This window comes from Colobus angolensis, unplaced genomic scaffold (genome assembly GCF_000951035.1).
Source record: "Colobus angolensis palliatus isolate OR3802 unplaced genomic scaffold, Cang.pa_1.0 Scaffold258, whole genome shotgun sequence".
Classification (NCBI taxonomy): domain Eukaryota; kingdom Metazoa; phylum Chordata; class Mammalia; order Primates; family Cercopithecidae; genus Colobus; species Colobus angolensis.
The window spans coordinates 1698348-1770436 of record NW_012115799.1 but is presented as its reverse complement, the minus strand read 5'-3'; positions in this window follow the sequence as shown (position 1 = coordinate 1770436).

Below are 72089 nucleotides of genomic sequence, written 5' to 3'. Positions count from 1 at the left end.
GCCAAGACAACCCTAAGCAAAAAGAACATAGCTGGAGGCATCATGCTATGGGACTTCAAACTATGCTATAAGGCTGCAATAACCAAAACAGTATGATACTGGTAGAAAAACAGATATATGACCAATAGAACAGAATAGAGAACTCAGAAATAAGATCACTAATCTACAACCGTCTGATCTTTAACAAACCAGACAAAAACAAGCAATGGGGAAAGGATTCCCTATTTAATAAATGGTGCTGGGAGAACTGGCTATCCATATGGCAGAAAAGTGAAACTGGAACCCTTCCTCACAACTAATACAAAAATTAACTGAAGATGAATTAAAGACTTGAATGTAAAACCCCAAAGTATAAAAACTCCAGAAGAAAATCTAGGTAATACCATTCAGGACACTGGCATGAGCAAATATTTCATGATGAAATCACCAAAAGCAATTGCAACAAAAGCAAAAATTGACAAATGGGATCTAATTAAACTGAAGAGCTTCTGCACAGCAAAAGAAACTATCATCAGAGTCAACAGGGTATCTACAGAATGGGAGAAAATTTTTGCAATCTATGAATCTGACAAAGGGCTACTATCCAGAATCTACAAGGAACTCAAACAAGTTTACTAGTAAAAAACAAACAACCCCATTAAAAAGTGAGCAAGTGACATGAACAGACACTTCTCAAAAGAACACATTCATGCAGCCAACAAACACATTTTAAAAAGCTCAACATCACTGATCATTAGAGAAATGCAAATGAAAACCACAATGAGATACCATCTCATGCCAGTCAGAACGACCATCATTAAAAAGTTAAGAAACAACAGTTCCTGAAGAAGTTGTGGAGAAATAGGAACACTTTTAGACTGTTGGTGGGAATTTAAATTAGTTCAATCATCATGGAAGATGGTGTGGCAGTTCCTCATAAATCTAGAAAAAGAAGTACCATTTGACCCAGCAATCCCATTTCTGCTTATATATCCAAAGTAATATAAATCATTCTATGACAACGATAGGTGCACGCATATATTCATTGCAGCACTATTCACAGTAACAAAGAGATGGAATCAACCCAAATGCCCATCAACAATAGACTGGATAAAGAAAATGTAGTACATATACAGCATGGGATACTATGCATTCATAAAAAGGAATGAGTTCATGTCCTTTACAGGGTTGTGGATGAAGCTGGGAGCCATTATCCTCAGGAAACTAATGCAGGAACAGAAAACCAAACACCACATGTTCTCACTTATGAGTGGGAGCTGAACAATGAGAACACATGGACACAGGTTTGGGAACAACACACACTGGGGCCTTTGGGGGTTTGGGGGAGGGAGAGCATTGAGAAAAATAGCTAATTCATGCTGGGCTTAATACCTAGGTGATCAGTTGATAGATGCAGCAAACCACCACGGCACACATTTACCTATGCAACAAACCTGCACCTATTGTACATGTACCCCAGAACTAAAAATAAAAATAAAAAAGAAAAACATTCCATGCTATTGAACTAAAAAATAGCTATCATAGAAATAGCCATACTCCCCAAAGCAATTTACAGATTCAATGTTATTCCTATCAAACTACGTCATTCTTCACAGAATTAGAAAACACTTTTCTAAAATGTATATGGAACCAAAAAGAACCTGAACAGCCAAAGCAATCCTAAAAATGAACAAAGCCAGAGGCACAACACTACTCAACTTCAAACTATACTATAAAGCCACAGTAACCAAAACAGTTTACTCTCTTTTCTTATCCTATTTTTCTTTACTATTACATTAGTAAATACAAACTACTTACTCATAAAGGTTCTCATAAAGGATGTAGAAAGTCATCTAGTCAAATGATAAATGCCTTTGAGAGGAAATGTGTGAACCTATTCTATGTAATCTCTATGAATGATCATGAACAGGACACAGAAAATGTTTCTTACGTATATCCCCTGCTTTATATTCACAAAGATATTGCAAGAATTCAAGTGCAGCATATACTCTACATTCACTATTTCAATGGCTTTCTTACTGGTCTCTTTGCATTATTTTCTCTTACCCTAAATTAGCCCATATGCTGATGACATCATACATTTTCTAAAGGAGTGACATTCAGCTTTTCAACAAGGAAGTCAAACTGTTCGACTAACATTCAATAATCTACATGAGTTGCCCCCACACTGCCGTTCATGGCTTACTTTTTACTATTATACTTGGTATACAGTATACTCCAGAGGAAGATGAGTTTGGTTAGGCTGAAAATATGCTTAATTTTCCAGTCACTGTCCTGTACTTAAGCATTTCTCTCCACTGGAAATGATTCTTTCTTCAACTTCATGATCTCTCCTTTCTAAAAGCTTTTAAAATAATCACACCTAGCTCGAATGATTAATTATCCTGTAATCATTCCCTGATAGCTTATAATCACTATTCTTTTCCTTCACTTGGGGGTTTCCTCAGGATATTTTGTTCTTTTTATTGAAATATTTTATTCTTAAAGCTAATCTTCTCTACTGGATATTAAGCTTCCTGGAGTAGATCCGGAATCTTACTTTTTCTCCAAATCACAGTGACTAGCAAAGTATCTGGAATATAGTAGGCCTTTGATACACATTTATTTTCATTAAAGATTATAATAATATATATTTATGTGTGTGGAATAGTAAATCAAAAATAAATAATACTTATATTTTGAGTGTTATTTCATAAGAGCATGTATCATTTCATATTTAAAATGTAAATTTGTTTCCTCCTGAGATAAACATGAAAAGTACCATTGTTAGGAAATACAAAAATAGTGTAAGATATATGAAATAAAAGAATTCTATTTTAAAATGAATAACATGATGAATATGTACTATAAACATAAGCTATTACTTGATGATTATATCTTATTTAAACTTAATCCAGTTAAAATTAAGTGCTACTCCTTATTTCAAAACAGTAAAGGGTTAGAATTAGGTTTTGTAATTACAGTTAAAATTATGTTATTATGTTTAATATTTTGAAATGGCAAGAAGTATTTTGTATTTGGAGATTTTTTTCTATTACCTCTATGATGCTTGCTGTAACCCCATGCTTATCATTTTTTCTCTGTATTAGCATTATTTATGATTATATAATTTTTATTTGCTCATATTTAAGCTCTATCATCAAAACATGTTCACTTAAGTTCTTCATTTTGCTTCTATTTTTTGGGTGTATATGTACATCATTTTGCTTCTATTTTGTGAATGCATATGTACATCATTTACCTCAATTGATTTTTAGGAGGCAGGATAAATTAGTAGTTGGTGAGAAAATTTATATCAGCACAAACATGCACAACTATGAGGGCAAGAACAAGATAAATTTTATGGAAATAAATTTCCATAAAAGAGAGTGGAAGAGAGAAACAGAGTGATATTAAAGACAGGTCAGAGTAAAAGTGTACAGTTACTGGCTCAAGAGAAGATATGAATGTAACAATATAGACTGCTAAGAACAAATAATGCAAAGGCTGATTGACAGGTTAAATTCCAGTTCTGGTACTTACTACAGGTAAGATCTTTGGAAAGTTACTTAGTACCTCTATGCTACTCAGCAGGATTGTGTTATTAAATTAGTTGATTTACATTAAGCACTTTGAACTTACCAGTTTATGTAAATGATATATGTTGTTATGTCATAAAAACTTCAAATATCCAGAGATAGTGGAATAATAATGATAATAATATGGTATAATAATAATATCTAACCCTTTTTGTAGCACTAACTCTGCTATGCACTGGACACATATTATCTCCTTTAATTTCTTCAATTACTCTCTGGGTGACAACAGGAAAATAATGGCATATTGGAAACAAATGATATAAGGAGAGTTGAATCTACCTCAAGAAGGCCACTGATATCATGGGGCTAGCATAGTGGAAGTCTTTCACCATCCCTAGACCTGAAGGGGCAAATGAAAGGAGGAATTAATGGAACCTATAGTTATATGAATTGTTGCCAGTCAGAAGCTATGACCCTTGGTTGGTGAATGCAGCCAATGTACAGTAACCTGGCAAGAAGAAAGGAGAATAAATACACTTACTTCGCACTCCACCTTCTTCATCTCTGGTCCAGTTGGAAGCTATCAGGCAAGAGAACTCGATGATTCTGTTTGTATGAATACACCTCCCTGAGTGCAGAGCAGACTGGAGCTAGGTTCAGAGGGGAATCTGGTGGGCAAATATAAGATACACAGCACAAAGCCTTGTGAAATAGGAACTACTGCTCTACTCAGGTACAGACGAAGAAACTGAGGATCAGGAAGTTTAAGTGATTTGATCAGTGCCACAGTTACCAAGCAAGTGGTAGACTCAAGGTTTGAACCCAGACAGTCTGGCTCTGAGACAATGGTCTTAAACAGTGTAGCATGCTGCAAAGTGTATGTTTACTGGAGGTTACACTCAGCAACATCAGAAATCAAATGAAGCCACACCAATTTTTCTGAGAAGAGTAATTTTAAAAGATAGAGAAACCCATGAGAAAGGTATTGCTGCTATAATTTATTTAAACTGATCAGGAGTAATTGAGGAAGTAGAAGTTTTAGGAAATGGGAGTTTTCAAGTTCATAAAAATCTTTAAATGTAACATAGAGCAGAGTGGTTGTAACCTTCAAGTGGTAAATAATTTTGACTAGGGATAGAAGGCTTTATATAAATTATAAATTTACATAAAAATTGTCAGAAGGAGTGATAATGGGAATAATATTTATAGAGATAGACATAAATATTATATGTGCAAACTGTTGAAAAAGGGTGCTCGTTTTGAATGATATAAGGTACTTTATATTTGAGTGAAAACGTAAAAGTGCTAAACAGGAAAACAAGACATGTTCATACTTTGGACTTGGTACAGGAAGAAAAACTTGGGAGAGAAAGTTGTATAGCTTGAATAAATCTATTATATTATTTGAGATTAAGTTCCCATTTTCTTCTAACTTCTCTGTTAGGAACTCACAGTCTGAAACGAATCATGATAACAGGGGAATGAATCCCAAGACAGTTAAGGAGATTGCTCAACAGAATTGAGCCATATTAAATGAGTTTTAAGTCCCCAGCTCCAGATAAATTAACATTGTAAGGATATTTCTACAATCTTAAACTTTTTCCAACTCCATGAAGGACATTTTAACACAATAAAGGTGTCTAATTTTTAACGTTTAAAAATAAAAATAGTTCATTTTCCATCCCCAAATGTGCTCCTATTTATCTTTTTTTAAACCTAGTCTCTTAGTTCACATGATTCTCCCAGTCGTGTGTTCCTCAATCCTTGTATCAGCTGTCTTTCCCATTTGATGGATCTCTATGGTCAATCAAGGGTCAGATGGTGCTAGCAAGCCTTCCACCATTTCTTAAATCTCCCAGATCCTGTGCAGTTTCACTCTTAGTTAAATTAATGCAGTAACTTCTTATTTAGCATGTATATGTACTAGGAAATATGATTAATAATATACTGCTTATGCTATGAAATATTTCATACTTTAATCTGTTTGGGTCCCTAACTGTTGTAGTCATATTTTTTCTTTACCTCTTTTACCCATTCTAGAAGCAGTCTGACTTATCCTGGAGATAAGAATGCTAGAAGAATGTCACCTAATTTTTATAAAAATTGTCAGAAGGAGGGATAATGGGAATAATAGTTATAGAGGTAGACATAAACATTATGTGTACAAACTGTTGAAAAAGGGTGCTCATTTTGAATGATATATGGTACTTTATATTTGAGTGAAATATAGTCCAAAAAAAGATCTGATCATGTCATATCCTAATCGTCTTTGCAGGTATCTCTCTTAAATCACCAAAGTTCCATTATGGCTGAATAAATAGCATGAAACTTGTTCTAAATGTTTCTTATTTTCTCAATGGAAAGTTCTTGGGAGAGGTGGTGAATAGATAAAAAGAAGAGTAACTTCTCTTGTAGGAAAATCCCTGAACTCTGAATATCCTATGCTGATAGGTGATGAGAAAAGAGAAGCTCTAAGAAACTCTTTATAAGGCTCACGTCTGGTTTATGAATTTGGACAAACATATATATTTTTCTAATTATTTTAAGGTTTATGATTCTAAAAGTTTTACAGAAGAAAGTGGGACTATAACCTTCAAACATTAATTATGCAACTATTTAATAGGATTTTTTATGCTCACTTGTCTTTTAAGAATACATAAAACAGAGAGAAAATAAAATAGCAAATTGCTGTGTTATAGGCTAACCTATAAAAAGAATAAATGCTTAAGTAGTTTCTTTCCTAGCACTTCTAAAACTGCTCTTAAATTCTATAATAAAGTTACAATTTTATAAATTGAACTACTCTAATGATATTAATGACATTAGATCCAGCCACTTCCATCATTTATGTTTAAACTTTCCTAATTTAAAGAACAAAGAGGGAAGAGAAGATATACAGCGATGGACATCAGGGTGTTGATTTAAAGGAATATTATTGTCTTTCAAAAATAAGTATTTCTCTCCCAAGCAGTGCCCAGATAAGGCAATTCTAATTATCACAGTTCATTAGACTTAATAATTTTACACACAACAGAATGAGACAGTTAAAATGTCTTTTCACAGATAAGGAAATTGAGGTTTATCTCAATAAATATCTCAAAAAAATTATCTTGATAGAACTGAAGTAAGTTGCCTAGGGTCACATTGCTATTAAGAGCTCAAGCTCAAAGTTAAACCACAGGTTTTTTTTTTGTCATATTATACATTCCAAGATCTTTTCACTTTGTACCATTCTCCCAATCAATATTTTTACTAGACTATTTATCACTGCAAATATTCCAAATCTAATTACAGAAGCACTCAGGGGTGAGTTAAATTTTGGCCTCTAATTGCTGTTCATTGGGAATGTGGTAATTTTCCCTCAAGAATTGGCTTGATTTATCTTCTTTAGTCTTTCCCCTTGGCTTGTTTCAAAGTGCTAAAATGCTGCTTCCACAAATATTTCACTGTCCTATTATCACCAGTATTTCTAAGACTTTCGTACACCAGCAACATATTCTTTCAGACCCATTTTTTCTTGACTTCTATTTCTTTTGAATAATCTTTTTTTTCCATGTTTCTTTCATTTTCTCCACACAGTCTATGATTCACTTTCATTATTTGCTTTTCCATTCTACAACCATTTGCTCCTGCTATTGCTTTGCTTCCTGTAGTGCTATTTTATTTTCTGTTTCCAGTCATCATGTAAAGGATCATTTCTTTTGCTTTGAAGACCTCAATATTTATGGTGAAACATCTTATTCCTGAGTAAGCCGCATGAGGAAAACAAATACTCTTGAAGACATAACAAATGTCTTCACTGTGACTCTTTTTCTCCTCAAATTTAAACCACCTTCTGCTCACGAGAACATTTACCTAAGTATCTCAAAGATTGTTAGAAAGAATGTCAACATGATGAATTAGTAAATTTGACTTGTAATCGTCCACTGTTCATCCACATTTACATGTGTTCACCTTACATTAAACTACATGACTCTTCATGATGTAAATTATTTGGTTTATCCTGGTAATTAGGTTTAGAAATAATACAATGTTGTTAAATAATTGTTGTAGTTTGAATGTGTACCCTCCAAAATTTATATGTTGAAACCTAACTCCTATCGTGGTGGTGTTAAGAGATAGGGACTTTTGGGAAGTGATTAAGTCATGAGGTTAGTGTCCTCATGAAATAATTAGTGACTTATAAAGGGGATGGAGGGAAGTAATTAGGCCCTTTTTGTTCTTAGACTCTCTTACCATGAGAAGATATAGCATTCGTCCTCTTTTGCCCTTTCTCTGCCTTCTGTCATGTGAGAACACCTAGATAGCACCATCTATGAGCAATAGGCCTTTACCAGACATCAAACTTGCTGGTGCCTTGATCTTGGACTTCCCAGTCTCCATAACTGTGAGGAATAAATTGCTGTTATTTATAAGCTACCCAGTGTTAGATATTTTGTTATAGCAGCACAAATGGACTAAAACAATACTATTTTGTTTTCAATAACCAAAATGCATTTAAGACTTTACTATTGATAAACCAGGAATAATTTTTGTTATTTTTAATTTTAATTTTTGTAAAGTTTAGATTTAGAGGTTATATGTATGGTTTTGTTACATGGGTATATTGTGTGATGTTGAGGTTTGGGTTTCCATTGATCCTGTCACCCAAATAGTGGACATATTATCCAATAGGTGGTTTTTCAACTTTGTCCTCTCCCTCTCTCTCCCCTTTTAGAGTCCCTGCTATCTATTGCCTTGCATCTTTAGGGCCATGTGTACTCAATATTTAGCTCCCACTTGTAAGTGAGAACATGCAGTATTTCCTATGTTAATTCACTTAGGGTAATGGTCTCCAGCTGCATCCATGTTGCTGTAGATGACATGATTTCATTCTTTTTTTATGGCTGTCTAATATTCCATGGTATATATGTGCCACATTTTCTTTATCTAATCCACCATGTGAGATAGTATTATATGGTGCTTTTAATTTGTATTTCTCTGATGATAAGTGACGTTGAATATTTTTTCATATATTTGTTGGTCATTTGTATGTTTTCTTTAGATAAGGGTATGTTCATGTCTTTTACCCACTTTTTAATGTTTTTTTATTGATTTGTTTATGTTTCTTATAGATACTGGATATTAGACCTTGTGGGATGCATAATTTGTGAATATTTTCTCCCAAGTACAAATTTTAAGTTGCTAGATTTCTTAACCTATTTATATTATTCGAATTGCTTGCTCTTTTACCTTTTTCCTCATTTGTTCTTGGAAAAGATGCTAGACTAAGTATTATTCTAGGGATAGAACATAAATATTTCTTAATTATTTTCTCTTTGATACAAATTATGCTTAGAACAAACCGATTCATATAATTTCTGTGAATTTTGAGAATATATGCTAGGCAAAATAAGAATTATTGAAAACTGCAGGAATTCTAAACAGTTTTCAGAAAGTTTGTCTGAATAAGCAAGTCTTACTAAGTAGCTCATCAAAATGAAAAGCATACTAAGTGTACCTTAGAAAATAGCATAACTGATTTGGTCTTTTATCAAGGCCTGGTTGCAATAGGTATAAGTATTTTGTTTATATTTTATCAACTTGTATCAATTCTGGAAGGCAGGTAGAGATGTCCTGAAACAAAATTCTAAATCAGGAAATTAGAGGATAGCTTCTTTGGGTTATGGAAGATTTTAGTTAAATCCTTCCAAGATCACAATGTACTGAGATCTTATGATAGGAATTAGAGTGTCTGGTGGAATTTTATTGCTGTTTAGAGATTATCTTTGTGTAGCTGATCCAATTCTCCTAAAATGGACAAGTAGTAGAGCAGCAAGGTTAGCTACTTTGATTATCACTTTGTAATGCTTTCACTATGGGTCTTGAGCAGCTACAATGCCAGACAGGTCATCCAGTGGGAGTTGAAGTATCAGGGAAGTGTATTTGATTTAACTAAAGGGAGACTAGCAGGTAAACCCAGGTATTTTGCCTAAGGGGTAGGTCTACAGGACAAGGAGTAGTGGTCAGGCACTCAGGCATACAGAGGTGAGGTGTGCCATTCAGCAAACCAAGTGATGCAGAAATCCAGTTCCTATGAAAGCGATTAGTGGACCAACATTCTTTGCACAATCAAAGGCTAATGTGGAAGTCTTGGCACTCAGTAGTTCATGACTAGATATGAAATGTATTGTTGTTACATAGTAAATATAGCTTATATTTGAGTGTGTGTATGTATTATAAATAATGATTTTTGCTCTGAGGTATCACACACATTCATTATTTCATCTAATACTTAAAACCACCTATGGAAAATGTTACTCTTATATTGAAGAGAGTAACAGGAGGTTACTGAAGTAACAAAAATGGAGTCGACATTTGTCTATATGTTTCAAGGTGAAATCTTTATACAGTTTTCCCTGGTTACTTATGGGTTTCACTTTTGTGGATTTGACCAATTGCAGATCAGAAATATTTGAATGAAATTCCAAATAATAATACAACAATGAAAAAGTACAAATTAAAAATACAGTATGTGTTGGGAACAGGCCCCAAAATCTGCCCATAAACTGGCCACAAAACTGGCCATAAACAAAATCTCTGCAGCACTGTGACATGTTCATCATGGCCATGACACCCATGCTGAAGGTTGTGGGTTTACCAGCATGAGGACAAGGAACAACTGGCCCACCCAGGGCCAAAAACCGCTTAAGGCACTCTTAAACCACAAACAATAGCATGAGCGATCTGCGCCTTAAGGACATGCTCCTGCTGCAGATAACTAGCCAGAGCCCATCCCTTTATTTTGGCCCATTTCTTTGTTTTCCATAAGGAATACTTTTAATTAATCTATAATCTATAGAAACAATGCTTATCACTGGCTTGCTGTCAATAAATATGTGGGTAAATCTCTGTTTGAGGCTCTCAGCTCTCAAGGCTGTAAGACCTGTGATTTCCCACTCCACACACGATATTTCTCTGTGTGTGTGTCTTTAATTCCTCTAGCACTGCTGGGTTAGGGTCTCCATGACAGAGCTGGTCTTGGCAGTATGAAAATGACTTACACAGTATTTGCATTGTGTTAGGTTTTATAAGAAATCTAGAGATGATTTAAAGTATATGGGAGCATATGTGTAGGTTATACTCAAACTATGCCATTTAATATAAGAGACTCAAACATCCATTGATTTTGGTACATGTGGGAGAAAATATCAAATTCCAATACAAATACTGGAACAAATCCCTCATGGATATAGAGGAATGATTGTACTTGTTTTATGTCTGTTGCTATAATTAAGTTTATGCCTTAATTTACACATGAAGTTTAGGGATATTTGTAGAAAGGGAACCACACAATCCTAACCTTGTAATTTGTTCCCAAGCAGAATAGATATTTTCTCATATTTGAGTACTTTAGGTCTGATGGGGCAGAAAATTACATGGAAGTCCTATCATGGTCATATTGTGGTAAGAACCTTTGTGCAAAAACGAGGCAAACTGGATTCCATATGACTGAATTGTAAAAGAAAAATGATGTTTTGCTTGGGTATGGTGGCTCATGCCTGTATTCCCAGCACTTGGGGAGGCCAAGGCAGGTGGATCACTGGAGGACAGGAGTTCAGGACCAGTCTGGCCAACTTGGTGAAACCCTGTCTCTACTAAAAATACAAAAATTAGCCGGGTGTGGTGGCAGGTGCCTGTAATCCCAGCTACTTGGGAGACTGAGGTGGGAGAATCGCTTGAACCTGGAAGGTGGAGGTTGCAGTGAGCCAAGATCATGCCACTGCACTCCAGCCTGGGTGACAGAGCGACAGTCCACCTCATAATAAATAAATACATATAAATAAATAAATAAATAAATAAATAAATACTGTGTTTTTCACAAGTAATTACTAAACACTGATGCTGTGGTGCTGGAACTAGTGATATTTATCTACATATATATTGATTTGATATTTTGAATGAAATGAGAAAAATGAAGAAATATGTTTAGTTTATATTAGGCTAGATTTATTACATATAAAGTACTCTTCTTCAGATTAATACATTTTCTGCACTTCCAAAAATGTGAATTTTACTCCTCTTTTTTAAAACAGGAATACAAAATACTAATATGTAATGAAAATAAGCTATTTTTAAATGGTAGAGACTGTGTGCCAGCACTGTACTTAGTTCTTTACAAGTACTACTCCTGAGGTACATACCTTACAACGGCCAGACATTATTTACTGCTTCTCCCATTAAGATGTGGAGTTTCTTTCTTTCCTTTTCAAATCCTTATGATTTGCTATTAGCAATCCAATCAGAAAGAACTAACATTTTGTTACTTATCAGTCTCGGCCTCAAGGGGTTTTTACAGATTCTGCTCTCTCCTACTTGGAATGTTGCTTGCCTCAATGTAAGAAACCTCAGCACCCCAGCAGCCCTCTGACCAGACCTCCTGGAGGAGATCCAAGGCACCCAGTTAACCCACGAGATATGCGAGTGAGGCCATCTGGAACTAACTACCTAACTCTTGTGAAACTTTTAGATTGTGACAACTACATGAATGACCCCAGAGAGAGAAAGCAGTAGAAACAGGCCTGCTGATTCCAGCCCCACATTTTAGAATTCTGAGAAAATTAAATGGTTGATATTTTAAGCTACTTAGATGGGGGCTGGTTTGTTATGCCACAAGAAATATCTGATATACTTTATTATCTATTATCTACTGTGCTACTATTAGAACTTTTGATTATGCTATTATTATCTCCATTTTACAGATGAAGGAGCTGAGGCTCAAGATATTCATAACCTGACTAAAGTCCTAACAACTTATCCAATGCCCTAACAAGTAACATTCTTTACATCCAGATATAGGTGAAAATTTCAGACCCAGTATTATAAGAAAATGATTATTTTGTTTTAAATGTTCATACTTGTTAAAAAAAAAAATAGTTGTCAATACTACATTAGTCCTTTTTTTTTTAAATTTTGCCTGTTGGTGAAATTAAAAAGCCTAGAAATTAGTCTCTTAATATTTATCATGTTATAAAGTAAGAGACAATTATATTCAAAAAAGACACTCAATGTGTTCATTGTTGTATGTCTTGTTTACTGTTTTGTCTGAGGTTCCTGAAAGCTAAGATTAAGGGAGGGTTTGACATGCAGGTTCTTTACTTAGGAAATGATCCCAGGGAGCAGGAGTTAAGTAATAAAACAGGAAAATGAGCAAACAATCAAGTTGGCGTTTGTTATTAGCCACCTGAGCTTTATGGAGGAAGACCTCCCAAGGAGTTTTAGTAAATTAGCTCAGGAAACTGTACACTTGGAAGAAGGGGAAACATTGATCTCCATTAGTTGAGAGCGGTTTCATAGTTGTTAACTCTCCATACTTCTTGGCAACCCATGTATCCGAGAGCAGAAGAGAAAAAGTACAGGACACTGGCATGAGCCAAGGCATTGCTGCATTGCCAAGTGCATCTTCACAAAGCTGGTCAAAGCTTGCAAGGACATGATGACCAGAACAATGGCCTAGGAAGCGGTGGAGCCAGAAGGATTTAAGGTGATTATAAGAGGCATCTTATGCACATAGATAAATACATACATTTCTTTGAAAATGCAAGAATATTACTTTGTAAAGATACCCAGTAAGGTTAAATAACCTTAGGTTGAATGCTTTAAAACAAAAATTAGAAAGATTAGCACAGCAAAGAAGGCATAAACACTATCTGACTTCTAGATACTTGCTTCCAGCCCAATGTCACGAGCAAGTGAAAAGAGGCCTTAAACTGCATGTGCTATTTGACCTTGCCTGAATTTTCACTAGTTCGCAGCCCCATCTCATTTTTTTTTCCTTCTGAAAACCAACCATTAGTAATATATCCATGCAAGAGAAATGCTACAATTCTTCTAATGAGAAACCCTTGCATCAGTTATATAAGGTCAAAGATAAGAGCACTTTATATTTGAGCCAAGCCAACTACTCACAGCAATGTCAGTTGAAGAGAACCAGTTCGAAGTTAACATTAATTAGCTTTTTAGTGGGTTGTAAAACTTGCTTAAGGTATGAAGTACTTCCTAATTATAGGAGATTATGGTCATATTCTGAAGAACTGAGGCAGAAAGAGCCTAAATAAAGCAAACTGCATTTAGTTCTTAATTACAAGGAAGTTCAATGTGTTTCATATCTTTGGGAATGTTTGGAGATGATTTTAATAGTGTGAGTTTTATAAAGTTTTAAGAGACAACAAATAATTGCATTAGACATGTAATGGCTGAAGTGTTAAGTTTATATTTATAATTTACGATAAGTCACATGAAATAAGATTTCTTAACACCTGGCACTGGCTAATTTTCTCAAAGAAATCAGTTTACTCAGTGCAGCTATAGTTTGGTACTGACCATGTATTATTTAGCAAGGTCATGCTTTTACCTTTATGGGCAAGTGTAATTTATATTCTCATTTTTGAGAGGGGCAGTTGCTTTGCTCTTCACAAGAAACATAACTTTGCTGTAACTAAATATTCACAAATGACGTACATTAAGTATTGCTTCCAAGACAGATACCAATTTCCTTCCTTAAAAATCATTTTGGATTTTTACTTAGTGTTCCTGAGGCGATTTATGATTGGGAAGGTTGATGTGGAGTTGATGAAATTTAGAGATAAATGTACATGAGAACAGATACAGCTACTGAGTGATGCAAACTTACTTCTATTATATGCACCTAAGCCATTACTGAAAGTGCACATAACTTTTGTGAAATGCTTTTGAAATTATCCTTGAACTCTAGTGAAGGATGCAAAAGAGATGGTCCAGTGCCATTCACAAGTGTGTTTTACTAATACTAATTTAGTTTACATTTTTAAACTAACATGAGGAAGAATGGAGCCCAGTGTTTACTCTCCTTTGCTTTCTAAGAACTTGTACATGTTGTGATAGAAGTAGATGTAGTTTACAGATAATGTTTTCCCCAAATTACTGAACGACATTGATTTGGAATGATATAGCAAAGTACTCCTTGCTTTGCAAAGAAATGTTGGTAGCTTTAGTGACTGTATTAATACATGAGGTATTAGTTGAAGACTCAATCCAGGAATCTTTCAAATCTGAAAAAGGTGCTGACTGATTCGTTAGTGATCAAGTACAGTTTGTAATCAGCCTTCAACTTGGGTCTGCAGAGAAAAAGAGTAGTGAAATGGGGATGAAGATAGAAAGTTAAATTTCAAGAATTCACTTGTGCTATTTACTTGAAATCTAAATATTATAGCCACGTTACAGAATTTGTAATGGCATAATTGGTTGGTCCTTCAATCTGATCTACAAATTGAGTTAAATGTTTTCTTTTAGAATCAAAAGCCGGACTCCCTTTCTTGACCCCCTCTTAATTACTCCTGTGAGTGCATCTTTAGATAGAATTCAGTGTCACATTTAATATTCATATTATCAGTAATTCAGCACCACAGGCTCAATAAAAAGAATGTCAGTGGTCCCAATGTCATCATTAACTTCTAAGCAAGGCCTGACCTTTACTTATTTGTGTACATTAAAGGGATCTTTTATACACTTATATGTATGTAAATACATTACATTTTGAAAATATAAAGCAATTTCTTCTTAGTGACTGATAAAAAGACACATTTGAATTTACAAATAAATGCAAAAGGAACATTAATTTGAAAATATAAATCACTAAAAATTTAGGTCCATTTCATTTCAAAAACCACAAATAAGCAATAGATTCTGAAGACAAATGTCAATTTTATAAATATTATAGAATGTCAGCATTGGAAGACCTCAAAATTTATAGATTCACAAACTCTTATACAATATCTTCAATAAATTGTGAAATGGCATCTATAAACTAATTAATTAATGAAAGTATACCATCTTTCCAGATACATTGGGATAGCCTAAATATTAGAATTTTTTCTCAAAAATATCAATCTACTACCATCTAAAACCTAGACTTTGAAATAGTTATAGAAACCATGACAAATGCTCCATATCAGCCTCCCCCTCACCTTCACCTCAGAGAGCATGTTGTTAAACATTTATCAACACACTACCTTGTTTTAGATTCATTACATTGTGTTGATTAATGGTTCATTAATTTTTATTGTTGAGTAATATACCAGAAAATTAATATACCATGTTACTCTATCCCAGTGGGTCTCAACTAGAGGTAGTTTTTGTGCCCTGATGGTACATTTGGTAATGTCTGGAGATATTTTTGACTGTCATAAGCATGATATTGCTAGTGACGTTTAGTGGATAAAGGCCATGGATACTATCAAACATCCTATAATGCACAAGATAATTCCCACAAAAATAATTATTTGGTCCAAAATGTCAATATTGCCACTCTTAAAGAAGCTGGATTATTTTCTCCTCTTGGTGGAAATTTGGCTTGTTTCCTGTTTATGGCAATTATAAATAATGCAGTCTGAGCATTTTTAATATCTTCCTGGGGACATAAGCATTTATATTTCTTGGATAAATAGCTAGGTGCAGAGATGCTAGTTGTCAGGATATACGGATTTTCAGTTTTAGTAGATACTGACAACAGGTGTCCCAAAGAGGTTATCCCATTTTACACTCCTATCAACAATGTATAAAAAGTATAGCTATTCTGTATCCTCAGCAACACTTGAACTTCTTGGGCATTTTTCTTTTTGAGGTAAGATTTACATAAAGTGATAAATTCATATGTTGTATACCCTTTGATGAAATTTGACAAGTGTTACAATGTAGAATGTTTCTATCAACTCAGAAAATTTCTTTTTCTCTTCGGATTAATCCCAATCTCCATAAACAATCACACTTCTGATTATACTAAAATATGTTACTTTTGCCATATATGATAATGCTTAAGATAATGCTAACATTATATTGAGGTTCATGCCTGTTGTTGAATAAGTCAGCAATTCACTTTTATTTCCTAAGTAACATTCCACTCTGAACATATCAGAATTTTTAAAACCCATTCTGCTGTTGATTGACATTTGGTTTTTTGGCAATTACTAATAAAGCTACCAAATATTTTATCTGGAATTATTTAACAGTACATATGTTTTACTTGAGGGGATAGCCTAAGAAGTGAAATTCTGGTGTCCTATGGTAAACATGTTTAGATTAATTTAAAAAAACACAATTTTCAAAAAGACTGTACAATTTTACACAGCCCCAGCAACGTTGGGGTGTTCCAGTTGCTCCATATCCATTCCAATGTTGATGCTGACATTTAATTTCAACGATTCTAGCAGATGAGAAGTAGTATGTCATTGTATTTGTAATGTCATTTCATGGATGACTAAAGATATGGAGCACTTTTTCATACATTTATTTCCAATTTATGTCTTTCTTTAAATTTTCTGAATTTTTTTTGTCCCAATTTGGTTGAAATTTTTAAAATGCTTTTTCGGAGTTGTTCATATATATTGAATAAAAGAAGTATTTTGTCACATATGTGAGTTTGCAAATATGTTCTCCCAGTCTGTGGCTTCTATTGTTTTATTTCCTTAATGGTTACTTTTGATAAGAAAGAAGTTTATGATATTCATGGAGTTCAGTTGTATCATGTTTTGTGGTTAGAGCTTTTTCTGACATTTCAGTTTTCTAAGAAAACTTTGATTACTATAAATTATATACTCTACTATGTTTTCTTTTAGAGTCCTCATAGTTTTAACTTTTTTATTTGGGATTATAATAATTTCAAATTATTTTATTTTTATGATGTGAGATCAGGGTCAATGTATCTCCTGAATTTATGCAAGTGCTCCAGCAACACAACCTGAAAAGAGTTTCTTTATTCCACTGAATTTCCTTGGAGATTTTGTCAAAAATCTACTTACATCATATGTGTAGGTTAATTTAAGGACTCTACGTTCTGTTCCATTGACATACTTATCTTTCCTCATGCCACTATTATACTGTCTTGAATATTGTTGCTTTATTTACATTTTGAAATCAGATAGTGAGTGGGAATAATATTTTACATTCTCATTTTGTAAGAATTTTTTTTTTTTTTTTTTTGAGACAGAATCTCACTCTATCGGGCCAGGCTGGAGCGCAGTGGCATGATCTCAGCTCACTTTAACCTCCGTCTCCTGGGCTCAAGCAATTCTCCTGCCTCAGCCTCCCAAGTAGCTGGGATTACAGGCATGTGCCACCAAGTCCAGCTAATTTTTGTATTTTTAGTAGAGGCAGGGTTTCACCATGTCAGCCAGGCTGGTCTCGAACTCCTGACCTCAGGTAATCTGCCCAACTCAGCCTCCAAAATTGCTGGGATCACAGGTGTGAGCCACCGTGCCTGACCCAAGACATTTTTATCTATTCAGGTCTTTTTCATAGCCACATAAATTTTAGAATGAGCTTGTCCATAAGCATGACTTGATACTTTAATTGATATTGTATTGATACTATTGAACTATTTGCAGAAAATTTATATATTTACAATTTAATTTCCCCACCCATGAACATACTATAACTTCTCGCTCATTTAAATATTACTTAATTTATCTTTGCAATTATGTTTTCAATTTGAGGCTCACAAGCCTTCTGATTAATTTGTTTCAATTTTGATGTTATTGTAAGTTCCACTTTTCCCCTCAATACTGTATTTTAATATTTTTCTGCTAGTATAAAAATATATACTGTGATCTTGTACACTGTACCTTCCTAATTTCATGTCCTAGTCATGGAGGATTTTTGGGTAGACTCCTGGGATTTTAGAGTCAATCAAGTGGTCTGTGAATAAGACAGTTTTTCTATTTCCTTTCCATGCTGTATGTCTTTTATTTTTTATGTGCTTTATTGCACTGACTAGCATCTCCAGTACAGTGTAGCATAGAAGCAATGTAAGCAGATGTGCCTGCCTTGTTTGTGGAACTGTTTTAAATTATGAATTCAATATTTTTAATTGATATACAGTTAGCCCCATTTACTGATTCCTTTGAAACTTTATGGTTAACTTGTGCCTTCCAAGAAATTTCTCCAAGTCATTAAAGATGTTGAATTGATTGGCATAAAGTTGTTCATAACGTTAACAATATACTACTTGATGTCTATAGAAACTATAATAATTTATCCACATTCAATCTTGGTACTGGAAAACATGTCTTTTCTCTACATTTTTTTTTTTTTTTTTGCTACTATTCCTAGTGATTTAACAACGTTAATAGTCTTTTAAAAGAAATAGCTTGTTTTCATTGTTTTTCTCATTTTTTTGGTTTACTATTTATTTAATTTTTACTTTTTAATTTTTTCCTTATTTACACTTACTTATTTTACTCTTCTTTTTTAGTTGTTTAAGGCAGAAGCTTAGATACTTAATTTCAGACATTTTTAATTTTTGAATATGAACATTCAAAGCTATAATTTTACTAGCAGAAACTAATAGCCTGAAACGTGAAGCAAGAGGAATACTGTGAGAGGTCTAAAGACTCAGCAGGCTCCATTTCCAACGAGGCCTAGGTTGCAAGATAAGTTAACTAAATTTATTGTGCATGGATGTATTGATGGTGGGTGGGCAGGCATGATGACTACTGATACAGTGATTCCTAATAGTGCCAGTTCGCAAATTACAGAAAGAAACTAATGCCTCAAATAATGTAAGCCTATAATAAAACAAGTAATAAAACCAACACACAAAGCAGGATATCTTCATTATAGTCATGAAACCTCCTGCTACAAAAGAAACTTCTAACTGTAGTTAATTCTTATTACCTACATACAACTGCACTTCTTAGCTGGCCTCTCCAAAAAATTACAGTAAATGAGGCCTTTCCCTTTTCTTACTTACTCAGGTCTAAATTTTTTTTAATATAAACCGAACAGATATGTTAACGTAAACCCATACACCTGACCAGAAATGATTTTACTCTCTCTAGATATTATACATACACAGGGAAAACAAATACGAAGTTTATTGGATATATGAAAAGACAAGGAGGAAGCCACTGTAAGGAATTGGACATGAGTTCTTCAAGTGAGCTTTACTTTGATAAAATGTTCCCTTCATATTATACTGTTTTAAAATGAACTTCTAGATGTGCAGATAGAAGTAAATGGGAATCATTTAATTTTTTTTTTTTTTAGATGGAGTTTTGCTCTGTCGCCCAGGCTGCTGGACTGCTGGAGTGCAGTGGCTCAATCTCAGCTTACTGCAGCCTCCGCCTCCCAGGTTCAAGTTATTCTCATGCCTCAGCCTCTCAAGTAGCTGGGATTGCAGGTGTGTACCACAACACCCAGCTAATTTTTTTTGTGTTTTTAATAGAGAAGGGTTTTCACCATATTGGTCAGGCTGGTCTGAACTCTTTACTTCAAGTGATTCGCCCGCCTGAACCTCCCAAAGTCCTGGGATCACAGGTGTGAACCACCACACCCAGCCCTATTTTAAATTTTGAGGAAAAATTAAATGTACCACTTGTCCAATTGATAATCTGTTTATTGGGAGTATACTCCCAATAAAGATAAAGATAAAGATAAAGATACATAAGGTTCTTTTATAGATATATGATAAAACATATGTTGATGCAAAATCTAGGTGTCATTGAATTCATTATAACAGTTGACATAATTAAGAAGAAAATTTAGATGTCACATCATAGCCAAAAAGCCTATGGTATCATTCTGAATCATTTGAAATAATTTTAAGGTACTCATGTTACCACTGTTCTTTGAAATATGCTTTATATTAATAGGAATAGTAATTATTATTATAGTCTGGTTTTTATCCCCAGATGATATGGATCAGTAAAATTGAAGTGAATATTTATTAAACAACATTATATATTTCTATGTCAATTTGAATCTTTTGCTATTTCCTTTAATCCATTTTTAGGAAATTAACGTTTTTCAAACATGTGTAAATGCTAATGTTTATATTTTTAAAGCATTAATAATTTCAGATCTGTTTTAAGATTCTTCCAGGCTGGTCAAACTCAATAGCACCTCCAGGATAAAAGAAGTAAAGTTGCAGGCAGTCATCTCTTGTTTTACAGTAAGAATAATTCATGTTTGTCCTAGAACTAGTGCTCTTTCCTGAACGAAATTTGTGTCAACTAATTTGCTTTTTTTGCAAAACACAAAACATTATACATTTAGTAGTAGATACAATAGGAAGTAAGAGAATGACAGCGTTTTTAGAGAGAAGTGTGTTGGAAAGTAGTAGCAAAGCCTGGCTAGAAGAGGAATGATTTAATGAAATAGCGTGTTGTCCCAAAGAGTTCACTACACAAAAATCATGCTGAGAAAACAGCAGGCTCCCAACTTCGTGTTGACTCTTTCTATGAATCAAGACTTAACTCCCCTACCTGTGTAACTAATAAAGTCATCATTACTACCGGGTGTTAACGTTCAAAAGAAAGCAAAGCCATTCCTAAATGAAAAGAAACTAAACTACATGGGAAAATAGAGTATAATCTGAAATTGAATTTTTATTTCATTCACACTATATAACTTTAAAATAAGAGGCATATTAGCTATTAAAATGAGACTTGAAAAATTTGTTTAGTTCATTTGGAAAATTTTTTCAAAAAACTGTTGAATACTTCATTCAAAGGTACATATTATGTCATTATTCTCATTCCTATTTAGAGCATTGTAAAGTTTTGATACATGATCAATTCTAGTTTAATTATCTGAGCTCTTGATCTAAAGGTAAATGAAAGAAGGAAATTTACCCTTAGTGAGGGTTGACAGTGGACTGTTTAATAAATTAGGCATCTTTATACCTTATCTTCCTTAATTCTTCAAACCTCAGTATTTTGGGGAGACACTGAATTTGTCCATAACACTGCCTAAAACAATTTTCGAAAACAATACAAATATATGAGTCAATGCTCCTCAAGACAATGGACATCACAACAAAGAACCATGGTCTCTAAAAAAGGAAAATAGGTAGATGAACCCTACAATATCTCCAGTTTACTACCTAGAGAGAGATACTAGATTGTGGCACTGAGTGAAAAAGCAAGATGGAGTCTGCTACTCTACGTGAGTACAAAAACCAGAACTGGGGGTCTAAGAAGGCCAAGATGGCTAGAGTTTGCAGGGCAGAGTATCAGTGATGAGAGAGTTACACAGAGAGAGAACTCCAAAGATGCAGATATCACATGAGTATTCTGTTGAACCCTAATCAGGAGGTCAATGAGGAAACTACCAAACCTGGAATAGATTTCAGAAAGGATTAGAAGGAAGAAAATCCCCAGAGCTCACACTTGGCCAGAAATAGTACATTTTCTCACAAATCATAGTGGAAAACTTCAAAATTGATACTATATTTAGTAGCATGTTCAATAGTGGGGCAAAATTAAGCTTCAAATAAATGTTATTATGGTCCCACCCAACAAAGTTTAAGACCAAGATCCCAAAAGGTTATACTGTTTTCAGCTAACTTAAAATATCTCAGGATAAGAATAAGACATACTTAAAGAAATACAAAAAATTACCCATCAATAAGAATAAGACATACTTAAAGAAATACAAAAAATTACCCATCACCTAACAAAGCAACACTTACAATGTCTAGCATTCAATAATGTTACAGGCAGACCACCTCCAAAAAAGCAAAATTATGATCCTTTACATGGAGAAAATTTAGTCAATTAAAATCAATAACAATGATAAAATTAGTAGCATAGGTCATTAAAATAGTTCATATAATTGCATTCCATAGGTTTAAGAAATTTGGGGAATGATTTGAACCTGTTAAGTAGAGAAAGGGAGATTTAAAAGCAACCCAAGCCAGGTGCAGTGGCTTACACCTGTAATCCCAGCACTTTGGGAGGACTGGACAGGAGAATCACTTGAGCCCAGGAGTTCAATGCCAGCCTGAGAAACATAGTGAGACTCCATCTCTATAAATAATTTAAAAATTAGCCAGACCTGGTGGGTGTGCTACTTGGGAGGCTGAGGAGGAAAGATTGCTTGAACCCAGGAGGTTGTGGTTGTAGGGAGCTCTTTGCCACGGCACTACAGCCTAGACCACAGAGCAAGACTCTGTCCCTAAACAAAATAAATAAATAAATGAATAAAAGCAACCCAAACTGAACTTTTAAAGATAAAACTGCAATGGGAGAGGTAAAGTATACGCTGGACATATAAATGGTAAATTAGCCATTGTAGAAGTAAACGTTAATGAAATTGAAAACAATGAAACCAATATAAAATGAAATGGATAAAGGGGACTTTTAAAAAATTAGCTGGGCAAGGTGTGGTGGCATGTCCCTGTAGTCCCAGGTATTCGTGGGGTAAGATGCGAGGATTGGTTGAGACCAGAAGTTCCAGGTTGCAGTGAGCTAAGATTGCACCACTGCACTCTGTCCTCCAGCTTGGGAAACGGAGCCAGGCTCTACTATCTCTTCTAAAAAAGAGAAACGGATGCAAAAACAAAAAGAACACAACAAGAACAGAGCATCAGAGAGTGCTTTGGAACAAACTGAAAACAGTGTTTCATAGTTAAGCTCTGAGAGATGGTGCTTTGAGGAAGGGGGCTGGCATGAAGTTTATTAAGTAAAAAAAAAAAAAAAGCAAAAAACAAAAAACAATCACAAATGGTTTGTAGTCCATACAAGGCATGGCGCATTTGGTAATGGTGCAGTTGAGTTGGGGCAACAATCACAAGTTCACTCGCATGTGGTTTTTCGGTTGGTGTCTGTAGTTACCCTATATGTGTTCTTCTTGCTTCTGGGCATACTGACAAAACTTCTAATTTCTCATACCTTTTGAATTTAGGCTTCCGCATATACTCATTTCCATTTTGCTCAGAATTTTTCTTAATATTGTGAAATCCTTAGAAGAGTGTTTGGCACATGCTTAAATATTGGATGAATACTATTTTATTTCTTTAGTACAATCCTCCAGGAAATAATCAAGTTATTAGGTAAATTGCATTCCAACACAACAATTTACAACAAATGACTAGAACTGGTGTTTTATTATATTTAATTCAAGGGCAAATATGTGTTTGGCAGACTTCTGCTCCAGAACATAGTCATAGCTAATGGAACTGTTTCAATTGGTGCAGGATGCTTCTTCATTTTTGGCAAATCATCTTAATGGGCTTGGGACGTAGTCAGTTGTCAGGCAAGCAGTTAACCAGAAGTTAATATGTATACGAGAAGGTAGCATATCTTGGTTGGTGAAGATGTGCTGGAACTAACGCCCGAAGAACTTTGCTTTGTGGGCTGGAGTGAGGAAGCAGGATAAATATGTTTTTCTGTGTGTTGAATAAGAGAGGTTTCTTTTGTAATGATGTGGTTTTCATTGTTGATTTTTACTTTTGAGAGTTACTTGCGGGATTTGAGCAGCTGAGGGGAGATGTGGGAAAAACTACACTCAAGAGAAACTTTTTGAAACTTTGGCCCCAAGTACTATTGATTTGAGGAACGGATGAATAATTTTAGCTCGGAGTTGAGAAGACAGTCATTCTCTCTGTTTACACTCAGAACTCAGCACTGCACAGAGAGTGAGAATACTGGAGTATCAGGGAGAATATCCCGGGCAAGCACATTGCTTATCTCTTAAGAAATTCCACTGCCAGATGGAAATAGCCCATCCCTTTCAAGTGATTGGAGGGACACTGGGCAGGAGTAGCTGGATTAGTAACGAAGGAAGACCCTGTGTTGCAACTATAGAGGACATACTACATTGTAAGAACAAGTGACACTCCCTTCTGTGAACTCTCAGTAATAACTTGGGAGCATTCTGTTTTGCTGAGAAGTTTGAGATGCAGCAATCATGAGGAGGGAACACAAGCTTCTGCAATATAAAAACATGACTTTATATTTATGTAGATTGGTAAGGCCTGAATACGTGGCCTACTCATACTTTGCACAGCACAGTAAAAAAAAACTAGGTTCAACCAGCACATTCTGATTCTTAATGTGTATGATCAATAGATAATCTTTATAAAATATGGATTATCATTGAGACTACAAACAATTGTAGCCCAATGATCTACCAATGGCATTTTGCTAAAGGCATTTATGCTTTGAAGGAAACTTAATTAATATCAACATTAACGAAATAACTGAATAAAGAACAAAATAATATTGAAAATCTATCTGATAGTGTATGTTATCCTAAATACAACCCATTGACATGTTATATACATGAATGTCCACAGAGGAGAAAATGGCACAACTGGCTGCAGTTGAGATCTCAGTCCTAAAATTACATTGCTCTCATGTACACAAATACTAAGGATTTTTTTAAAAGGTAAAACATTATGGATTTTGAAGAGAGTAAAATTTGTGGAAATGATGACTTTGCAAAATGAGAAATGTTATCCTAACTGTAGATTAATTAGCCAGAGAATGTGAGTGGACATGAGTTTTAAGTTTGAGGCTTTTTAAAAACTCATACAGGCATGGTGTCTCACACCTGTAATGCCAGCATTTTGGGATGCCACGGTGGGCAGATCACCTGAGGTCGGGAAATGGAGACCATCCTGGCTAACACGGTGAAACCCCGTCTCTACTAAAAACACAAAAAGTTAGCTGGGCATGGTGGCGCGTGCCTGTAATCCCAGCTACTCAGGAGGCTGAGTCAGGAGAATCGCTTGAACCTGCGAGTGGGAGGTTGCAGATAGCAGAGACTGTGCCATTGCACTCCAGCCCGGGCAACAAGAGTGAAACTCAACACACACAAAGACACACACACACAAGCAAAATATTGAGAACTAATGGGCATTTAACTAAATTTCCACAGCAATAATAAAATTAAGTTATTCAACAATTCAACATTTCTTACTGATATAAATGTTGCACAGAACATTTCAAGCACTTTCTAAATGTTGTAACCTCTGAGGGCAAAGGATATAGGTTGTAGCGTCAGTTTTTTTCATACATAGATTTAGTTAAATTTATAGTTCACCACTGTCTGTGCCTCTCACAGCAGTTCTCACACTTAGCATGCTTTTCAATCTAACAGGCATTTTTTTTAAAGTGAGTTTTTAAAAACACTGGATAGCAAACGCATTTCCTTGACAGGATTTGACCTCTTATTATTTGAGGTTAGTCCCTGTTGCTTTCCCAAGTGGCTCATTTAAGTAGTCAATTTGTACTTTCCCCTACCTTTCAGATAAATATACAAGGGCCAGCAGCACATTTAAGAATCCAGATTTTTTGTGTGTGATTTTTTTTTTAAACACTATAAGATAAAAAGATGGCAGTAACAGAGCTATACCTAGGCCCTGGTAATCTAAAAATATTTAAGATTTAATGTGACTTTTTAAAGGCAGAATTTCCTGAAGAGAGATAGCTTATAAAATTATTTGCTACATTTCAATTTAAATTGGGGAAATAACACAGTATTAATTGTGGTCCACAGTATTTATAAGCATATGAAGGAGTATAGGTTTTAGATTTTTTGGCCACAAATTAGTAGCAATTACTTAAAAGTGTATCCTAAGAAGAGTTGAATATGTGTGTCTTATCCTGGAAACAAATGCGTCACTTGAATATATTCAAAACACAAACTAATAATATATTTAGAAGGTAATAATAGAAAATGTGTAAATTTAGTTCCTTAACATTTACCCATAAATTTATAGAAAATTAATTTTATGACTAGTATCAATAAACCCTTGCATCTTCTGACAGAAATTCAGTAAAGCTGAAGGATACAAAATCAACATACAAAAAATTGTTGTATTTATACATGCCAACAGTTTACAATCTGAAAAGAAAACCGAGAGGGTAATCCCATTTACAGTAACTGAAAATAAAATGAAATTCCTAAAAATAAACTTTTCCAAAGGAGGGAAAGATCTCTACAATGAAAATTCTAAAATACTCATGAAAGAAATGGAAGAAACCAAATGGTCTATGTTCATGAACTGAAAGAATCAATATTGTTAAAATATGCATGCTATCTGAAAAAAATGTACACACTATTCAAAGAATTCTACAGATTCAATGCAGTCCCAACAAAATAACAATGAAAGTCATCACAAAATTGGAAAAAGCAATCATAAAATTTATGTGGAACCACAAAAGAGGCAGAATAGCAAAGTAATCGTGAGGAAAAAAACCACAGGCATCACATTACCTGACTTCAAATTATACTACAAAGTTATAGTAATAAACAACATGATATAGGCATAAAAGTAGACACTTAGGCCAATAGAACAGAATAGAGGACTCAGAAATAAATCCATCCATCTCCAGTTAACTCATTTTTGACAAAGGCAACGAGAACATGCCAAAAGACAGTCTTTTCAGTAAAGAGTGCTGGGAAAACTGGATTTCCATATGCAGAAGAATGAAACTAGGCTCCTATCTCTCGCCATACACAAAAATCCAACCAAAATGGATTAAAGACTGAAATCTAAGTTTAAACTGTGAATTAACTGAAAGAAATAATTGGGGAAACTCTCCAGAGCATTGGTTTGGGCAAAGTATTTCTTAAGTAGGACCTCAAAAACAGAGAACCAAAGCAAAAATGATCAAATGGGATCACATCAAGTTAAAAAGTTTCTGCTTTTTGGTAAACACACCAATCAACAAAAGAATGAGACAACTTACAGAACAGGAGGAAATATTTGCAAACTACCCATCTGACAAGAGATTAATGACCAGAATATGTAAGAAGTTCAAATGACTCGATAAGGAAGAAAAACCCAAACAATTCACTTTATAAATTGGCAAAATATCTGAATACATATTTCTCAAAATGAGACATACAGATGGCTAACAAGTATGTAAAAAATACTCAACATTACTAGTCATCAGAGAAATTCAAATAAAAACTACAATGAGGTATCATCTCACCCCAGTTAAAATTGTTTTATCCAAAAGACAAACAATAACAAATGCTGGTGAGGATGTGGTGAAAAGGGAACCCTCAGACATTGTTGATGGGAATGTAAATTAGTATAACCGCTATGGAGAACAGCATGGCGCTTCCTCAGTGAACTAAAAATAGAACTACCATTTGATCCAGTTATCCTACTTCTGGGTATATATCCGAAATAAAGAAAGTCGGTATATTGAATATATACCTGCACTTCCATGTGTATTGCAGCACTATTTACAATAGTCAAGATATGAAAGCAACCTAAGTGTCCAATAACAGATGAATGAATTTTTAGAAATCTGGTACACACATGTTCCCACTCATAAGTGGGAGTTAAACACTGGGTACTCAGGGATATAAAGACAGCAACAATAGAAAGAAGGGACTACTAGATGGGGGAGGAAGGAAAGGGGCAAGGGTTGAAAAATCAACTATTGAGTACTATGTTTAGTACCTGGGTGATGGTACTCATTCATCATCAAACTTCAGTATCATGCAGTATACCCAGGTAACAAACCTGCAAATGTAAACTCTGAATCTAAAATAAAAGTTGAAGAAAAATGTGGTACATAGACACAGTGAAATATTACTTGGCCATAAAAGAATGAAATCCTGTCATGTGCAACAACATAGACATAACTGGAGGACATTACTCTAAGTGAAGTAACTCAGGAATGGAAAACCAGGTACTGTCATGTTCTCACTTATAAGTGGGAGCTAAGCTATGAGGATGCAAAAACATACAGACTGATGTAATAGACTGCGGGGATTCAGTTGAGGAGAGGTTGAGAAGGGGTTAGGTATAAAAGACAACATATTGGGTACAGTGTACACAACTCAGGTGACAGGTGCACTAAAATCTCAGAATTCACTACTAGAAAACTCATCCATGTAACCAAAATCACCTGTGCCACTGAAAATACAATAAAAAAAGAAAAGAAAAACACAAAAAATGTGTTATATATACACAATGAATTACTATTCAGCCATAAAAAAAAATGAAATCTTGTAATTTGCAACAACATGAATGAAACTGAAGGACATTATGTTAAGCGAAATAAGCCAGGCACAGAAAGGCAAATTTTGCATGTTCTCATTCATATGTGAGAGCTAACAAAAAAATGAACTCATGGAGATAGAGAGTAAAACGATGATTGCCAAAAGCCTGGAACAGTAATAATGAGAGGGAGACAAAGAAGAGTTGGTTAATGGTTACAAAAGAAATACAGTTAGATAGAAGGAATAAGATCTAGTGTTTGGTAGCACAATAGGTCACTATAGTTAACAATAATTTATTGTATATTTCAAAGTAACTGAAAGAATGGGATTGCAATGTCCCTATCACAATGCAATTGATGAATGCATAAGGTAGTGGATACCCCAAATACTCTGATTTGATTGTTACACATTATATACTTGTATCAAAATGCCATATACCCCATAAATATGTACAACTATTATGTATTCATAATAATTAAAATTAAAAAATAAACAATATACATTAAAAGGAAATCATCAAAAATATATTCATTCTTTGAAGTATTTTTTCTTAAAATGCTATCCATGTTAAGGATACATTTGAGTCATGAGCAAAAAATTGGCGGACTAGTGAGGGAAATAATGATAATGATTAAAAACCTCTGATAAACAAGGAGTTCTAGGACTTTAGACTTTTGAGTTGTTTTTCAGCTATTGAATTAGTTATGCAAAAGAATGACAGATAATTGGGGTATATTTTACGTGCTTGGATGTAAATGCATTCTCAATGCTTTTTTTTTTTTTTTGAAAACAGGTATCATTTGGTTATCTTTTTCATTTTTATTTTCATCCAAGAATATTTTTGGAGATCTTCAGAGCACTTTATCGTTATATCAATCCCTCAATATGTCTGCAGAATCCCCAGGGATTCCATTCCCAGCTGGCAAGCAGACATTCTAAGAATTTGCACTGAATTTAAATCTGATTTACCAGACTTAAAAGGCTTTCACAGAAATGCAGAAATAGAATATTATTTTTGTTACATAACTTTTGTTCAAAGAAATTGATAAACATATATGTATATGATATTAATCATTATCAGGCAATAGGAAAATAATAATGATGATTCTTGAATGTATTTCTTTGGTTATTTGGCATAGTCTTTGAATAATTAATAAAAATACATTAGATGTAGACTATAATAAAAATTAAAAATGTTATTTTATTCTACAGATTGAAGAACAATACTGAAGGTGATCCAGCTGTATGTGATACTATCACTTCTAATATTTTTTCTCAGTAATTGTACATAAGTATTATACTTTTAAATTTAGAAAATAGAACGTCTGAATAATTTTCAAACAAATGGTCTTAGACTACCGATTTGAAAATTAAGGAATGGTATAGAAAAAATAGCCCTTGGCAGTTCTGTACAAAAGACCTACTAATGTCTAACAACACTATTATCTGGCTGGTGCTATTTTGTAATAATTTAGTCTATCTTTAAGCAATAAACATTAGACAGAAATCACATATACATTCAAGTTTCCCTAATAATGTAATTTACTCTTTATTTGTATAAAACAAAGAACCTATAGGTTTGGGACTAACATGATGAAAATGAAAATGTTGAAATATGTATGTATATATATTGGGAGCCTAACAAGTGCTCAAATATGGGCATTAGAGAGGGTTATAAGAGTGCCAAGAGGAACCCTTACCCGGAAGAAAAGTAGGAAGGCACCAGTGAAAGCTTCCAGAAGGAAGAGGCATCAAAACTGAGATATAAGCAAAATCAAAGATAAAATTCCATGCATAGAAAAGGGCATAAGAGAAGCCCCAGATGTGAAAGAGCACATAGAGAGTTTTAGAAATGAAAACAAAAAACAAACAAACAAACAAAACCAGTGGGATTGGATTATAGAGTTGTATGTGAGAAGATGAAGGCTTTCAGGAGACTGATCTGAAATGATAAACAATTCAAAAGGAGTCTTTGTATATTTTGACTGCTATGGTATCTTTAGATATTTATTTCTATACCTTTTATCTGTTTTATTTTTTTTTCCTGGAATTGATATGATGAACTTTAAAAAATAATCATATGTGTTTTTAATTATTTATTTTGTATTTTCAAATATTTATTTTAACTTTTGGGAGAGTTTTGAGATTTTATCTCGTATCTTTTGTTCTGTTAAGGGTATCATCATTTTCTTTTAATTTTTGAGAGTCTAAACACTCTTTATATGTTTACTTTTTATTACATAGACAGTAATTTTTTAAATCTTTGCTTTACTTTTATCAAAGCAATATATGAACAGCACTTTCTAAATCAATGGAAATAAAAGATTTAAAACAAAAAAGTCAAGAATGTTCTAGTGATGTCACTATTCTAGAGGCCCACCTCTCATCTGCAGCATAGGCTCAGCTTTTTATTTTCATATTTCCATATATCTAAATAACATATACTGTTATCTTTTGATTTATCAGTTTTAGAAAAGAATATTGACTTTCTGTGATGGTAGGTAAGTATTTAGATCTTTGATAATATCATTCTTTCTACTTTTATTTTCCCATTATCCTGCTACAGTTATATTAAGTTTTAGTAAAGTCAATATTGAATGCCTATAGTATTATGTTTGCTCAAATATTACCCATAGCTGAACACTTTACTGTGCTGCAATTATGTCTCTTTAATACTTTTTGGTTTAGCTAATAATTGCCTTGTTTTATAATTTAGCCAATATCTTTACACCTACTGATAATTGATGGATGTATTAATTTTTTAGGTCAGCCATAACAATGTTACCTCAAACTAGGTGGCTTAAAATAATAGAAATATATTGTCTCACAGTTCTGGAGGCCAGAAATTCAAAAGCAAGCATTCATTCCTCAGGGCCATACTCTCTCTACAACCTGTAGGGAGGGCTACAGTAACCAACAGCATGGTACGGGTACAAAAACAGACACATAGACCAACGTAACAGACTAGAGAGCCCAGAAATAAGGCCACACACCTACAATTATCTGATCTTCAAAAGACCTGACAAAAATAAGCAATGGGAAAAAGATTCACCATTCAATAAATGATGCTAGGAAAACTGGCTAGCCATATGCAGAAAATTGAAATTGGAACCCTTCCTTACACCATATACGGAAACTGACTCAAGACGGATTAAAGTCTTAAATATAAAACCCAAGGCTGTAAAAATGCTGGAAGACAACCTAGGCAATGCCATTCAAGACATAGGCGTGAGCAAAAATTTTGTGATGAAGATGCCAAAAGAAATTGCGGCAAAAGCAAAAATTGACAAATGGTATCTAATTAAACTACAGAACATCTGCACTGCAAAGGAAACTATCAACAGAATGAGCAGACAACCGACAGAATTGGGAGAAAAATTGCAAACTAAGGTCAATACCCAGATCTAATATAAGCAACTTAAACAAATTTAAAAGACAAATAACCCCATTAAAAAGTGGGCAAAGGACATGAACAGACACTTCTCAAAAGGAGACATACATGTGGCCAACAAGCATATCGAAAAAACTCAACGTCATTGATTATTAGAGAAATGCAAGTCAAAAACACAATGAGATACCGTTTCAGTCAGAATGAATGTTATTAAAAAGTCAAAAAATAACCATTGCTAATGAGATTGTGGAGAAATAGGAACACTTATACACTATTGGTGGGAGTGAATTAGTTCAACCATTATGGAAGATAGTGTGGAGATTCCTATGACCTAAAGACAGAAATACCATTTGACCCAGCAATCCCATTAGTGGGTACATACCCAAAGAAATATAAACGGTTCTATTATAAAGACACATGTACATGTATGTTCATTTCAGCACTATTCACAATAGCAAAGAGATGGAATCAATCCAAATACTCAGCAAAAACATGGAATCAACACAAATGCTTATTATAAACTGGACAAAGACAATGTGGTACATACATACCATGGAATACTATGTAGCCATAAAAAATGAGATCATATCCTTTGCAGGGACATGGATGGAGCTAGAGGTAATTATCTTTAGCAAACTAACCAAGGAACAGAAAACCAAATACTTCATGTCCTCACTTATAAGTGAGAGCTAAATGAGGAAAACACATAGACATATAGAGGGTAACAACACACACCGGGGCATATTGGAGGGTAAAGGGTGGAAGGTGGGAGAGCATCAGGAAAAACAGCCAATATGTACTAGGCTTAATACCTGAGTGATGAAATAATCTGTACAACAAATCTCCATGACACAAGTGTATGCAAAAACCTGCACATCCTGTACATGTACCCCTGAACTTACAACAAAAGTTTAAAAAAAAACAAAAAACAAAAAACAGCAGGGGAGAATCCTTCCTTGCCTCCTCCTAGTTTCTGGGGGTTTGTGTTCATTCCTCAGTTTGCGGCTGCAGCACTTCAAACTTTAGCTCCTTCATCACAGGGCATTCTCCCCCAAAACCTGCCACTCCTGTGTCTGTGTTTAATCACACTTGTCATATTGGATTAAGGGCTCACCTTACTTCAGTATGACCTCAACTTAATTACACATGCAACAACTCTATTTCTAAATAAAGTCACATTTTGAGGTGCTGAGGGTTAGGACTTCAGCATATTTTTATTTGAGAGGTGGGAGGGGAAACAATTTAATCCATAACAATAAATCTTCATTTTTTTTTTTCCCTCTTGGAAACATTTCCTTTGGGACTCTCAATTATTCTACTGAATTACTTTGACTTGGGTATGTCGCACACCTATTATCCTGGGAAAATTTTCTGCTGTTATCCTGGGAAATTCTCCGTGTCCTTCTCCTGAGTTGGATTATAGGGATCTCATAATTTCTTATAGTGGCTTAATCATGTCTGTCTCATGATTCACATTTTCTCTAATTAAACGGTGACAACAGCAGCAGCAGCAAAATAAAGAGCTCACTAGCACAACTGGAACAAGTGAAGACAAAATTAATTAGCAGTTATGTCAACAGGAAAAATTCTTTCCAAGTGCCAACAATGAGAAAAGTAAATAGAAAACATGGAAGAAAAGTCAAGAGCCTGAGAAGTACGTCTAGAAATGACAAATCGAGCAAATAGAACTTTCAGAAAGACAAAACAGGAAATGAACATAACGTAAACCTCAAAGAAACAATCAAGGGACAGTGTTCAAAACTAAATAATGTCATATCCTCAAACTAGAAGAATCCTCTTAAGTCATAAGTAACATTAAAAAGATCAGTACAGTCTCTGGAGAACTATCAGAACATATAAGGTGTGATGAGAATATCTTAAATGCTTCCAAAGAGAAAATATATGTTGTAATATATTGTCAATGTTATGACCAAAACTAGTTTTAAAAATAAAATTATGTACTCACTCTACTATTAAATGTGAGGTCAAAATAAAGACACTTTTAGACATTTAAATTATCAGAAAATTTACCATACTTAATTTGGAAGAATTAAGATAAATGCCAACAAATATTTATTAAAGTATTAAATATTAAAATGAATCAATATTAATATGGTATAAAATAGACAATGATAAAATTATTAATATCAATTAAATCAAGTTAAATAGTGGTTATAAAGCATAATATAGTTTTAATATCACATTTATATAGCATCATTATTGGAGATGGAGAAGCAGAAGGCAGGGATCATGGAAATGTCAAGCCTTTGTCTAGTTCTGAATAGAAAAATCAGACACTCTTTGACCTAGTAATGTTAATAGTTTTAAGGATAATTAGGGAAATAGCAATTAAAAACACAACTTCTAAAATATTAGAAAGGAGAATAATAGAACAAAAAGTTAATATGACTGGTGTAAAAAGACACAAGAATGAGAAAACCCATGAAAAGAAAGCCTGTGGTATAGAAAACAATAAAATGATAACATGTATTAAAGTATATCACAAATCATGGTATGTGTAAATACTCAAACTCACCTATTAAAAAGTAGACATGATTATATCAGTAAAACCCCAACTAGCTTGCAACAACAACAGAAAAACAAATAAAGGCAATTGATGAGGCCTCCAATAAAACAAAATTATAATAGAATATTGACTATCAAGGGATAAAAAAGCATAACTACATGAATGACAAAAATAGAAATATAATAATACTGCAGACTGAGGAGAAATCAAGGCAAAAAATTAAAGAGAGAAATGGGAGACATAAAAATAAAATTTTAGTACTTACCAACAAAGGTATGAGATACATTTGAAGAAACTGTTTAAAGTATAAGAACTTTTTACAAAATTATAAGGCAGGCCAGGTGTGGTGGCTCATGTCTATAATCTCAGCACTTTGGGAGGCCAACATGGGAGGATCACTTGAGCCCAGGAGCTCAAAACCAGCCTGGGCAAATGAGGCCCTGTCTGTATAAAACAAAACAAATAAAACAAAAGTTGAAAAGTTTAATATACCTCCTCAGAAATCAAGCAATTGAAATGATAAAAATTAATGTATGGAGGAAGTGAGTAGCACATCAATACATGTGACAGGCCAACATATATAGAATTCTCTATTCCCCTCCAAAAAGGCACATCTTTCTCAATAGCACATGGAATCGTGATAAAAAGTGACATGTCGTATCATAAAGTTAATATGAATAAATAGCAAAGTAATTTGAAAAGTATAGATGAGATAACATTATCATTTAACTTTTAACACTTTAGATCTACTGCTCTATTGAAGTCACAAAAAGTAAATTACTAGTTCAAACTAGAAATATGTATTATCATGTATTAAAAACATTTAAATTATATTTCTGTAAGCATCATTTAATGTACTAATATCACATTTAAAAATTTATTTATTTACTGTTATTTTTGTGTTTATTATATAATAGACAATATTGTTATACTTTCATTTTAATTACATGTTACATGGCCAATACAATTTACTGTTTACCAAATTTTTTATTTCTTATTTTGTGAATTGGTTATATTTCACAAAATGCTTTTATAATAATTTGTATAAATGTTATTTTAATTTACAAACAAGTTACCTTTATTTTCATACTACATTTTAATTTTTACTGTCAAATTTACCATTTTTTATCTTTACTATCTATCCCTTTTGAACTTACAAGTTACTCCTTCCTGTTTAGTCACTGATCAATTCAATTTCCCTCAAAATTTTGTGCAGCTTTAATTAGAAAAAAAAAAACTACAAAAAAACTTAGGTATTAGGTAAATATCTAAGTTGATATTTTTGAAAAAACTAAAGAGTTAATACAAATACATTAATTATAACATTTGCCAATTTAGAATGGATCATTTCTCCAAAGAAGACATAAGAACAGCCAAGAGTTATATGAAAAGATTTTTAACATCACTAATCCTCAGGGAAAGGCAAATCAAAATCACAATGAAATATCAACTCATACCTGTTAGGAAGGCTATTGACATAAAAATAAAATATATCGAATTTTGGCAAGGATATAGAGAAAAGGAAACACTTGGAAACTGTTGGTAGGAATGTAAGTTGGCACAGCTGCTATAAAAACCATATGGAGTTTCTTCAAAAAATGAAAGGGGAAACTACTGTGTGATCTAGTAATTCCACGTCTGGGTATATATCTAAAAAAATTAAGATATGTCTGCAACCTCATATTCATTGTAGTTTTATTTACAATAGTCAAGATTTGGAAAAAACCTAAATGTTCATCAACTGATGAGAGGATAAAGAAAATGTGGAATAAACACACAATAAATATTATTCAACTATAAAAAGGAAGAAAACCCTGCCATATAGGTAAATCTGGAAGGCATTATGCTAAGTGAAACAAGCCAGTCATAGAAGGAAAATACTTTATGAATCAAGTTATACATTGTGTTTTAGCCTGTCTTGTGGTATAACAAAATACCTGAGCTTGGTAATTCTTAATGAATACAAATTTATTGCCCCACTGTTCTAGAGCCTAGAAAGTCTAAGAGCATGGCACTGGCATCTTGTGAGGACCTTCTTGCTGTGTCATCCCATGACTGAAGGACAAAGAGAGGGTGAGATGAGAGAGAGACAAGAGAGGGCCAAATATTATTTTATAAGAAACCCACTCCCACAATAATAGTATTAATTTATTCATGAGCATTGAGCCTTCTTGACCTAATCACCTCTTACAGGTTCCACCTTTTGACACTGTTGCGTTGGTGATTGAGTTTCCAATGCATGAGTTTTGGGGGAAACATTCAACCATAGCATGAGGTAAATAAGCAATAAGCAAACTCATGGAGACAGAGAGTAGAGTGATGGTTGTCAGAGAGTGAGTGTAGGGTAAAGTAAGTGGTTCCTGTTTAACAAGCATGATTTCTTAGTTATGTAAGATGAGTAGGTTGTAGAGGTCTGCTGTAGAACATTGTGCCTATAGTCAACTGTTAAAGAAAAATAAAAAAGAGTATTCCAAACTTAATATACTCAAAAGTGGGCCCATGATATTTCTTCTAATATTATTCTCTTTCAGTATTTCCTATTTCAGGATACGTTTGCATTACCCGTTCAGTTATTAAAGCCTCAAATACACAAGTCTGTCCTAACACCTGCCATTACCACAATGTTGCAAAGTTGGGTAAATGTCACCTGATAAATATATTTTGAATTAATCCTTTCTCTCAATTTCTATTTATTTTTCTATTATTTTTTGTATGGCCTCTTTAAATTGCTCTTTAAAGAGTCATTCTGCATTTTATCCATTTTAATCTTTACCCTGTGGCCACAGTGATTATTTCAAAGTTTGATTATCTCACTTCCATGCACAAAAATCTTCAATAATTCACTGTGACTTGTAGATAAATTTAAGTCCTTAAAATGCTTTATGAATACAATGACTATACATACTACATTGCCAAGGCAGTTTCAGTTTATATCTGTTATCTTAGTGGCACAATTTTCAGTAGCAGCCCTTTCATTCATGAGGGTACAGAATTTGACAATAAATTTTATGCTCAACCTAACTGTAAGGCCCTTTATTATCTGCCTTCTGCCTTCCTGTTAAGCTTCATTCTGAACCTTGATCTTTCTCACTCTCATAGCACCAGCTTTTTGCTTATTCCTTGGTCTATGCCACACTCCCTCTCCACTCAGTGTATTTGCATAAACTCATATGCCAGAGACTACCTCTCCTTATTCTTCGGGTGTCAAATTGAGTGCTACATCCCCTAATTAAGAATTATCTGATCATCTAAAATGTTCAAATCCCCCTATTATGTCATACACCCATCCTTTGTTATACTTATTATGAGAGTAATTTTAAATTATTTGTTTGATTACTTTGTTAAATTTGCTTTGTGTACTAGAAACTTACTAGTGTATAAGCACCATGGCATTGCTAAATAAATAAATTGATTAATTTTAATTATTGATGTAAAGTGATGAGAAAAAATAAAATTTCCCCCTTGTGCACAGCTCAGTTTCCATGATCCATCATTATAATCACTTCTTTGCACAATAACAACTTCCCTGCCCTTTTCTTCCTTTCTCATATGCATGTGGCAAAATTTAAACCTTGGAGGAAACTGAGTACTGATTACCAGGAGGTATTTAGTGCCATGAGATAATGTTACTATCTTACTTTCCTATTTTATAAGAAAACCATTTCATGTCAGATGCTCTCTACATAAGTTGTTTACACATTCTTCCTATTTTATTCTCAGCTGACCATTTTTCTTCCTATTTCACAGAGAAGGGAACTTGTATAGGCTCCCCTAATATATTAACACATATCACCCATGTATCTTCTCTCATATCCTTATACTCTGCCATTTCTTCTGACTATTTCTACTAATTCCCTCTTACCTACTGAAAGGGAATTCTTTAATTCTAATTTTGACATCATCATTTATTCCGTCTCCACAATAGCATTTTAATCAGTAATTACATATTGTTCAGTATTTTTAAGGAAAAAAAATCTCCTAATACCCCATATATTCCCCAGCTACTGACCTATTATTCTCCACCACTGTACAGAAAAAAACTCCTCCAAAGTCATGCCTGGACATTCTTTCTCACAAACTATTTAAATTAGACCTTTATTCCCCACTGCTCTATGAAAAATATTCTTCATCACTAACCATTTGCATATTGGTAAATCCAAAGGTGATTCGTATTGTTATCTTGCTTGACCTATCAGAGAATTTAAAAGAAGGGATTGTTCTTTTCTCTTTGATACATGTTCTTCACTTGTATTCTGAGGTTCCATGTTTGTCCAGTTTTTCTCTTATATTGGTTGCTCCTTTGTCGATCTCTTTTGCTGGTTCCTTCTTATTTCCCCAGACTCTTAATATTTTCATGGTTAGAGCCCAGTCTTCACACTTTTATCATCTTCATCCATACAAAGTCCCTCAGCAATTTCACTTAGTTAGATGGCTTGTAATACCAACTGTACTCTAGTGACTCTTTGATTTATGTCTCCATATAGATGCTGAGACGTGAACTCGACACTTTGATATCCAAAAGTACACACAGCATCTCTACCAAAGATTTAATAGCTGTCTCAAAATTAACATGTCCAAAACAAAACTCTTTCCTGTTCCCAAAGCTTGTACTTCCCACAATAAATTCAGTGCTAAATTTATTTTTCCAGTTTGCTCATACCAAAAACAACTTTCACTCCTTTGTACTTCCTACTTAATGTCCATTCTAATTACAAATCTTATCGAGCCAACATTCAAACGGCATTCATCTGAACACTTCATATCATTTCCACCACTGTCACACAGTATAAGCCACTATCATCTCTCAATGGAAATTTGCAAAACATCTTAACTGGTCTTTTGGTTCCACCCTTATCTTTCTATATGCTTTTCTCGACACAGACTTTAGAGTGGTCCTTTTCAAAACATGTTGTATTGTGTCACTCTTCTGCTGAGAATCCCCGTAACTTCTCACCTCACTCAAAAGAAATGCTAAAGTCCCCTTAACACACTATAAGGCTCTATAAAATATCTCCTTCCTTATTTCCTTTATGGTGATGCCTTTCATTACTCTCCTTCTTGCTCAATCTGCTCTAGACTCACCAACATCCTTGGTATTCCTGAACACCCTAAAATGTCCACAGCTTGCCTGTACTTTGGTGACCAGGATGTTTCTCTCTAATAACATCATTTATCCCCTTTATTTTTCATATCCCTATTCAAATATAAACTTATTAATGAGAAATGTGTTAATCAACCATTTAAGAATACACACTCCTCACCCCTCTTCCTTATTGTCTTGTGTTTCCTCAAAACAATGATTCCAATTGGCATACTCCATGTTACAGTTATGTACGTTTTTTTCACCTGTACCTTTTCTCTATGAAATTAGGGATGTTTTATCTCTTTTTACTTTCATTTTTACTCCTGCATTCCTCAAATTTAGCAAGGATTTTGGTATATGGTAAAACTTGACATACAAATTGTAAGTGAATGAATGAATAATTAATTAGTTAAACTAATATAGAGGCTTAGAGCCACTGATTGATACGGCTGGCTTAATTGATCCCAGCCCACTTCCTGCAGCTGCTATAGATTTTCCAAACACCAGGCATGGATTTTAAGTCAGGCAACTGGAGAAGCAAATTAACCGATTGCTGAAGGCACAGGAAAAGGCTTATGTCATTTGAATATTGCAGCACTTCTCTCCCAGGGATTAGCAGGAACTAGGATAAATTTGGAGACAGGAGGGAGCGAGTGTTTGATGGAGACCTGCATAGTAGTTCGCAAAGAATAAACATTCAAATTCATTCTATGAATGATTAATTACTTACTTGCACTACACACAGAATGGAATATTATTTTGTGTCATTGCTGGGGGAATTTACCTAGAACTCAGTGTGTGACTTAAAACCAGCCATTTTCTGATAATGATGTGGGAGTTCAGAATCAGGCTGACACAGATAAAGTTACATGCCAGGACCCAGGCAGGGATAAGGGGGTGGCTGGATTAAGTACCAGATTTAGTCTACTTAAAAGGTTGGCCCAATACTGCGCAAAATGCTATGTGTGTGTGTGGGGGGGGGGGGGCGAGAGGGAGGGTGGGTGTTTATGTCCTTTACATTCACATTTGATATACACTAGCTTACTGTAGAAATACAGGTTTAAAAGAGCAGACTTGCTAAGGTTAATTCAGAAAGATTTAATTTGGGAAATGTATAGTTTGCAGCAGTATTTCTGGTTTGTAAATAAAGGCTTCTACCAGGAATGAGGGAATGAGATATAAGCTATACACAGATCTTACAATTCTGTATATAGGTAAGTTTCACTAGGTAGAAGTTTAAAAGATCTGCTTATCAGAGCATAAATATTTTAGAGATTGCCTGAATATCTAAGCTCTATAAACTATATGTATTCCTTTAAAGTAGAAGCAAAAAATAAAGAGACAGAGAAAGAGAGCAAATTGAAATGCATGTGGGTCAGCATACCATATATATGTTAACTACAACCACCTCTCACAGAGAAGAGTTAATACTTTGTATTTTGAAAAAAGACACTCCTCACCCCCTCTTTTTTTTTTTTTTTAAACGCACAGAAGATAGAGCAGAAATAAAAATGAATGCAGGGAGACCAGTGAAGGGGTTATTGCATTTGTCCTGATAAGAGATACTTATACGAAGATTGGGTTAATATATACAGATACAATTAGACACGCATGAGATACATTAAAGTATAGAATTGATTGGACTTGCTACTGCTTACCTTTGGTGAAGTGTAGAGAAAGGGAGAAGCTGTGAATGGCAGACTTCGGATTTTAGCACTTGGATCAATGGTAGCGCCATTCACTAAGGAAAGGAGCTAATGAGGGCAGTTTTGTGTGTGAAGTGTGTGTATGTGTGTGTGTGTGAATTTAAATTCAAAATTGCAAATTTTGTATCAGACTTTGAAATATGTGTGAGACATCCCATTAGAACTAGTGAAAGTGCAAGTGGATATATAGATTTAAAACCCTGAATTGTCATCTAGACTTAGACACAAATTGAAGGCAGAGCAGTTGATGAAATTTATATTAAAAACTGTTAGAAAAATGAGAAACTGGCCTAATATTTAATACTATAAATGGAGTCAACTTTTTTACTATAAAGGGCCAGATAGTAAATATTTTAGGCTTTGTAGGCCAAATGGTCTCTGTTGCTACTACACATTTGCCATTGTAATGCAAAATTGACCAGACAATATATAAATGAATGAGCATTACTGTGTTCCAGTAAAATTTTATTAACAGATGTTAGGAAGCAAACTGGACTTGACCCATGGACCTTAGTTTGCTGACCCATGAACTAGAATCCTGAATCTAAATATCAGATAAGTGAAAATGAATTGGTAAAGATGTGGGAGAAGGCAGAAAAAGATCAACTGAGAGATGTGTTAGAGACGCAGATAGAAGAGAGAATTCAAAAAAGATAAAATTTTTTTAATTTAAAAATCCTATTGGAGTTAGCCACATAATAGTCATTGATCGCCTTGATAAAATCTATTTTAAAGATATAGTAAAAAGTGAATGATTGCAATGGGTTGAGGAGATTGGAAGGAGGGTAAATGGGCACAGTAAATACAGGTAACGCTTTTATGAAAACCAGACACGAAGAGGACAGGGATAAAATGTACCCGGAAAGAGAAGGGTTTTCTCAATGTAAATGCAAAGTAGATCTAAAGTAGATAGTCATTTACATCAAGATTGTATGTAGTCAGTATGTAGTCACATGTTTATGCACCCTATTTCAAGCTCCTTACTTCATTTTGTTCTCACTAGTTTAAGCTAGAAGCTTTGAGACTTGGTGCAGCAACTGCAGATTACAACATCAAAGCTCAACAAACATCTCTTTTCCAAGCCCTACTCACCTGTAAGGGAGTTAAGTTCATTTTAGGAACACACTTGTTTAGGACCTGGAGTGGGGAAACTATTTCTTTTAGTGATTATATCTCGTATCAGTGACAGTACTGGATAAGAAAACAACAAAAGTGAATGACTTTTATTAAACGTAGAGGTTTTATGTTAATTTGTTAGTAAACCAGTTGTAAGCTGGCACCCCTGCGGATTCAGAAACCTAGTTAAACTTAATTTGTAATCTTTGAGAATCAGGAGGGCTCCCTGTAACTGCTGAAGATTAGCTTATAGTTAACATGCCTATGTTATCCTTTGTAGGTGCTTCAGCATTTTCCACAAAAGATTCCTTGCACCTTGATACGGTTTAGCTGTGTCCCCACCCAGATCTCATTTGAATTGTAACTCCCACAATTCCCGCGTGTCCTGGGAGGAACCTAGTGTTAAGTGATTGAATTATGGGGGCGTTTCTTTCCTTTGCTGTTCTCATGATTGTGAATGAGTCTCAAGCGATCTGATGGTTTGATAAAGGGAAACCCGTTTCACGTGACTCTCATTCTCTCTTTGCCTGCTGCCTTTCATTTAAGACCGGACTTGCTCCTCCTTGCCTTCCACCATGAATTTGAGGCTTCCCCAACCACGTAGAACTGTAAGTCCAATTAAACCTCTTTCTTTTGTAAATTGCCCGGTCTCAGGTATGTCTTTATCAGTGTGAAAAGGTATGTCTTTATCAGTGTGTCTTTATTAGGTATGTCTTTATCAGTGTGAAAACAGACTAATACACACCTGTAATTTATTGTATTCATTTTCTGGAAATAACCACTTTCCATGACTTTTCTTTATTCAGCTTTAATCTGCTTCACTTTCCTCTGCATGTGCTCCCTCGTTTTCTGGAGGGAACGTACCCACTTTTCCAACTGTCTCAAGACAAATGCTTTTTGAGAACTTTTCCCTTTTTCTCCTTAAGAGAGATGGTGCACAAACTACTAACAGTATAACACTTTCTTTATCTCATTACATTTGTGTTCACTCTTCTCTGTAAAACATTGAGCACAGGATTTACGATAAGGGCCTTTCTCTCAGCCAGATTTTTGACCTTATTTAAAAGGCAGTCCAAATTCCTACTTAAATTTATCCTTCAATTAAAAACGCACATTAAAGACTTAAGTGCAAACCTGCAGGACTGCCTTAATTTTCTTCTCTCCTTTACAATCTGAATTACATAAAGAATTAATGCAGCATTTTAAGGTAGCTAAAATACTTCCATGTTGTAGCTTTAGGCAAGCGTTGTCCTTCACACTGCTTACATTGCAGCTTAATATTATCTAAGGACAATGGATACCTTTAATGTACTCAGTTATTTATTAAGTATACCTTCATTCTAGCCTTAGAGATTGATGATTATTTAGAGTTCTAATTTATTGTAAAATGTTAAATTCATATTTTAGGCAAATTCATACTGATGAGGCCAAACTCAGAGAATATCTTTGTTTATATGTGATCTGAAGCCACTTTAAATCCCATTGATAATGCTGTCAAATCTTTAGCTATATAATTATTTTTAGAATTCCAATTTCTTTCAGAAGATGATGCTTTATTTGTTATCAATCCTTTATAGAGAATGGATATAAATTACCTATGCCATGCAACTTAGGACCAATATGCATTTAGATTTGAATCCCAGAATCGGAATTAAGAGAGTAAGATAACTATGTGTTATGAGCAAAAGCCATAGATACAGAAAAAAGCATGGTACCTAGCTTTTTAATTTTTTCAACTATTTTTTGAGAAAAAAAGATTAAGGACTCAAGGGTCCTTTGTCTTGCAATACGCTGGAAAATGTCAGGCTTCTACTTATTAAAGATGAAATAATTGAAGACTACTTTAAGATCTTGCCCCCCAATACTGAGCCTAGCAGATGTACCATAACCGTGAATATCCTCCAGCCAGTTTTACTGTGTTTTAGAAATTACATATTCTATCAATAATTCAAGGATAAAAATGATGGCAACTGGAGATGAGGTAAAGCGGACTCCTGAGAGTATAAGAAAACAGATGAACAACAACCAGTGTTCTGGCCAGAAGTCTAAGTGAAAAAGAGTTTTAGAGTACATTAAACTCACCTGTGGCCGGGGGGTTTCAAATATCCTGATACTCAGAATGTATCCAGATCAATTAAATCAGAATTTCTGGGAGTGAGACCCAAGTATAGGTATATTCTTAAAGTTATCAGGTAATCCTCATATGGGCTAAGCTTGTGAATCATACATTTAGAGACTTTGGCAAATAAATGTTGTAGACATCAGTGAGAAATAAATTTAATATTGTGTCTAATTCTGCACAGTTAAACAAGTTTTATATTTTTTTAGATTAAAAAAGTCCATATTTAAAGACTAGTGACCTGATACTTGCAAATAGGATCAGTAGAATTTATTGGAATTATTTGATTGTGGCAAGAAAGACAAACAAACAACAACAAAATTGGGCCAGAGCAGGTAACTCTAAGAATAAGAAGAGTTAGCTGATGTATAAACGTTAGAAGTCATTGTATCTACTTGTACCTAGGTATTTATATTTCTTTAGATTTTGCTCTAATTTTAAATATCAATTAGATAACTCCAAAATACTAAATTTTTTTGTTTTGCTCTTTACATAAAAATTAAAACATTTACATTGAAAGGCATGCAAAACACTTTTTTTTTTCTAAATTAATATCATTGTTTCAAGACTTGCTTTTTCAATCAAAGAGCTTATGGCCAATACCTTGAGTCAGATTTTCCTATTTCAGGGTTTCTTGTAATGTCGTTTATAGTTCACATGAATCACAATAACACTGACTCATATTAAAACTGAAGGTTCATGATCTCTGCCTCAGATATACAGAACCGTAATCTTCTAGAGAGAGGCTTTGTAACTTAAATTCTATTTACAATCTTCCCAGGAGCTTCTGATACACAGTAAATTTTCAGAATCATTGCTTTACTTCCCTTGAGGTAAAACTCTAGATTTATACTTTCAGCAGTAGGGTTAAATGTTTACATGCCATAGAAGGCCAGGAGAGGGCAGCAGAAAGCTGAAATTTATGGGGAAAAAAAGGGAAGACTTGAGGGACCTTGGAAGTCCCCTAGAATTTGAGAGAACATACATCTAGAAAAATAGGTAAGAGTTTGTAACTGCAACTAAAAAGTAAATCTATTGGTCCATTTTGGTAGATAATTTAAACACAGAGCTGAAAAAGGTGAGAAGAGTTCATTCAAAACCATTTGTCAAAGTGGAAAGCAACTCAACTGGAAAGCATGCCTAAGAAACTGATTTTTCGGCCATAAATATGCCCAGAATAAAGAAGACAGGCACCAGAGGAAAGGTACTAGAAGAAACAAGCTGAACAAAAAAGTATGACAAGTTAGCGGTGATGATTGTGAAAACATAATTCCATCGATGTATTAACTCAATTCCTTAAGAAAAAAATAATGGCCTTGATGATGCTGAGGAAATAAAAAACAGAATCTTAAAGCATTGATTTCCAAAATTTTCATAAATATAAAGGAGTTAGAAAACCATTAGCTTTGTTTAATGTAATTTTTTTTGAGATTCTTTACACCTTAACAACTACTTTGTTAATCTTTAGTTTATTACTCTGTGTGTCTGTGTATGTGTGTGTGTGCGTGTTGTCTGAGCAGAAACTTTAGCTAAAAATTTGAACTTCCTTTATATTTCATGCTTATGTTTTTATATTTACCTTTCATCTTACTAATGTACATTTCCCCATTCTATTTACCTCTGTGCATAAATGGCAATTTCTTTCTTGTGGACTGAGTACAAATTGTCTACAACTATAATAGGACAGGAAACCAAACACAGCATGTTCTCACTCATAGGTGGGAATTGAACAATGAGAACACTCAGACACAGGAAGAGGAACATCACACACTGGGGCCTGTTGTGGGGTGAGGGGAGGGGGGAGGAATAGCATTAGGAGATATACCTAATGTAAATGACGAGTTAATGGCTGCAGCACACCAACATGGCACATGTATACATATATAACACACCTGCACATTGTGTACATGTACCCTAGAACTTAAAGCATAATTAAATATATATATATGGAAAAACAAACAAACAAAAAATAGTAACATCTCTTGCTAGAATGTTTATGAAGTTTGTCAGCACTGAAATGTTCTCCCAGTACTAAGCATTCAATTGATGTTATTGGCAAGCTGATTTTTATTAGAAGGAAAAGAAGTTCGTTATCCCATTCAATCCAAACCTTCTACAAGTAATTAATTTTTTCACATGTTTGCTCCTGCCAAAGGACAATGACTTGCCAAGTTTGCTTTAGACCTTGTCTATTGTTACGCTGTCATGTTTTCATAACCATGTTTAATATTACATATATCCTGCAGACATATTATATACATATTGCTTGTTATTCCATTATTTCATATGATTAACTCTCTTAAATTAGTAGGAAGTAGTTTACCCTAGTGTATTGCCTAATACAGAAACACAAGAGTGAATAGTTGTGTGCAATCAGAAATTTTAATAATATAAATAAATTTTAATTATAAATACAACAAAAGGAAAATAGCTAGTCTATGACTAGTAACTAGTATTTGTTATGTAGTGATGACAGATGGTCAAGGGATTACAGGTATTTTCAGAAATGGTTTAAGAAGAAAAGAGTGTTTTTTTTGATGAAAAGCTAGACTTTTTAAGAACAGCTGACAACAAAAACTTAATTGGAGGAAGTCTTTTACATTGTTGTAAATATTCTGCTGTATGGTAGGAAGCAAAATACGAACTAATTTTTTTCAGAAATCATTAATAGCCAATTGATCCTCAAGTTGAAAGATAAATTAAATATTTATATATGGTCTCAGAAAAATATATGAAAAACAAAGTAACTATAAAGCTATCATAGTGTATAATGCAAATATAAGACAATCTACAGATATAAAAATCTATTTGATGAAACTGAAACAGTTGAGGTACTTCTACTAAAAGCCCCCACCATATATATATGTGGTGTATATATATTTGGTATATATCTATATATATTATATATATGGTATATATATTTGGTATATATGTGTGTGTATGTATATATGCACACATATATATATATGCCTCAAAATAAAAATATAAAAATGAAAGTATTCGATTGAATAATTTTAAGTGAAGAATTTAGGAGAATGTAAGAAAGTATAACTAAACTATGTCAAATGAACAATCAAAATATCTGTCAAAAGTATCCTATAATAATAATATAAATATAATAAACCAAGGACACAGGGTAAGAAGAGAACATTGATGGGTTAAAATCCAACATCTTTTCAGTGCATTTTCATTACACTAAAAACTTAGGGAACCAAACACAAAAGCAGAGAGAGTTAGACAGGATTAGCTGCATTCTGTTCCTCAAAAAGCTGTTAAAAATAATGATTTTCAAAAAATAAGAAAGTAATATATTCTCAAAAGCAATAGTAGTAATACTTTGCTGAAGTTGCTTATCAGCTTAAGAAGTCTTTGGGCTGAGATGATGGGGTTTTCTAAATATAGGATCATGCTGTATGCAAACAGAGACAGTTTGACTTTCTTTCTTCTTATCTGAATACCCTTTCTTTCTTTCTCTTGCCTGATTGCCCTGGCCAGACTTCCAAAATTATGTTGAATAGGAGTGGTGAGAGAGGGCATCATTTTCTTGTGCCAGCTTTCAAAGGGGATGCTTCCAGCTTTTGTCAGTATGACATTATGGGTTTGTCATAAATGGCTCTTATTATTTTGAGATATGTTCCATCAATAACAAACTTATTGAATGTTTTTAACACAAAGGAATGTTGAATTTTATCAAAGCACTTTTCTGCTTTTTGTTTGTTTGGTTTTCTTTTAACAGTCAGGCTCCTCTTCCATAAGGCTGCTGTGATTTGCTGGGCGTCTGCTCCAGACCCTGTTTGCCTTGGTTCCTCCCGCACCTGGAAGTGTCACCAGGGCAGGCAACAGAACAGCAAAGATAGCTGCCTGCTCCTTCCCCTGGGATCTCCATCCCAGAGATGCACCGACCTGATGCCAGCAGGAACTATCCTGTATAATGTGTCTGGTGACCCCTGTTGGGGGGTCTCACCCAATCAGGAGGCACTGGATCTGGGTCCTGGTTAAGGAAGCACTCTGGCTGCCTCTTGGCGGAGAGGGTGCCCCGCACAGGGTGAAATCCCACTCATCCAGATTGCCTGGATTCTTCCGAGTCAGCAGGGGGAAAGACTAAGTCTACTGATCTATGGAGACCATGACCACCCCTCCCCAAAAGGGCTCCGTCTTAGAAAGACCAGAGTTCTTTCCCTAAACCCTTAGCTATAGTTGCTGAAATTCCTGCCAGGAGGTCCCACCAGTGAGGAGGGATGGGTGTAGGTCTGGCCTAAAGAGGCAGTCTGGCCACCATCCGCCATAGCTGCTGTGCTGTACTGTGGGAAATTCCTCCTGGGTCCAAACTATCCAGTCCCTTCAACACTGGCAGGGGAAAAACGGCAGACAGGAGCTTCAGTGATGGCTGCTGCTCCTCCCCGGGGAAGCTCAGTCAACTTAGGCAGCAGGCAGCCACAGTGATGGCAGCCGCCCCTCTCCCCAGGTACTTGGTAGCCTTAGGCAGTTTCCAGCTGAGTGGCTGCTGAGAATCTGCACAGCTCTGTGCTTGGTATCCAAGGCCCTGGTGGCATGGGCTCATGAGGGGGGTCACCTGATCCATTGATTTCACAGATCTGTGGAAAAAATGTGGTTTCTGAGGCAGGGCAGCATGATCACTCACCACCTCCCTTGGCTGGGGATGGGGACTCCCCTTGCCCCCTGTTGATCCAGGTGGGCCGTCGCACCATCCTGCTTTTCCTTGGTCTCAGTGGGTTATGCCAACTGTCTAGTCAGTCCCAATGAAAGAACCTGTATACCTCAGTTGCCAGTGCAGGATTCACTTGCCATTTCGTTCTTCTCAGTGAGATCCTCTGACTGCAGCTGCTTCGAATCGGCCATCTTGGCCCCTATTTTGGTTTTCTATAAATATTTATTTTGTGTAGGTAACCCTAGAATGTTGTATAAAGGATAATTATGCCAGTTTAGACAGAAGCATGATACAGTCTTTACCTATATTCAGATAATTTTAAAAAGCTTTGTATGGCTGCTGAGATGACAAACGGATGAATTGTCTGTTGTCTATTAGGCATAACCACCACATGCAAGACTGGAAACACTTCATTATCATATTCTTTCCTATATGGATCCAGGTTAGAGTTTACCAATGAGAGGAACTAGCTCAGGATTTGGAAAACAGAAGTGAAGCAAAGGCTGTAATTCTAAAAAGAGAACATGGCTGTCAGACTGCCAGATGCAGTGGCTTCATCTAGACATGGTGGCTTCACAGGCTGTTCCATCAGTTACATATCACAGGCTTTTCCACCAGTTACATATATAGTAACGAACTATATAAAACTGTCTATAAGCTCCCAGTTCGTGATGTCAGTTTGGTAGCTAGACATTTTTCCCCAACCCATTGTAGCTTTTCAACTTACTCCAGTGCATCAGACTAAAGTAGTAATGACCTTTCTTATAATCTTGTTGTAGCCTTCCAGATCTTTATTCTTCCAATCTCTCCCACATCTGTGCAAACTCAGATTCTTATAATAAAGTGCTTCATCTGTAATAATTGTGGTTGGCTTTGTTTTACTGTTCAGGATTAATAGTAATGCCACTCTATACCATATTGGAGCCCTAGTCAAATGGGAAAAGTATTACTCATTCCTATTATTACTTAAATTATTATTCAAATTGTTTTAATAATTTAGATATTATTTAAATTGTTATTATTTAGAATTTAAATATTTTCTCATGAATTTTACAAATATAATTGATTTCTTTAAATATTACTTGAAAATATTATTGATCCAGAGTTTTTTTGGTGCACCTTAACTTTTACTCCTAAGAAGAGTCCCGACTTGCCTCACTTTGGTCCCCACCCTGGCCCCAGCATATGTCATAGGAAGATATATCACTATTCACTACTTTTTGTTTACCTTGCTCAGTCAGAACAATGATATCAATGAAGCAAACCAGAATGATATCCAAAATTCTTTCCTGAAAAGTAAATTATTATTATTATAAGGTTAGACATGAATTTATATAGCTCTGAGGTAAGATAGTAAATGTATACTGACATATATTGCATGTTATCTTTGTCAGGAGAAGGCATACTTATCCTGTTTATCTCTACTAACAGATTATAACGTGTGCGTGTGTGTATGTATGTGTGTGTGTGTTAGCTTGAATATTAGTTGCATATCGAGTATCAAGACTGTTGATTTGCTCCAGTAAAAAAATCAGGAAAAAGGGCTGAAAATTGAGTTAAAATATGATTAAATGTACAGTAATCCCCTGCCATTCTCCAATATCCATCTGTGTCCTTCACAGACATCAAACAGACAAGTAAAATGGGGCCCAATAGTAGGAATCACTACGCTTTTCTCCTTTAAGTCTATGATGGTAGCACACAACGTTGCCATCTTTCCAGGGATGTAGCATCGGTTTTGAATTATTATTTTAATAGGGAGAAACAGTTCTAATGTCCTTCCTCTTTCAAGTCTTACCATAATAGTTCTTACTCCACAGGTCAGGAAACTTGTAAGGAAATTCTACTGTTTGTTGAATATGTGTGTTTCAACTGTACAGTTTGGAACTGGGATAAATAACTACAGAATGTATTTAGAAACCCACTGAACCTACCATGAGACAGACCAAAGCCAAAACATCATTAATAAACTAAACCCACTAGTCCCTACTTGCAGTGGCACACCAAAATGGCATTTTGGGTTTCAAGGAGTTAATTTCAGTTCAGAGCCAATTTCAGTAATTTCTGAAAAGTCTGGGAAGTAACCTTCTTGTAGATTCAAGTACTCAGCTTAGAAAACCAAAACCAAATGAAACAAACACCTCTATAAAGGTTTACTTGTTACTTACAACTGAAATAACATTTTAGTAGACGTACATCAATTTCAACCCAAGGGACATCAACAATGGTGAGTACTGCCCCAACCTTACTACCCATTATAGTTATCCACAATCATCTTGTCTGATTTACCTTCACGTAAGGCCAAACCTAGCAAGACTTTCATCTAAGAGCCTGGTCTATTCACCAGGGCCTCCTCACATGGAAGGTCTCACCTGTAATTTCTTTCTTCTTGGGCTGATGAGACAACTAAATTATCTGCTTATCTCTGAGAGGCTATTTAGTTATCTACTTCATTGTAAATGCAACTTTACTTTTTGGCAAATGTCTTTAGGGGAAAAAGGCTTACTTATAGGCTCAGCTCTCATTCCTCCCTTCTCATATGGCAAACTTTTTTTTTCATTTCTATGTTAGGTGTATGTATTTATGGTGCATGGGAGATATTTTAAAACAGGCATACCATATGTAATAATTACATCAGGGTAAATGGGGTATCCATCACCTCAAGCATTGATCATTTCTTTGTGTTACAAACATTACAATTACATTGTTTTAGTTTTTTAAAAATGTATAGCAAATTATTTTTGACTGTAGCCAGCTTGTTGTGTTCTTTCATTCTATCCAACTATATTTTTATATCCATTAAACATTCCCCTCCCACTCACTATCCGTCCCAGCCTCTGGTAATCATCGTTCTGTTCTCTATCCCTGTGAATTTAATTGTTTTAATTTCTTAGCTTCCACAAATGTGTGAAAAATTTATCTTACTTCTGTGCCTTGCTTATTTCACTAACATAATGTTCTTTCAGTCCATCCATGTTGTTGCAAAAGACCATATCTCATTATTTTGTATGGCTGAATAGTACTCTATTGTGTATATGTACCACATTTTCTTTATCTATTTGTCCATTGACAAACACGTAAGTTGCTTCCAAATTATGGCTTTTGTGAATAGTTTTGCAATAAATGTGGGAATGCAGATATCTGTTTAATATACTTATTTGCTTTATTTTGGCTATATACCTCACAGTAGGATTTCTGGTTCATATGATAGTTGTATATTTAGTTTTTTTTGAGGAACATCTTAGTGGCTGTGCTCATTTACATTCCCACCAACATTGTAGGAAGCTTCCCTTTGCACCACACCAGAATTCATTATTGTCTGTCTTTTGGATAAAAGCCATGTTAACTGAAGTGAAATATTCCATTGTAGTTTTTATTTGAATTTCTCTGATGATCAGCGATATTGAGCACGGTTTTATATGCCTGTTTGCCATTTGTATGTCGTCTTTTGAGCCATGTCTATTCTGCTTTTTTGCCCTTTTAAAAAACAGATTATTAAATTATTTTTCTCTTGAATTGTTTGAGTTTCTTACATATTCTGGTTGTTCATCTCTTGTCAGATGGATAGTTTGCAAATATTTTCTTCCATTCTGTGGGTTGTCTCTTCCTTTGGTTGTTTGGTTCCTTGGCTGTGCAGAAGATTTTTAACTTAAAGCGATCTCATGTGTCCATTTTTGCTCTGGTTACCTGTGCTTTTGGAGTATTATTCGAGAATTTTTTTTTGCCCACTCCAATGTCCTGGAGAATTTTCCCAATGTTTTCTCTTACTAGTTTCATATTTTGAAGGCTTAGATTGAAGTATTTAATCGACTTTGATTTTATTTTTGTTATGATGACAGATAGGGGTCTAGTTGTATTCTTCATATGAATATCCAGTTTTTCAAACACCATTATTGAAGACACTACTCTTTTCCCAGTGTATGTTCTTGGAGTCTTTGTCAAAAATGAGTTCACTGTAGATGGATGGATTTATTTCTGGGTTCTGTATTCTATTCCATTGGATTATGTTTCTGTTTTTACGCCAGTACCATGTTGTTTTGATTATTATAGCTCTGTAGCATAATTTGAAGTCAGCTAATCTGATTCATCGAGTTCTGTTCTTTTTGCTTGAGATGGTTTTGTCTATTACAGGTTTTTTGTGGTTCCAAATAAATTTTAGGATTGATTGTTTTATTTCTGTAATCTACATTACTGGTATTTTGATAGGGATTACATTAAATTTATAGATTGCTTTGTGTAGTCTGAATATTTTAAAAATATTGATTCTTACAATCCATGAATATGAAATATCTTTCTATTTTTTGTATAACCTCTTCAATTGTTTATATTAACATTTCACAGTTTTCATTATAGAGATCATTCACTTTGTTTTTTTTATTATTATACTTTAAGTTCTAGGGTACATGTGCACAACGTGCAGGTTTGTTACATATGTATACATGTGCCACATTGGTGTGCTGCACCTGTTAACTCATCATTTACATTAGGTATATCTCCTAATGCTATCCTTACTCCCTACCCCCACCCCATGACTGGCCCTGGTGTGTGGTGTTCCCCATCATGTGTCCAAGTGTTCTCATTGTTCAGTTCCCACCTACGAGTGAGAACATGCAGTGTTTGATTTTTTGTCCTTGCGATAGTTTGCTCAGAATGATGGTTTCCAGCTTCGTCCATGTCCCTACAAAGGACACGAACTCATCCTTTTTTATGGCTGCATATCCATGGTATACATGTGCCACATTTTCTTCATCCAGTCTATTGTTGACGGACATTTGGGTTGGGTCCAAGTCTTTACTATTGTGAATACTGCCTCAGTAAACATAAGTGTGATGTGTCTTTATAGCAGCATGATTTATAATCCTTTGGGTATATACCCAGTAATGGGATGGCTGGGTCAAATGGTATTTCTAGTTCTAGATCGTTGAGGAATTTGCCACACTGTCTTCCACAATGGTTGAACTAGTTTACAGTCCCACCAACAGTGTAAAAGTGTTCCTATTTCTCCACATCCTCTCTAGCACCTGTTGTTTCCTGACTTTTTAATGATCGTCATTCTTATTGGTGTGAGATGGTATCTAATTGTGGTTTTGATTTGCACTTCTCTGATGGCCAGTGATGATGAGCATTTTTTCATGTGTCTGTTGGCTGCATAAATGTCTTCTTTTGAGAAGTGCCTGTTCTTATCCTTTGCCCACTTTTTGATGGTACTGTTTGATTTTTTTCTTGTAAATTCGTTAAAGTTCTTTGTAGATTCTGGATATTAGCCCTTTGTCAGATGGGTAGATTGTAAAAATTTTCTCCCATTCTGTAGGTTGCCTGTTCACTCTGATGGTAGTTTCTTTTGCTGTACAGAAGCTCTTTAGTTTAATCAGATTCCATTTGTCAATTTTGGTTTTTGTTGCCATTGCTTTTGATGTTTTAGTCATGAAGTCCTTGCCCATACCTATGTATGGTATTGCCTAGGTTTTCTTCTAGGATTTTTATGGTTTTAGGTCTAACATTTAAGTCTCTAATCCATCTTGAATTAATTTTTGTATAAGGTGTAAGGAAGGGATCCAGTTTCAACTTTCTACAGATGGCTAGCCAGTTTTCCCAGCATCATTTATTAAATAGGGAATCCTTTCTGCATTTCTTGTTTTAGTCAGGTTTGTCAAAGATCACTGATCTTTGAGACATGCTATTTTCTTGGAGGCATGCTTCATTCTTTTTTCCTTTGTCTTCTCTGACTGTGTTTTCAAATATCTTGTCTTCAAGCTCACTCATTCTTTTTTCTGCTTAATCAGTTCTGCTGTTAGGAGACTCCAATCCAATCTTCGGTATACTAGTTGTATTTTTGAGCTCAACAGTTTCTGCTTTTTAAAAATTATTTTAATCTCTTTGTTAAATTTGTCTGATAGGATCCTGAATTCCTTCTCTGTGCTATCTTTAAAATTTGTTGAGCTCCCTCAAAGTGACTATTTTGAATTCTCTGTCTGAATAATCACATGTATCTGTCACTCTGGGATTGATCTCTGGTACCTTACTTAGTCTGTTGGGTGAGGTGATATTTTCCTTGATGCTTGGAGGTGTTCTTTGATGTTTAGGTATTGAAGAGTTAGGTATTTATTGTAGTTTTCTCAGTCTGGGCTTGTTTGTACCTATCCTTCTTGGGAAGGCTTTCTGAGTATTCAAAGGGAGTTGAGGCACCTAAGCCTCTAGATAAAATTCTTCCCACTCTTCCCTCTCCTTTCTTCTTTCCTCATGCAGAATTAGTCTTTCCCCATGGCCACCATGGACCCAGGCCCACGGCAAGTACTGTCTGGCTATCACTAATATTCACTCAAGGCTAAAAGGCTCTTCTCTCAGCTTGTGGTAAATGCTGCCAGGCCTGGGTATCCCTCATTAGGGCAGTGAGCTCCCCTCTGGCTCAGAGCATGTCCAGAAATGCCATTCAGGAGCCAAGGCACAGCATCAGGGACCCCAGGATACTGCTAGGTGCTCTACTTCACTGTGGCCAAGCTGGTGCCTAAGCTGCAAGACAAAGCCACCTTTACTCTTCTTTCTCCTTTCCTAAAGCAGAAGGATACTCTCTTCATGGTCACCACAGCTGAGGATGAGCTGAGTCACACCTGATGCCACCATGGGCCTGGGTCTTACCCAAGACCCAGAGTGGGTGCTGCCTGGGTACTGCTAGTGTATATTCAAGGTCCATGGATTCTTGAGTCAGCATCTTGAGTCAGCAAGTAACAAATCCTGCTAGGAGTAGGTCTTTCCCTTCAGGGCAACAGGTTCCCTTTTGGCCTAGGGTGTGTCTAGAATTGTCATGCTAACTAGGGCATGGAATGTGGGCCACAGAATTCTGTCTGGTGCCCTATTCTACTGTGGCTGAGCTGGTATTCAAGTTTCAAGACAAAACCCTATTTATTCTCCCCTCTCCTCTTCTCAAGCAGAAGGAAGAAATCTCTCCCCTAGCTGTGAACTGTGCTGCTTGGAGTTGGAGAAGGGTGGTGCCAGCACTCCCATGACTGTCCTAGCTGGTGTTTCACTAGGTCTTGTGCACTGCAAGTCCACTGGCTCTAAGACCAGCACAGCACCAGGATTTGCCCAGGAATTGCAAGCCTGTGACCTTTCAAGTGTACGACCCCAGAGTGCTTTATCCTATGGTGGTGGAACTTACTGGAACTCAGGTTTCCACTGCTGGGATGGACACATCCCCCTCTGACTAGGAGTGGTCTAAATGCTCCCTCCATGGGTGACAGCTGAATTCCTCCCTGAGTTGCTTTCTGCTGCAACAAGGGATCACTGAGTTCCAAAGCAGTCCAACAATCACTGTGCTCTCTTTCCCTCAAGCATACAGATTGTCTTTTTGCACCACGAAGTTGCTTCTGGGGGATGGGGTGGGAATAGTCTCTGCAATCCAAGACTGTCTTTTGTACCATCTTCAGTGCCTCTTTCCTTGACATGATATTAAAACCAAGTACTGTGATTGCTCACCTAATTTTTAGTTCTTAATGAAGGTGTTTTTTTGTGTAGATAGTTGTTCAATTTGATTTTCCTGAAGGCGGGACATTCACTGGAGGGTTCTCTTTTTATTCCTTTTTGTTGTTGTTTCTCAAATCTGTTTCACCTTCTGAATGAACTGAAGTCTCTATTTCTTTTCTACTTCTTAAAAGTAAGCTTTTCTCAGGCAAAACCCAGATTCTTGAACTCTTGCCTAGGGACCAGAATCAGAAAGTGTCCAGAGGGAAGAAGGCAATAGCCTGTCATGTCATCTCTTCACAGTTCTCTTGTTTCCTCTACTTCAGGTTGATTCTTCAGCTCTCCAAAGTCAATAAAAACATACATTTGTGTATTTTCCATCTGAATTATTCTCAAAAGGGTCATTGGTAAGCTACAAACAACTCCTTCATACCCAGAAATACAAGTCATGCCAATTATGTGAAAATAAATGAAATAGTTTTCATTGGATGATTAAATTTAACTGGAGCATTTTTGGGTTGACAACTGGTATGCACCACATTTCTTCTCATATTGATTTATAAAGTTATAGATAAAAGAAGGCCATCCTGCTTTTTTTTCTCATCAGTTTTTTTTTTCTTTTATTTCCCTAGAGCAATACACAGGTTCAGGTCTATACATTTGGATATTTTAGAAATTTTACTTTTGCTTCTCTACTGTTATTTTTCTGATCTCTTATTTTTAGACAAAATTGTTTAATTTTAAATTTCTCTTATGTCCCCCATATCCCCATATCTTTTACTTTCTTATCCTTTGCATATTTCCATTACTGCATTTTGAATTTTGAGAAGAATCCCTTAACTTTTTTTTCTATGCCAGTAATACGCTTCACTAAAAGGTGAGTTCTGTAGTTAGGGTTTAATTTTGTCAACCCATTTTTTCTTTGGTATATGTGTCATACACATTAATACTTAAATATCAGCTCCCCTTTTCTTGTGCCCTTGATTATCTTTCATGAATATGAGTATTGCCTCCATGTTAAGAATGTCAAAGAGATTTTGAACAGTTGTCCTGTTTTTAGCAAAGAACCTTTTCCCAGTTAAGACTTTCTTTGAAACAATAGGAAACTATTTTCCATGCCTTTCAGTAAGTTTTCAACAGTGAATTATTAGGGTTTTATTTTTTTTAAATATGTTGTAGAAAGAAACGATTTATCTGACCAGGAGTTTGCCAATAGTCAGGGCATTTGCCTTGCTTATTTCCCATTTTTAGGTTAGGTAAAAATCTTTATCACAGCTAGAATGAGAGTGTGGAGTGGTAGTTCAGGTTATTATACCAAGCGTCCAGGACTTAGTGGGCATTCAGTTAGTGCAGCTTTATAGGGTTGAAGTGGGTTGTTCCTTGGCCACCAGACCTGACTCTTTTTATTAGTTCCTGATTTTTGGCAAAGGAAATTTGTCAGTGATTGTTGCTGAATCAATACATTTGTAGGGGGACGGATGGGGAAGGAAGGTGCAGGGCTTCCTAATCTACCATGTTGCTTCTGTGATGATTCTTATATTTATTTCTGAAAATAAAGATAATGAAATGATTCAATGAATGTATAATTGTGTCCACATACACACGTATATGTGTATACATATATATGTGTTGGTGTGTGAGTTAAATAATGAAGAAAAACAGCGATTAAAAAGGATCATGAGAAAACCAACATTTCTGAAGTTTGTAGCTGATTTAGCAATTTTTTTTCATTTTTTCCATGTTATACATTTCTAAAAGTTCTAAAAATAAAGATTTCTAGTATACAAGTTTTGTGACTATATCCCCATTAAATGTTAAAAGAGTTTTTTTTTTTTTTGACTCTATGAACTCTATGAACATTTGTTATCAATACAGTACTTGATTCTGTGATTCTGTAACAAGTAAACATAACCAAGTCTCATTTCTCTCTTCCTTCCTCAAATGAGTGCTTGTGGCATAAATTAGTCCACACATGGTTATGCATCATTGCTTACTGACATCTCTACGTGACATACAATTTTAAAAATCACCTTGAAAGAAAACTCAAGCTGTGAGACACCAGATGGGAACTGGATTTTAAAATATATTCTGTGATTTCTTTTCAAATTTGGCTTACAGTTATTACATAAAACTATAAAAAAAGTTCAGATATTTAAATTTTTACAGGTCAGTCAGAGACGCAAACAGTTGACAATTTTAAATAATCAAGTTATCAAATTATAGCAAAGATTTCTTATTCAATGATCTGCATTGCACATTGGTATTATATAAAATTAATATTCTCAGCTGGGCATGGTGGCTCACGCCTGTAATCCCAGCACTTTGGGAGCCTGAGACGGCCGGATCACGAGGTCAGGAGATAGAGGGCACCCTGGCTAACATGGTGAAACCCCGTATCTACTAAAAATACAAAAAATTAGCTGGGTGTGGTGGCGGGTGCCTGTAATCCCAGCTACTTGGGAGGCTGAGGCAGGAGAATGGCATGAACCCGGGAGGTGGGGCTTTCAGTGAGCCGAGATTGTGCCACTGCACTCCAACCTGGACAACAGAGCGATACTCTGTCTCAAAAAAAAAAAAAAGAAAATTAATATTCTCTGATTTTCTGTGAGTTACATTCTTGAATAGTCTAATTTTTATCACTTTAAATGTTTATGATTCTTCTATACTCTTACTACCAAAATTTGGAATGTATTGTATTAAAACAATATCTTCTATCTTCTATTTTGGAAATAAAATGTGTTCTTTAATTTTGATGCCAGTTTTGATGCTTAAGTTAGTTATTCTATCACATGAACTCGGAGCTAAAAACCACTCCATTTGCAAATTTAAATCATAGGAATATTTTAGGAATACAATCTGAAATTGGAACCTTGAATGTAAGTCTTATCAAGAAGTAATGACTACTGACCTCCTTCACCTATGTTCTTGCTGACGGATATAATACAATTAGACTGATGCCAGACAAAGTCAATCATATTTTGGCCATATTAGCATCATTCCACTTTTTAAAAGGAAATAATTACTTTCCCTTTCTTTTTCTTATCCTGGCTTCATATATACCTATATTAAAACAAAACAGTTAATTCTAAATATAGTCATAGTCATAACAACAGTTGAAAGAAATAATGAAATTTAAGTAGTCCCTTATCTAACCCAATCAATTTATGAAACATAATATTCTTATAAATCAGTCATCAGGAATCTGAAAAGCACATGAATAGATGATCTAAAAGTATTTCTTAGCCATCTGGGAGTGTGCAGATTGGCAGAGCTACCACTGACATATGATGAAAGAAACTCTTTAAAGATACTTTGATTTGAGAGGGCAGGACAGTGGGGGCATAGTTCTGGATCAATTAGGAGAAAGAAGAAGAGAAGGGAGAATGGGAGAATGTGCGTGAAGACTAATCACAAGGACTAGGAACTGGACTGGGAGCTATGATTGAGAACATAGTTTTAGATTTAAGCTGCTTATAATTTTAGGAATGGCATGGACCATTGAGGAGTCTATTCTTGGTACAAAGATCTTATACTTTTTAAAATGCGGCATTGAACCTAAATCATAGATTTGCTAGATTTTTCCCCCAGAAACAGTAGCTAGACAAATAGGAGTCACATTAAAAAAATTAAGATAATAATTCTGATTCAGTTATTTCATTGATTCCTAATAGTCATTAAAACTGACAAAAAGACCCAGGGTAGCTCTAGCTGTTAAATAAGCCATTTGATACACCCCACACTGTGGAAAATAAGATTGTGAAGAAGTTAGTCAGGATTAATGACTTGGGGTTTAAACAAATCACTTATCTTAAAAATTCAATCAGGAAAAAAATGTTTAAAAGCAGATAGAAAGAGATAGTATGGTAAGTGTGGTTGAGATCTGGAGTCCCATCCAGCTGGATTCAGATCATGTTTTTCTAGCATTATTAGCTGTGTGACCCAATTTAAACTACTTACTCTCTGAAACTCAGTTTCCTCATATAAAGTGAGCATAATAATATAAACTGTATGTTTATGAGGGCTAAATGAGATAAAGCATGGTGCAGTACTTGGCACAGTGACTGGTAAATATTAAACACATAATATATTTTAGTTATTGTCATTACGGTTGACGTAATCATTTTGATGTCTGGTTACAGGTGACAGCTTCCCAGTTTAGAAACATAAAGGGATCATGGTTCAGACTTAAGCAAGAACAATACATTGAAACTCAGTCAATCAATCAGCCTTGTCAAGAAATCTGCTGTAGCTAGAAAGGAAACAACAGTGGAGATTAAAATTGGAAACTAAGTGAGGCATGGCAAACCAATGATCCTCAAAATGATAGGGGATCAGGGGTCCTCAGCCTGACTTGGCCATGTGGAAGTCAGAGGGGGAGGCAAATGGGAATCTAGACAACTTTTTGAACACAATATAACTCATGGACATGAACAAAAGGAGAAAAAAAAATTGGTAATGATGAAGTCACAATAGGACCAGGAATATACTGATGTCGTTACCCAAGTGTGACCTAGTACTCTTTAAGTGTCTCTTGGCTACAACAACACTATTGATCAAAACTTTGTTACCAGTCATAGGTAATCACTAACTGTTGAGAAGTCCTGAAATTGCAGGAATTTCAGGCCACTCAAATCATGATATTGTGGGTCAGAACTTTGGAAGGGTTTTGTAGTAGGTTTACTTATCTTTGCTAAAAATCTCTGATACTGGCTTCAGCTTAGTCCAACAAGTGATTATGTCTTTTGAAATGCTTACCTATCACCTAAATGGCAATTTTCTTTTCTTTCTTTCTTTTTTTTTTTTCTTTCCAGTTTCTGTTAGCACAGGCAAGCTTTATGTAGATGTAGATTGGTTCATCTTTCTGTCTTTCTTCACAAAAACTTTTAAAGAAATGTCAAGAGAAAATGATGTCCAATATATGACCAAACTTTGCATTTAGTTTCATATTCCTAAAACTACAAATGACACATGTGAGACAAGGGATAAACACTTTTTATAAATAAATCAGATGATGGACTTACGGATTTGGGAGTGGAAACTTAATAGAATAAATGGGGACTGGGAGATTACTAATATAAATGCTACCTATATAAGCAAATGCAAAAGTGAAATCATAGAAAGAAATGAGAAAATAGAGGTCAGATATCATGATTGTAAAAAAAATTGGTGTACATTAAGTTTTTTCATTTTTTCTCCTGTTCATTACTTTGCTATTCCTATTTTTTTCTGTTATAATAACTAAAAATACTACTAAAATGCAAAGGATTTTCATGTTTATATCTAGTTTTACCAAAGAAATGGTGAGGTAGAAACTCTGTTTTGTATTCAGTCTTGAAAGATTATCTACAAGGGATGGAATAGGAAGTGGTAGCAAGTGAAAAAGCAGCCCAAATCATGTGTACATACAGTAGAAAATAGATGAATATGAAAACAAGAGTTGATTTCAAGAAAATTTCTAGGATTCTATTTCATTAATCTTTTCTTCTTCAAAAAAACAGATGAAAATTTATTATATAGTAGACTATGTAGGTGACTGCTTGGCAAGATAGTATTCCAGGCTGACATGAACTGCTACCACTATAAAATATAAACATAGATCATGGTTTCAGAGTTAAGCAAAGACAATACATAGAGGCCAATCTGTTTGTCAGTTTGTGTAAGAAAATATGGCTGCAGTTAGAAAGCAAAAAAAAAAAAAAAAGTAAATCTTTACATGCACAAAAAGGAGAGGATTTGATATTTGATGTGAGTGCTTTATGTACAGACAAATGCAGTACTGACTGAGGATTGTGTAGGAGAAGATCAGTATATAAGATCTAATAGTGAGGAACTATAGTTTAAATGCCCAAAAGTAAGCATAAGATATGGCTTTAAGCCTAGTCAAAATGCAGCTCAAATTAAGAAACTTTCATAAATCGAGAACCTTCAAAGACTAATGAGCATATGGAAAGAAGAGGAGTTTTAAATCTTTGCTCACTGGGTTCAGGTATATCTGAAAGATACTGCAAAGAGCTCATTAAAAGAGAACATTCATAGGATCCAACTTTGATTTCACAAGTTCAAATTAGCTCTGTGCTTTGAAACCATTTTCCATGAGAAAGAGGGGTTAAACTTATGATGATATCTAATGTGTCAATAATGATGGACATTTTAGACATGGATAGTCTCATAATGACTTTATAGATGCAAAGGACCAGGTTAGTAAGCAGCTTGTTCACCAAAACAAGCCAAAAAGTGGATGAACATCTTTGAAGCGTTGTTAACTATGTTCTAAAAGCCTAGAAATCTACTGTTCTTTGTAAGTAAAGTCCTAAATGCTCCATGCTCAAATACTTTTGTTGAGAGGATATTTATTTTCATGTCATCACGTTGAACTGACACCAAGGATCAGTGTAATGTGGGCTTGATGAGAGCAGAGCTGCATGTCAAAGTGAATTTAACATTTGCTCTCTGCAGTTTTACCACTCCATAAAAGAAGGATGCCCTAAACGCTGCAAGCATTAAGAGAATTATTAATGGATTAGGAAATAGAAAAGTAAAATACTCTATTGTGCCATAGGACCGAAAGAAATATGTCATTGTTATTTTTTGTAACAGCAATATCTGTCCATAAAGAGTAATACTGTATAAGTGGTTTGTAAACAATTTACAATTATAATATCTGTTATTTTAAAAAAAGAACAGTACAGTAAATCATCACTTAACCTCATCAGTAGGTTCTTGGAAACTGTGACTTTGAGCAAAACAATGTATAATGAAACCAATTTTACCATAGGCTCATTGATATAAACAAGAGTAAAAGTTCCTAAAGTATATTTGTTGTCACAAAAATATAACCAAACTCCTAAATAAAGACTCAAAAAACTTCTAATATTAAACATTGAAATACATGTGAGCCATATTTACATTTAAGAAAGATTAATAAAAACAAGTAAAATAATTATTTACTTTATTTTTGGTTATTCAGTGAGTGACAGTGGTGAGTGAGTGAGTGACGGTTGTCAGGAGTTCCTCCTGTCACCATGCAATTGTGTCATTTATTGTCATGCATTTATATGATTATTGTAGACTTACTAAAAACTTTTATTTTACAACAATTTTTCATTTATTTTCTAACTCACATATTCCAGTCAAAAGAGGTGTGTGGGCCAGGCGTGGTGGCTCATGCCTGTAATCCCAACACTTTGGGAGGCCCAGGTGGGCAGATCACGAGGTCAGGAGATAGAGAGCATGCTGACTAACATGGTAAAACATCGTCTCTACTAAAAATACAAAAAAAGAAAAGAAAAAATTAGCCAGGTGTGGTGGTGGGCACCTGTAGTCCCAGCTACTCGGGAGGCTGAGGCAGGAGAAAGGCATGAACCCAGGAGGTGGAGTTTGCGGTGAGCCGAGATCGCGCCACTGCACTCCAGTCTGGGCTACAGAGCGAGACTGTCTCAAAACAAAACAAAACAAAACAACAATGAAAAAAAGAGGTGGTGGCTGGAAATTCTCCTGGCAGCGCAGAGAACAAGGTAGGAACCAGCCCTGGATGTGGCATCATCCCCCCACAGGGTCAACACACTCATATGCCTACACTTTCTCAGACTGGGAAATTTAAACACTGGTTCACCAAACTTGCACATATTTGGGAAGCAGGAGGGGTCAACCTAAGATAATCAAAAGGATCAGAATCTAATTGAAAGAGAATTTGTTCAAGCACAAAGTATGAGGCTAGACCACCTGGAAACACCAACGCCAAAAGAATGGAGTCAGCATTCCAAAGTAGGCACGTTACAATTTTATCTATAGGCAGAGACAGAGGAGTTTTCAGCAGGATTGCATTATTTGCATTATACAAGGCTGGCACATAATTATAGCAGTTGATTGGTTATAGGTAGTGTTTCTTTCTGGGAAGGGTACATTTAGCACTTTATAAAGAGGATGTAATAATCATGGGTTTTCTGTCATCTGGTCTAAGCAAAGCAGGACAAAAAAAGGGGGAGTTAATCTATAATAAGCGTCACTAATTAAGAAGGCAGGAGGTTTTTGTCCCTGACATTGTTTCATTCTCTGTAGTAATTGTACAAGGAGAAAGCAAGTTAATCTATAATCTGAGAACAGAAGTTGTAATCATATGAGGCTCAGATTACAGTGATATTTCTCTCAAGGCTTAAAATGGTTTTTGGAGTTCCAACAGCTTTTAAATTTTATTTCTTTTCACAAAGGAAACTGGTGTACCTAAAGAAAACCCAGGCAGATATGGGGAGAACTACAAATTCCACACAGTCAGTGGCCCCGGCCAGAAATAGATTTCTTTCTAGGCAGTGTTATAACAAAATGACATTGAATGAAATGACATTATTTGAGGAACTATTGTATATTAACACAAAAAAAATACATTGGGAAAAATGGCAATTAGAATTGCTAGAAAATGTAGACATTAAAATGAATGTGCAGAATACTAGACATTGTTTAAGGGAAAATTATTTAAAATACCTGAAACAGTGAAATGAGAGGATGAGTATACTCAAAAAAGATGAAGATATATGGAAGACAATTAAAAAGGAAAACGTATGTCTGATTAGAAGAGCCTGATCCAGGAAGTCCAAGAGAAGAGTTTCCTTTAACTGTAGGTAAAATGGAAGTTAGATAGAGGCCTGATGCCATGGTTCACGCCTGTAATCCCCGCACTTTAGGAAGCCGATGAGGGATGATGGCTTGAGCCCAGGAATTTGAGATCTAGCCTGTACAACACAGCAAAACGCTGTCTCTACAAAAACTACAAAAATTAGCAAAGCATGGTAGCACATACCTGTAGTCACAACTATTTGGGAGGCTGAGGTGGGAGGATCACTTGAGCCTGAGAGGTGGAGGCTGCAGTGAGCTGTGATTGTGCCACTGTACTCCAGCCTTGCTGACACAGCAATATCCTGTCTCAAAAAAAAAAAAAAAAAATGAGATAGAAATAGCTGTAGAGATAGAGATAAGGAAGGGAGGGAATGGTAAAGAAAGAGAAATTGGAAGAGAGCATGAGAAAGAGAAAAAGGAGAAAATATGAACAGCATTATTTATTTAAGTTAAAAAATAGATGAGATAAATACTTTTCTACTAGTGTTTATAAATTATTATAAATGTTTCTAGACAATGAACCCGGGAATTTATAGATATATAGTATTGAATGACATTTAATTATTAATGTGACATGAACCCCCCAAAATGTTTACAAGTAATGCTTCACAATATCTTTGGGGAATAAAAAGCTCTTTCATATAAATAATCTTTCAGAGATTAGAAGAAAATAAAAACAACCACAGGATGGACTATCTAACTCATGATATATGGGAAATTATAGTTCTAAAATGCATATATAAAATATTCTGGGTTAGATATGTTTTAGAATTTACCATTTGCTTTATTTTTAGAGTGGTAATGTCTATATATTTGCACACTATGTAATATTCTCAATAATGTGCAAGTCTATCATAGTAATAACATGTTTATATGAATATTAATATTTCTATAACAAAGTATATAATTATTCACACTAACTTAGAAAAAGACTATTATGTCTGTTGTTAAAGCAAACCAAACATGGCTCGAGAAGAACTGTACTTCTATATTTGAGTCCTTGTGAATGAACTGTAACCTACCTTAATAGTCAGACAAAATTGAAAACTTGGCTGGCTCAGTGTAATTGCCTGTAATTCCAGCACTTTGGGAGGCCAAGGTGGGTGGATCACTTGAGTTCAGGAGTTCAAGGCCAGCCTATCCAACATGATGAAACCCCATCTCTACTAAAAGTACAAAAATTAGCTGGATGTGGTAGTGGATGCCTGTTAATCCTAGCTACTCAGGAGGTTAAGGCAGAAGAATCGCTTGAACCTGGGAGGTGGAGGTTGTGGTAAGCCAAGATTGCGCTATTGCACTCCAGCCTTGGTGACAAGCAAAACTCTACCACACACATACACACACACAAATTGAAAACCTAACGATAGTATGCACGGATGCATGGGTAACAATAGCTAAGTGTTGGCCACACTTCAGCAGCCATACTTCAACCACTCATAGACCACTAAGTGTTCAAACTGCATTCAAATAAGGCACAAGCCTAGCTATAACCAATCTCTGTTTCTGTACCTCACTTCCAGTTCCTGTACATCACTTTACCTTTTTTGTCTATAAACTTGTTCTGACCACGAGGCACCTGGAGACATTCATTGCTGAATTAAACTCCTTTAAATTCAATTCGGCTGAAGATTTTCTTTTATCAGATGGTGTCAGAAGTGGGATCTAAAGTGGAGCTTTTAGCAACCCCCAGGATCACGGAGTGAACACACAAAGTACCTGCAGGACCCACTTATGTCCATTGGTCTCTCAGAGCAGCTGGGATAGTGGGAGAGCTCCCTCTTGGATTTTGAGGCTCCATGGATTTGTTTTTTGAGCTCTCTGAGTTTCTTTGAGCAAATTTCTGATCCAGACTGGGTTTGGAGTCGAGAAAGAAACTAGATTGGGTCCAGGAATGGATTTGATCTGGGAATTAACTGGCTTAGATCCATCTAGAGGTCTCTTACATCTGACTGGGACTGGGTCAGAAAGGAACTGGTAGTAAGCAGTAATATTACAGGGGTTATAAAATTTGGCTTTTGAAAATTCACAGGGATTTTTGTGTTCTACCCCTTTGTTTCATTTTTCTTGCATGCTTAGGTAGGAAAAATCATTGGCCAAGTTAATCAAGAGAACCTGAGAGTAAAGCCAATATTTTAGGCAAAATGGGATCCTTAATTTTAGGAAAACTGAGTTCCTTCTAGCTTATACTTTAGGCCTGGGAGGCAGCAAAGCCATACAGAAACTGCAAAATCTTGCTAAAGGTAACAGTGGAACGTTCTGAATGAACAAGAGTGCACTGAAGTATGCTTAAAAGTGAGGGCTCTGGGTAAAGTCCCTTCTGGCTAAGAACAGGTTTGGCACAACAAGATGTCAACTGCTATTCTTTTTGGAATAATCTGCCTTGCTCTCTTTGCTGATGGCTGTGGGTGACAGGATTAGGCATGTGCAGGATCATGGGATATGGGAAACTTTTTCCTCCCTAAAAGGGGAAACTAGAGGTGATGAGACTGCTGGAAAAAATCCCTTTGCTATCGAGAAGCAGCCACCTGAACTTTTCAGTGTCACTACAATGGGTGGGGTCTTTCTCTGGCCTCACTGATCATTTTGCCTTCTCCACCCTGCCACAGGCAATGCTTTTCTCTTTCTCCTTTCCCTTTCTTATCTGTTCTGTTACTCAGGGTGACTATCTTGCCCAGAGACCACGTGTTGAAACTCCTAGTTGGAGGTTGGATTAAAGATGACGGGGCCCATCTGAGGGCAAATTTGAGGCTTGCCAGTTTGATACTGGGTGCTAAGTAGAGCGGCTAATGTCTGCGTTTTATCAAATGTATTTTGATCTGGCCAGAACGAAGAAAGATAATTTTCCTTTATGATGCATCTTGGCCCCCAGCACGATGGTGCCACAAGCTGAGTCACTAGGGCCACTCAGAAAAAGGGAACCCAGAAGCCTAGCATGCGGGCAAAAGGGTAAGAATTTCTTACCAGTCAGATTTTTGGCTTCTCTCTCTCTGTGCAAACGGTCGAATGAATGGCAAAAAATCACTGTTTATCTCTTCTGTAAATTTCTTATTAACGAGAAAAAGAATTGTGAGGCTAGTCCTTAAATTGACGTGCTGTGAATTTGTTTTTCTGTTTCGAGGGGTACTTTAGAATAAAACATGGGCTTAGGACCCTATAAGCTTGCACTCAAGCTGGCCCAGCAAGCTGGTCAATAACAAACTTTCCTGCAGGTCCCTGAAACAAACCAAAAAAATAGATGGGGTCTGTATCTTGTTTTATGTTCTTGGGAGCTTGACTTTGTAACCACATGGCAATACTTTTGGTCTCCGCCTTCCAGGGAATAGGAATTCTAGGGTTTATGTCATAGTTAGCTCTAAAAGTTATCTTGAGTAGTTAAAAATCTTTACAAGCTCAAAATTAACTACTCTAGACTCCTGCAGGGAAGTGTGATAGAGACTGTCCTGTGCTATAGCTCAGTAGCTACATTCTTGCCCTTTCGCAATGGTGGTCTGGGGGTGGGATTCCCTGCTTAGGAAGTAAGTCCTTTCTGGTTTAATATCTGCCAGACCTGTTGTCTTTACCTCCACAGACTATCTTATATTTTCCTTTCTCTGAGCACCTGGGAGGTTACCTTTGGTAAAATTCAAAAGCCAGAAATATCGGCCGTTTGGCCTGGCTAAAATCGGGTAATAAGAAATTTTAAAAGGGCTTTATTAAATTATGCTATGGTTAAAAGCAAGCTTAATTAAAAGTGGATATTCAGGCTTGAACAGCCTGGACTCCATGGGAAAAACAGGAGGCACCAGAAACCCCTTTCCTGGCCCTGTTCTTCCAAGGACTCCACCAAAAAGCAAATAACTGGGTGAGAAACTTAAAAACAGATGAATGAAAGATCTTTCAACTACTGTAATAATCTTCCATCTGTCTGTGTAATTATATATTGTTGTGCGTAAAGTTTATATAAAAGAGCTCTAATTTATTGGCTTAAACAAAAATAAGCACTTAAATATTTTTAAAGCAAAATAAAGTGTTAATGCCTTTTAGTTCATGTGACTTAAGTAATCTTGGGGAAATAAAGATAGTTTTAAAAATTATTGGGGAAGTAAAGACATTTGGTCTAAATTATGCAGGTCAGATACTAAGTTTACTAAATGCTTTAAGGTTATAAACTGCTTCCTAGGCTGCTGAAAATTGTTCAATTTACCTGCCTTGGAGATATTAGATTCTAGATAAGACCTGGGGATGTGTGGACTGGTTAGCCATTCCCCCTAGCTGTGCAGGAGAGTCAGCCCTTTTCTGCACTTCTGCCTGGTGTGTCCCAGGCTAGGCTCCATGCCTAGTACATAATTAGAATCCCTTACTTACCAAGGTTTTCACCAAAAGTAAAAGTCTCTAAGAGTTAACATTGTAATATGTAATTGAGACTACTGAAAAAATAAGTTTACATGCAAGATGTTTAAGTAGAATAACATGTGTTTTTGCAAGAGATTATAAGAAGGTATGGGAATGTAAATTTTTGCCTAGGTTAGAGGGTTAAAGGATTGTTTCAAATTAAATAAAGCTAGAGATTTGAACAAGTTGTGGAAGGTTTATAAAAATTAATTGTAATATATTTTATGTGTGAACATATTGAAAAAAGTTAAAATGACTTTATTCATTTTTTTCCATAAATTGGACGTTGTAATAAAAGCACAACAGAGTTTTCTTGAAAAAGTATTGTAAATGGTTATAAAAGATTTATAAAAAATATTACCTTATGGTCAAACTAACTAAAACTGAATAGATTTATAAAATGTTATTAAAGACTAGCTTTAGTATTTAAAGTATACTAATGAAAACATAAAATTTGTTTTTCTCTTTTAAAAAGGATTTTTATGTAATAGTAAAAGCTAATGAAAGATTTTTGTTTACCTTTTAAGTAAACTACAAAAGAAAATCGGGGAAAAGGAAAGAAAGGAGACCATCAGTTGGCCTCATGCTCTCTTCATAGGGTCTTGTTTGGAAAGCTAAGTCTCCTGTCTCACCAGCATAACACTTTTTCCTTTAAAAATTCTTTGAATTATTATTTTGGTTAAGTAAATGACTTTTGGTAACCTCAGATTCTATTTTATAATATCCAATGTTTTAAACCTTTGGTATTTAACAAACCTTTCAAAATAAGACTCTAGATTATCATGCTAAATCAGCCAGTACTAAAATTATTTAAATATACAATTTGAATGAACTACATGGTCTAAGTCAAATTACTTATGATAATCCATTAGTTATCGGTGCTATGCAGCTAAATTGGAGAAACAACTGGTATTCAAGAGGACATAAGTCTGATGTTAAGCATGGACTCATAAAGACCCAAGACGGCCACCTTGTCCCTCCTGAGTGCTAAAAGCTTTTGTTATTAAAGGTTCTCTGTTCCACAACTTGTCGTGGAAAAGATAAAATAATCCAAATTGAATATATTGGTGTGGTGACTTATAAATTGTGGAAATAGTTTAAAACCAATGTTTGGTTCCATATTCCTGGAAAGACAATCAAAGCTTCAGGTACATTTGGCTACCCAATGGGCCATTTAAACATCTGTAAAGGGATTTCATTCAATTGTTATTTTCGATGCATGTTTTCTGGTTGTATAAAGATTTCCCATGCAAGAGGGCTGATGTTGTAACAGTAGATTATTATACTACAGTGTATTTTCACCAGGTACAGAAAGCTTTTTATGGTTCACAGACGACAATTCCTTCACAATCTACAACCTAAAGATTGGATCTTCTGAGAACATCAGGGAAAGACTGTCCTCGGCATCCACACTACTGTGAAACTTTGGAGCCTTGAACCTTGGGTTCCTAATCTCACAACTGAGAAAGGTCCTTCCACACTCCTGGAACTGTACACCCATTAGTACCCTTAAAGTAAAACTAACCAGGAAAGTTTCTCCCCAGAAGAAGATGGCATCCTTGATATGAACAGCTTTGCCCAAGATCATGGCTCAAAATGTCTACTATCATAAGACTCTTATCTTTGAATATTTTTCTTTGTTTATGCCTCTATGAACAATAGAAATGAAAAAGAGAAATGCAGTTATAGGGTATACTTTTATTTGTGAAGAATTTTGCAGCCAACCTTATACATGAATAAACTTATACTTTAATAGATGAAAGATAAAGGCCCAGTGTAGGTGAGAAACTTTAGTGGTACATATATTGCCTCATAATCAGTCAAAACTCTTCTTAACCCACATCACAGATCAAAGAGAACATTGCCAGAAAGCCTTCACTCTTCTAGAAAGACATCATTTGTTAGGTCCTTTTCCATGGTTTAGAATAAAAGAGGAAATAATTAGAAATGTCTCCCTCATAATAGGCTCTACAGCAAATTCTACTTTAAAGGCTATCGTTACACAACACACTTTAAATTCACCTGTGAAATTATACTAAATAATAGAATTGGCTAAACAGAAAAGTACCTGTGCAGCTGCTGACACTTGTGGCCTCTGGACAAATATATCAAATGTAGATTATAAAAAATCGGTTGTAGGGGATTAGTGAAAAGACCACTTACTCAAGTGAGTAGACTCTTTATCTAGCTCATTCTTTAATCTATCTAATTTTACATGGTTTGGTTTATGAGGACCCTAGGTGAGAAGCATACTCTAAACTCTCGATATTCATGAATTGGGCAGCCCACAGAATCACAGCAGAGTCACAGAGACTCCAGGAGTGCCTCGTGGTAAGAACATATTTATAGACAAAAAATGTAAAGTGGCGTACAGAAATCAAAAGTGAGCTACAGAAACAGCAAGATTGGTTACAGCTGGGCATGTGCCTTATTTGAATGCAGTCTGAACACTCAGCAGTCTATGAGTAGTTGACGTATGGCCGCTGGGACTGGCCAACAGTCAGGTATTGTTACAAGTTCATGCTATTAAGTTAGGTTTTTGTTTTTTTTTTCTTTTTTGTGAGACAGAGTTTTGCTTTTGTTGCCTAGGCTGGAGTGCAACAGCACAATTTGGGCTCCCCTCCCTGCAACATCCACCTCCCAAGTTCAAATGATTCTCCTTCCTCAGGTTCCTGAGTAGCTGGGATTACAAGTGCCTGCCACCACACCTAGCTAATTTTTGTATTTTTAATAGAGACAGGGTTTCACCATGTTGGACA